Genomic DNA, 72,089 nt, shown 5'->3' on the forward strand with positions numbered 1-72,089 from the left:
CATTATACTATATGGAGGACTATGGGTACATTATACTATGTGTAGGACTATGGGGAGTGCATTATACTATATTGAGGACTATGGGGTGTGCATTATACTATATGGAAGACTATGGGTTGCATTATATTAAACAAGCAAAATGCTGCCTATTCATCGAATGATTGGATTTATGCCAGAACAAAAATCATTGTTCTCACCAGCACATCAACCACTGAAAACTGCAGATATGCTGCTGATAACATGATACTATATAGTGACAGATTGATCTCCTAGTGATCGTTCTGTGCCCATCATTCTTCGTCAGCTAGTGTAAAGAAGCCAGAAAACAAGTGTCAAACGACTTCAGTATTGTTGATCATTCTCGTTTAATGGCGTGAACTCAGTACATGTAAATACAACCTACATGTTTCTGTGTGATGGTGCAAAATGTGAGCATTTGGGGCCCCACTTTAAACTTTTGCCCGGAGCCCCACTTTGTCTAAAACCGGCCCTGTACTTCTGTCCGCATATAATACTGTACCTGTTGTAAATAGATTTGCTCCTCTGCAGTAATGTTGTTATTCAGTCACAAGAAGTTGCTGTTGCCTAAGCATTGTTGAAAGATGGTGAGATGCATGCAAAATGTCAGAGGAGGGACTACAATCTGACTAATGTGAAACACAGGAAGAGGAAGTGCGGCCATCTTAAGGGCAGTCTGCAGTTAATCAGAACAGGGAGAGGATGTGCTGGGGGGGAATCCAACCACATCCTCTCGTGGAAGCTTCCCACTGAGACCAGAGCGGTGGCAGATTGGAGCTGATCGTGTCTGTGACGAGAACCTGTACAGATCTAAGGAAATTTCTGCCAGGAACACTGCTAAGAGACAGAAAAAGCCAGGACCTAGCGTGAGAGGTGTTGGACGCTGCTGAGGAGTTAAACTACAGTCATCAATGGTACTGCTTATCTGCTGGAGGGGCCCTACATCCATCCATCGCTGTGAGACGGTGGGGTGAATTGTATGCGAGGGCCAGTATGTGTACCCCAGGATGCGCATAGAGGCATATTGAATCCACTGGAGTGCATTCTAATCACAGACACTGCTGTGGTTACAATGCAAAGTAAAAGAAAGTGGATTTGGTCAAACTATTTGACCAAGTCAGATTTAAGAGAACCTGGCATTGGCTTTTATTTTTGGAGAGGTCTATAGGATGGTAGTGGGATGGAGCTCTCCCTCCACTCTGAGTTTTGGGAGTAGCTCATGTCCATGAAACACATTTAAACTTTCAGTTGAGATTTGGGTGTGTCAGTGTTTTGTTTTGCAAGCTGCAAAGCAGGAGGTTCTATGCAATACAGGCTGTTACGGGTCCGGGAGGTGGAACCTCTGTGCTTCAGTGCAAGAAGGGACCGGAGGGGCGCAACTAAGTGCCTACTCAGACCGACCCAGGTCACACGGTGGCTTAGTCGACTCCATGAACCAGGGAGGGACCGGGCAGGTGAACTAGGTGCCACTCTGGGAACGACCTTGTGTGAGAGCAGGTGACTCCCATGGGTCAGATGACAGGAGCTGACATGTACAGCGGATGAGCACGGCAGGAAGTCTGACGGGTGGTCTGGGTAGGCAAGAAGGCGGGTACGGCGGATAGCCAGACAGGTGCTCCGGGTAGGCAGGCTGGTGGGCACGGCAGGTTACTGGCAGGAGCTCCAGGTAGGCAGGCTGGCGGGCACGGCAAGTAACTGACAGGTGCTCCAGGCAGGCTGGCAGGCACAGCAGGTTACTGGCAGGTGCTCCAGGTAGGCAGGCTGGCAGGCACAGCAGGTTACTGGCAGGTGCTCGAGGTAGGCAGGCTGGCGGGTAGGACTGTTAGACAGACTGGCGGGCTGAACTGTTAGACAGGCTGGCTGGACTGACAGGCAGCGGGACCTGAGGGCTGAGGCAAGTGTTAGCACACAGAACAACAACCTTGCACAGGCACCTCCATTTTGCCTTATAAAGAGGAAGTCCTCCGGCCATTGGCCGGGGACTCTTTAGGATGGCACGCGTGGCCCCTTTAAGAAGGAGGGAGCGCGCATGCCCTAAGCACAGTGCCCGGGAAGCTGCGCGCAGTGCGCGCCACAGCAGCAGCAGCAGGGGAGCAGGAAGACGCCGGACCGGGAACGCGGCGGTGAGGGGAATGGCGTCTTTGCCCGGCAGGAGACAGAGACGCCGATGCTATACAGACCTGTGTGAGGTTGCACACAGAGCAAAGCAATCCAAAGCTTCTGGCGCACCCAAGAGTGATATGACGGTGCAGTTGCTGACGGCAACGGGTTTTGATATGGACTGTTTGGACGACCCGACTGCGATCCAGAGGATAACATTTGCCTTTACTTTGTGAGTTTTGAAAATAAAAACATTTGAGTTGAACTTTCTTGGGGTCACTGCCTGTTTACCGCACTGTATGAAAACCGCTACATTACAACACCCATTGTCCGGAGAAGACCTGGGTCTGTAAGAACACTAAGGGCCACTGCGCCACCACAGTGGGTAACCTTGCTTGCACCTTACTACATTCTGGTGCCAAAATATTCAAGGCTGAGATAAAACCTGTAGTTAGATAGGTAGATAGACATTTTGATTTTTTCAGGCCATGTTTATTGCCAAAATCAGCATCCAGAACTTCTGGATTTGTTGCCACTTTTCCTGTTTGTTCCTTAATTTTTTAAGAATCCTAATCCACACCTAGGTACCAACATGGCATGCAACAGACCCCAGACCAAACTTGAACTTCTTTTTGTTTCAGGAGAGAGTTTCTGTGGAACATTATAGTATGGGAGAAGTGTTGAACTTCAATAGACTTCGTTCACGGCTGAATAGCCATCTCAATCGGTTAGCTTTTAGGGCATTTTTGATATAGTTGAGGACTAGTGTTGAGCGAGCACTAAAATGCTCGGGTGCTCGAAGCTCGGGCCGAGCTCACTGTGATACTTGGGTGCTCGACCCGAGCAACGAGCCCAATGTTAGTCTATGGGAGACCCGAACATTTTTGCGGCGGCTCCCCCGGCAGTCTGTAGAAAGCCTAAAAAGTGCCAAAAACGATAGTGACAGTGCTCAAATGACATGGGGACAGCATGGGGATCGCCCCAGGAAGCATTTCTGACCCCAGGTCACTGCTGTCAACAACGTGGTCAGAGGTATTAAGCCACTTTTACAGGCTCACAATAAAACATTCAAAAACGAAAGTGAAAGTGCTTTCCTGTGAAATATGTTAACCCCTTAACGACCATGGGTCTTTCTGTTTTTGTGTTTTCCTTTTTTACTCCCCTTCTTCCCAGAGCCAGAACTTTTTTAATTTTCGTTCAATATGGCCATGTGAGGGCTTATTTTTTGCGGGACGAGTTGTACTTTTAAACACCATCACTGGTTTTACCATATCGTGTGCTGGAAATGGGAAAAAAATTCCAAGTGCAGTGAAACTGCAAAAAAAATGCAATTCCACAGTTGTTTTTTGGGTCCTTTTTTTACCACGTTCACAGATTGCTAAAACTGACCTGCCATCATTATTTTCCAGGTCGTTATGAGTTCATAGACACCAAACATGTATAGGTTCTTTTTTATTTAAGTGGTGAAAAAAAAATCCAAAGCTTGCTACAAAAACAAAAAAAAATGACGCCATTTTCCGAGACCCTTAGCTTCTCCATTTTTCGGGATCTGGGGCCAGGTGAGGGCTTATTTTTTGCGTGCCGGGCTCACGTTTTTATTGATACCATTTTGGGGTAGATCCGATGTTTTGATCGCCCGTTATTGCATTTTATTGCAAAGTTGTAGCGACCAAAAAAACTTAATTCTGGCGTTTAAATTTTTTTTCTCGTTACGCCGTTTACTGATTGTATTAATTCTTCTTTTATATTGATAGATCGGGCGATTCTGAACGCGGCGATACCAAATATGTGTATGTGGGTTTTTTTTTATATATATATATTTTATTTTGAATGGGGCGAAAGGGGGTTGACTTAAACTTTTATATATTTTTTATTTTTTTTATTTTTTTAAAAACTTTTTTTTTTACACTTTCTGCTTGCTTCTATAGTCTCCAGAGGATGAGCAGATCGCTTGTATGCAGGAGAAATGCTCACTTGCTATGAGCGCTGACCACTAGGTGGCGCTCATATCAATTGAGACATGACAACCACAGGCGTCTACTGCAGACCCTGAGTTGTCATGCCCACCCATTGGTGACCAGCGATCACGTGACGGGGTTACTGATGGGCGGGGCTTAGGACTCCCGGAAGCGCGAGTTAAATGCCACTGTCAGAGATTTAACATGTTAACAGCCGCGGGTGGATTGCGATTCCAATAATCAGCTGACATGTGCTCGCTTCAGTGCGAGCTCACCGCCGGAGCCCCCGCTGAACCGGCCTTCCCGACCTGGTGCGTACTATTACTGACCAGGTCGGAAAGGGGTTAAGGAACATCCTTTCCAGGGTAAAGACTTGTGTATAAGGTAAAATAAATAACCAAAAACAAAAATACTCCTCCACACCTTGGGCTATGTTCACAAGTAGCATTTTTTATGCGTTTTTGCACGTTTGTATTGCTTTCAACCGTGACAAATGCATTCACCGGGAAATGTCATTTTAACATTTTACAACCTTATCTGGCCATGTGCTGTGTGACACATGCATACAGTGCTAAAAAGACATGGGAACAGCATGGGGAAGACCCCTGGAAGCATCTCTGACACCCAGGTCACTGCCTAAAAGTGTGCCCATCAGAAGTGATCCTTGCCGCATCAGAAGATGCAGACTTGCAACTATCCCCGTGGAAGTCCTTGTCCCAGGGCAGTGTTCAATTGTACCTCCCCCATAACTTGCAATACAAGCGCAAGTATGCAGCCTGCCACCCACCCACCCCCAGGCTGCAATACCATACTGCTAGCTTGCTTGCACTTGAAATTGGGCCTTTTAGGCATGTGGAGGTGGAATCTGGCCACCATGTCATGTCTACATCGGTAGCCTGGTATTCATACTCAGTCCCCAGCCGCCCGGCAGCCGGGTGTCCACGCTTGGTCCCCAGCCGCCAGGGGTCGGCCGGGTGTCCATACTCAGTCCCCAGCCGCCCCGCGGCCGGGTGCCCACAAACAGTCCCCAGCCGCGTGGGGGTGGCCGGGTGTCCATAAACGGTCCCCAGCCGCCCCTATTTGTCCCGATGCGCCTTATACACAAGCGCGCATACCAAAACATTACCTGTGCCCTCCCCAGTGCATTTAGTGGGAAGGACAGCCTAACCACAAACACGTGGACAAGTGAATGTGGCCAGGAATGGTCCATCTCACTGACGCCTTCACACTGGGTTAATATTGTGGAAGCCGGGACACAGTTGGACACTGGGATGCAACACGTCCTCCAGACATAGAGGATTGCGGGTCCTGGGTCAATCAGGCTTCAACACAAAGTTCAGAAGGTAGACAGCAGCAGTGGTCGGCCTCCTACACAACGAGTAAATTATTCATGATCATGAGGCCATCCACCTCCTTAGCTTTCTGTTCCTTGGAATGCAAGCGCATGTATGTAGTAGTGTAGCACCCCGAGGACTCGGCTGCTACAGGGGTATTGCACCTCGAACCAGAGGTGTGATATTCCACTCCCGGGTAAGGATGGAGTGTGGACCGGGGCTCAGTAGGCTGCATGCACCACACACACCCCATTTCCGAGGAACAGACCAACGGTGCTCCCACTAGACAGAGTGCAGGCACGACAGCTTCTGTTCCTGGCTGGAGTGGGGAGGGGGAGGAAAACCCAGTGGTGTAGGAGCAGATAGGGGTGGGTTTCTGGGCATAGGAAGGAGCCCATTGGTTGCTAGTCACCTGGGCTCGGGTGTCAGAAGGAGGTATATAAGGTGGGCACCATCTTAGGTCAGTGTTCAGTTCAGAGAGGAGGAGAAGAAGAGAGGAGCTCAGCCAGAGAGGGCTGACAGGGAGCTGTGGCTCAGTCTGGGCCCAGCTCCAGAGCCAGGCCTGGAGAAGAGGCCTGAGACAGCAGAGAGGGAGAGAAGAGAAGGAACAGCAAGGAGAGTAAGAAAGGAACTGAAACAGAGGAGAAAGGAGGCGAGGAACACAGAGAAAGGCCCAGAGACACGAAGGCAGAAGGAACCCCAGATTCCCAGAGGAGATACTGGGTGAAGGGTTGGCAGAGCAGGGTACCGGAACCCAAATTGGTTGAGGTGACTAGACTAATCCTCAGCCAAAACCGGAGGTTGTCACCACATCTTGGTGCGACCCCTCACTACATCCACCAGAAAGGCATACCGCATAGGGTCAGGGAAACCGGAGAGAGGTTTCACCAACAGAAGGCCCGAGGAAGCTGGACAAAGGTGGGTCACTGGTGGGGACGGCCAGTAGAAAGGAAGAGAGGGGAGCTCTGAACCGCACTCTGGAATTGCCTGGGAGTTGACCGAGTCCCTCACCTGGTGGACGCAGCACGGCTCGGGCGGTCACTGCTGGCCGAAGTGATCTGAACAACAACAGTGAGTAAAGCTTTGGAAACTGCACCACAAGTCTCTGTGTTTCATCGCCGCACCAGCACCATCAGTACTGGGACACTCGCACCATCACTCCCATCATTATCCACACTAGCTGCCCTGAGGCAATACTCCTCCCGTGGGGAGTCATCCCATACTCAGCTGCACAAACAACATCAGCCTCAGCGGTCTGCAGTGCAGCGGCGGTCCCCACTGACCGCAATCCACGGGTGGCGTAGTCGGACACTTATTACCATACAAATAGACTGCCACTGGTTTGACCACCCTGGGCGCGGACCGGGTCACCGCCACACGAAGACTACTACCCCCATCGGATCCGGGTATCCCCCGCGCGCACGCGCGCCGCACTACAGCACTGGCCCAGGGGGTGAGTCAACTTTGGCGTAGTCGGCAGGATCATTACCAACCCGCCACAAGCGGGTATTGCGTGCCTGAAGAAAACTGCACATGTACCTTAAAAAGAAGTCTCCCGCCATTTCCAGAAATTTCCCGCCATCCGGAGTCGTTTCCCGCCATCCGGAGCCGATTCCCGCCATCAGACGCCATCTTGGACCGTTTCCCGCCATCTTCATCAGTTTTTCCCGCCCTGGCAGAGCGGACGCCATTATGTGCGCACCAAAGGACAGCAGGAAGCCACCTCCCATCGTGGGCCAGGTCCCAGAGTGGCGCCAAAGAAGGAGCCCGCCCCCACCAGCCATGAATGCAGCAATGGAGATGTCCATCAACGTGGGGGGGCTGCCCCTGAAGGTGATTGTCAGCAGATGCCCCCAAGACCAACCCCCATGGGGGCAGATAGGAAAGAAAACTGAGGGGCTGGGTGTGGCCTGGATCAGTCTGGACCTGCTTCACCCGGAGATGGAGGGAGCAGAAAACTCCACCAGCACCCTGGCCCGCAGCCTGCTGCAAGCTGAACCACCCTGCAGCCTGACGGAATTGCTGGCCCAGCTGCCTAGAGACCCGGACCGTGCGCGCGCAGCGCTGGAAGATCTGAACAGGAGAATGGTCCGGGCGCAGCGGGATGTGTTTGCCGGGTGGAGAGAGGAGATGGCCCAGCAGCACGGAGGTGACCAGCAGAGGACTCCGCCGGGACCGGGCAACGCGCTCACTGCTGGGCGCGGAGAAGAGGGACCGGCAGCTGCAGATGACGCCGCGGAGGAGGCCACGGAGACTGAGCAAGTAATGGGGACGCCACCACCCCAAGCCCGGGGAACACCAGCCTGCCCTCACTCTCCGTTGCGGGACCCGAAGCCCCGGGGACCGTACCTGACACCACGCCTCCACCGCCACCAGCTAGGCCTCAGGCAGCAAGCACCATCGTCACGCCCCGCCCCGCGCTGTGCCCTCTGAACCCTGGCGCCGTAGAGCGTGAAACGTCACAGGCCAGGACGCAAGGCCCAGCACACCCGGGCGCCGCTGCCTCACCAGCGCCCCCTACCTTGGCGGTGCCACCCCCGGGCACGACCGACAAGCGACCGCCGGCCTGGTCGCAAGGCCGAGTGCCCCCGGGCGCTGCCACCCGTCCGAAGCCCATAGTGCCACCCTTGGGCGCGGACCTGTATGCCCAATATACCTGCCCGGACGGGCTACCCTTTGAATGGGAAAGGAGTTCGCCAACCCCCGTCTCCGGAAAGAGCGACCCCTGAGTGAGCCTTTGATCCCGGCCCCGGAGCCCGCCAACATCGCTCCACCCCTGCCGGAGGATGCCCAGTTTGCATGGGACCCCACTGGCGAGAACCTCATGGGCTTCACCCAGGAGACCCGGGCAGAAGAAGCCCAGCGCCTGGAGTGCTGCCGTCAGCAGCTAGCTACGTATGAGAGAGAGCGGCGGCAGAGGCGCATCAGGGAGCAGCGACTCCAGGCCAGGACCGTGGAGCAGAAGCGCAGGGCCCGACAAGACACCCACGCCATCCGCGGACCCAGAGCCACCGGGACCGTAGTCAAGTTCCAGCTGGAGCACGGCTGGGGCTTCATCAGAGACCCGGAGGCTGACACCGACGTCTTCGTCACGAGAAGGGACGTCGAAAGCCACCTGCCAAAGGGACATCACGGACGTGACCTGTACCCCGGCGACGTGGTCACCTACACCCGGCACAAGGGCGCAAAGGGACTGTATGCTCTCCATGTCCACCGTCTATCTGAGGAGGAGCTGCGGTACCGCCCAGACATGGACTACCCTGAGGATCCGGACGGGTCTGAAGAGTACAAGGAAGAAGCATCAGGAGGACACCATTATTAGAGAATGGTAAAGTGGAACTGTATATAGTTACCCGTCAGGGTACAAGAACTCTTGCTGATTGAAGTGTGGTCCCCGTTGGGACTAGTATGGAACTGTTAAAGAACTGTTACCTGTGTGCCCCTAATCCCTAACCAGGCTGAGGACTGTGAGCAGCCATTCCCCTATTCCCACTGGCCGAGGACTGAGAGCGGCCATACCCTTGTACATAGTTGCGCTTCTTAAAGCGCCCCCTACTGGTTTTATACAAGAACCGCAACGTCTACCTCAAGACGGGTTAAATGGACTGTTGCACCTTTACCTGGTCGCAAGTTGCACAGCGGCCAGGGCTCAAGAATATGTTTTGAAAATGTTTATTTGAAAATGTCTTATAATGGAAAGTTTAATATGCTGCTAAAATAGTAATGCCAAAAGTTTTATATGGTGTTTCGCAAAAAGAGTTCCAGTGGCATTAGTAGAATGTTTTATAAAAATGTTTTATACCAGTAACGTTAAAAAGAGAAGAGTACCTCCCATAAAGGGATGAGTGAAAAGTTAATGTCTTATATATGAGTGCACTTTAAAAATTTGTATGTTTTAACTTGTCTTTGCTCTTTTCCAGCCCGAGGACGTGCTGTGATTTACCAGGGGGGAATGTAGCACCCCGAGGACTCGGCTGCTACAGGGGTATTGCACCTCGAACCAGAGGTGTGATATTCCACTCCCGGGTAAGGATGGAGTGTGAACCGGGGCTCAGTAGGCTGTGTAACGGGTCCGGGAGGCGGACTGTAACGGGTCCGGGAGGCGGAACCTCTGAGCTACTATACAAGGGGGCGGCCCTTGTAAGGGAGCGGGTGGCAGTCTCTGGGTGAACGGACAGGGAGTTACGGCAAGTGATCAGGGCAGTCTCTGGGTAAGGGGTAGGTACGACCTGTGATGGCAGAGCCTCCGGGTAGGCTAGCAGGCAGGTGGTAGATGTGTGCTCCCAGGTGAGCAAGCGAGAGTCTCTGGAATAGCAGGTGGTCACGGCACGTGACGGCGGAACCTCCGGGCTGGCAGGCAGGTAGGTAACGGAGAAGCGCTCCCAGGTGAGCGGGCAAGAGTCTCTGGAATAGCTGATGGTCACCGCACGTGACAACGGGACCTCCGGGCTGGCAAGCAGGCAGGTAACGGAGATGCGCTCCCAGGTGAGCGGGCAAGAGTCTGGAGTAGCTGGTGGTCACAGCACGTGACAACGGAGCCTCCGGGCTGGCAAGCAGGCAGATAACGGAGAATCGCTCCCAGGTGAGCGGGCAAGCTGGTCCATAGACAGACTGACCGGAGTAGTAAGGCAGACCGTCGGACCTCAGGCAAGCAGGCAGGTAGCTGATATGTGCTCCCAGGTGAGCGGGCAGGCTGGTCCTTTAGACAGACTGACAGGAGTAGTAAGGCAGACCGTCGGACCTCAGACTGGCAGACAGGTAACAAGTATTCAGGCAGGAATCAGGCAGGTAACTGGCAGGTACTGGCAGGTAACTAGCAGGAAACTGGCAGGAAACTGGCAGGTAACTGGCAACGGGACCTGAGGGCTGAAGCACAGGTGAGACACAGGTGCAAACAACATTGCTCGGGCACCTCCATTTTGGAGGAGGTGCCTTATATATGATGAAGTCCTCCGGCCATTGGCCGGGGACTCTTTAGGGCGGCGCGCGCGGCCCCTTTAAGAGGAGGGGAGCGCGCGCGCGCGCGCCCTAAGCACAGGGGCCGGGAAGGAGCGCGCGCTGAGAGCAGAGCAGGAGGAGGACGCCGGGACGGAGCGCGCGCTGACAGCAGAGCGGGGGGAGGAAGCCGGGCACGGAGCAGAGCGGTGAGAGGAGCAGCGTCCCTGCCTAGCAGAGGGCAGGGACGCCGGCACTACAGTACCCCCCCCTTTAGGCCCCCCCTTTTTTAGGCCAGACAGAAATTTAGCTAGGATGAGAGGGGCATGGATGTTCTCCCGGGGCTCCCACGTTCTCTCCTCAGGACCAAACCCCTTCCAATCTACCAGGAAAAAGGTCTTTCCTCTTACCCTTTTGGTGGCAAGAATGTTCTCTACCTCAAACTCGTCCTCAGCAGAAACCGGAGCAGGAGGCGTACCTGTAGACTTGGAAAAAGAGTTAAGTACCACAGGTTTGAGGAGAGACACATGGAAGGAGTTAGGGATCCGTAAGTTGGCCGGGAGTTTCAATTTATAGGCCACCGGGTTGATCTGACTGATGACCTCCAGTGGGCCGATGAACCGAGGCCCTAACTTATAGGAAGGGATCTTGAGCCGGACATATTTGGACGAGAGCCAGACTTTATCCCCAGGGCGGAATTGAGGAGGGTCCAGACGTTTTTTGTCAGCGTGTCTTTTCATACGCTCGGATGACAGAAGGAGTGCGGACCGGGTACTCTCCCATATGGAGGAAAATTTGTTAACAAGAGATTCCGCAGCCGGATTGTCCGCCGAGGTGGAGACGGGAAACGGGATCCGAGGATGCTGACCGTAGACTACAAAAAACGGGGATTTGGAGGAAGACTCGCTCTCGTGATTGTTGTACGAGAATTCGGCCCATGGCAGGAGATCCACCCAGTCAGAATGGTGGGCATTAACGAAGTGCCGAAGGTAACTGGTCAGGTTCTGATTGATCCGCTCCACTTGACCATTAGACTGTGGGTGGTAAGCGGAGGAGAAGTCCAGGGTGACGTCCAGCAATTTACAAGTGGCTCTCCAGAAACGGGAAGTGAACTGTACCCCACGATCCGACACGATGTGACGGGGCAGGCCATGAAGACGGAAGATGTGGCGGATAAAGTCTTTAGCCAGCTCGGGTGCAGACGGAAGACCTGGCAGTGGAATGAAGTGAGCCATCTTGGAGAAGCGGTCAGCGACCACCCAAATGACCGTACAACCGGCAGAGACGGGCAGATCAGTAATGAAGTCCATCGCTATATGCTGCCAGGGGGCAGCAGGTACTGGCAGAGGTAGGAGGCGGCCGGCCGGCAGGTGTCTCGGAACTTTGTTGCGGGCGCAGGACACACAGGCAGAAACAAAATCTATTACATCCTTGTGCAGGTTAGGCCACCAGTAGTGCCGGGTAATAAGCTGGAGGGTCTTTTTCTGACCGGCGTGGCCAGCTAGTTTAGACGAATGACCCCAGTGTAGAATCTTCTCCCGATCAGGTACTGGTACGAACGTCTTACCAGGAGGAAGACGATTTAGACTCACGGGAGCCACCTGCATTACTCTGGCGGGATCGATGATATGTTTCGGATCCTCCTCGAGATCAGACACCAGAAAGGATCGAGACAAGGCATCCGCCTTGACGTTTTTGTCAGCCGGGCGAAAATGAAGGACAAAATCAAAACGAGCAAAAAACAAGGACCACCGGGCTTGGCGCGGGTTAAGTCTCTGGGCATGCTGGAGGTAAGCCAAGTTCTTGTGGTCAGTGTAAATTATTACCGGGTGAAGAGCCCCCTCGAGCATGTAACGCCACTCCTCCAATGCCAGTTTGATGGCCAATAACTCTCGGTCTCCTATGGAATAGTTGCGCTCAGAGGAGGAGAAGAGTTTAGAGAAGAAGCCACAAGTTACCATCCTCCCGGAAGATGATTTTTGAGTAAGTACCGCTCCGGCTCCAGAGGAGGAGGCGTCAACTTCCAGGAAGAACTGCTTGTTGCCATCTGGGCGATGCAGCACCGGGGCGGAAGAGAAGGCCTGTTTAAGGGAAAGAAAGGCCTCCTCTGCTTCGGGTGGCCACTCTTTGGGATTAGTACCTTTACGGGTGAGCGCAGAAATTGGGGCCGTCCGGGAAGAGAAGTGTGGTATGAAGAGGCGGTAGTAGTTGGCGAAGCCCAGGAAACGCTGAATGGCCTTCAACCCCTCCGGTCGGGGCCATTTCTCGATGGCAGACAGTTTCTCAGGATCCATTTGAAGGCCGGTCTGAGAGATAATGTAGCCCAGAAACGGAAGCGAGGTCTGCTCAAAGAGGCACTTCTCAAATTTAGCGTAGAGATGGTTCTGCCTTAGCCTGAGCAGGACCTGACGAACGTCCCTCCGGTGAGTCTGGAGATCCGGAGAGAAGACCAAGATGTCGTCCAGGTACACCACTACGCAGGAGTAGAGAAGGTCCCAGAAGATGTCATTGACCAACTCTTGAAAGACGGCAGGAGCGTTACAGAGACCAAAGGGCATTACCAGGTATTCATAGTGGCCGTCACGGGTGTTGAATGCCGTCTTCCATTCATCCCCCTGACGAATACGAACCAGGTTGTACGCCCCACGAAGGTCCAGTTTGGTGAAGATCCTAGCCCCCCTCAGACGATCAAATAATTCTGGAATGAGCGGAAGGGGGTACTTATTCTTCACCGTGATCAGGTTTAGGCCTCTATAGTCTATACAGGGACGGAGAGAGCCGTCCTTCTTTTTGACGAAAAAGAAGCCTGCTCCCGCCGGGGAGGTAGATTTCCGGATGAATCCTCTGGCCAGATTCTCCTCAATATATTCGGACATTGACCGGGTCTCAGCAGCGGATAAAGGATAGATACGCCCACGGGGAGGAGTAGTACCGGGTAGCAGATCGATGGGACAGTCGTATGGTCTATGTGGTGGTAATGTCTCTGCCTCCTTTTTATTAAAGACATCTGCATAAGACCAATAAGGAATCGGAAGTCCAGGTAGATTAGCTGGGGTAGGAGAGGGACGGACGGGATGGACGGGAACCAGGCAGGTTTTATGACAGTCTTGTCCCCAGCGAAGGACCTCTCCGGTTTGCCAGTCTAGCACGGGTGCATGTCTCTGGAGCCAGGGCAGACCTAGCAAGAGGGCGTGAGAGAGTCCAGGCAGAACATGAAAGGAGATACTTTCAGAATGCAGCATTCCCACCTGCAGGGTAATGGATTCGGTGATGAGTTGAATGGGGCGAGGTAAGAGGCCCCCATCCACGGCAGCGACAGACAAGGGTACAGTCAGAGGTTTGGTGGGGATGCGGTATTTCTCAACCAGGGACTGTGAAATAAGGTTCCCGGCTGCTCCAGAGTCAAGTTGGGCTAGTTCGAAATAACGGTTCTCCCCGTAGATGATCGAAACTGACAACAGCAGGGATGGAGAGGATTTATTCTTGTCTAGGTGGACCTCTCTGAGCGAACCTAGACACAGGCATTTCCCGACCTCTCCGGGCAGGCACGGATCCGGTGCTCCTTACTGCCACAGTAGAAGCAGCTCCCCTCGGCACGGCGTGAGTCCTGACGGGTTTTGACCATCTTGGTCTGGTCGACCTGCATAGGCTCAGGAGAGTGTACCTGGGGAGAGATGGAGGGAATGACGGGTTTCTGGAAAGTAGGAGCTAAACGTGGAATCCTTCTCTCACGGGTGACCTCTTTGGCACGCTCCTGAAACCGTAGGTCAATTCGGGTGGCAAGAGTTATTAAGTCATCGAGAGTGGTAGGAATGTCCCGACCGGCAAGTTCATCTTTAATACGGCCGGACAGACCCTCCCAGAAGACGGAAACCAGAGCGTCGTTATCCCAGGCCAGCTCCGAGGCAAGGGTACGGAACCGTATGGCATATTGGCCCACGGTGAGACTCCCCTGACGGAGGCGTAGCAACGATGATGCAGATGAGGTCTTCCGTCCGGGTTCGTCGAAGACTTTCCGGAAAGCCGTGAGAAAAGCAGGCAAGTTGGACACCAGGGGGTCTCCTCTCTCCCATAGAGGATTCAGCCAGGCCAGGGCCTCCCCGGTGAGATGGGACATGATGAAGGCAATTTTGGCCCGGTCGGAGTTAAACTGGTAGGACAAAAGTTCAAAATGCAGGGTGCACTGATTCAAGAAGCCCCGAGCCTGGACGGGGTCGCCTCCGAAGCGAGGAGGTGCAGAAAGCCGGGGTCCGGGGTAGGATACCATAGTATTAGTGAGCAGCGGAGCCGCCGGATTGCAAGATATGGCACTGGCGGAGGTTGTTGGTGGATCAGACAGAGTGTTCAGGCGAGTATTAACATTCCGCAGGTGACCCAGGATGGCCTCCTGTTGGGACCTCTGACGGGACAGTTCAAGACCGAGGTCCGAGAGCGAGGGAGCTTGGGTGCCACCGGGTTCCATGGCCCGAGCAAACTGTAACGGGTCCGGGAGGCGGACTGTAACGGGTCCGGGAGGCGGAACCTCTGAGCTACTATACAAGGGGGCGGCCCTTGTAAGGGAGCGGGTGGCAGTCTCTGGGTGAACGGACAGGGAGTTACGGCAAGTGATCAGGGCAGTCTCTGGGTAAGGGGTAGGTACGACCTGTGATGGCAGAGCCTCCGGGTAGGCTAGCAGGCAGGTGGTAGATGTGTGCTCCCAGGTGAGCAAGCGAGAGTCTCTGGAATAGCAGGTGGTCACGGCACGTGACGGCGGAACCTCCGGGCTGGCAGGCAGGTAGGTAACGGAGAAGCGCTCCCAGGTGAGCGGGCAAGAGTCTCTGGAATAGCTGATGGTCACCGCACGTGACAACGGGACCTCCGGGCTGGCAAGCAGGCAGGTAACGGAGATGCGCTCCCAGGTGAGCGGGCAAGAGTCTGGAGTAGCTGGTGGTCACAGCACGTGACAACGGAGCCTCCGGGCTGGCAAGCAGGCAGATAACGGAGAAGCGCTCCCAGGTGAGCGGGCAAGCTGGTCCATAGACAGACTGACCGGAGTAGTAAGGCAGACCGTCGGACCTCAGGCAAGCAGGCAGGTAGCTGATATGCGCTCCCAGGTGAGCAGGCAGGCTGGTCCTTTAGACAGACTGACAGGAGTAGTAAGGCAGACCGTCGGACCTCAGACTGGCAGACAGGTAACAAGTATTCAGGCAGGAATCAGGCAGGTAACTGGCAGGTACTGGCAGGTAACTAGCAGGAAACTGGCAGGAAACTGGCAGGTAACTGGCAACGGGACCTGAGGGCTGAAGCACAGGTGAGACACAGGTGCAAACAACATTGCTCGGGCACCTCCATTTTGGAGGAGGTGCCTTATATATGATGAAGTCCTCCGGCCATTGGCCGGGGACTCTTTAGGGCGGCGCGCGCGGCCCCTTTAAGAGGAGGGGAGCGCGCGCGCGCGCGCCCTAAGCACAGGGGCCGGGAAGGAGCGCGCGCTGAGAGCAGAGCAGGAGGAGGACGCCGGGACGGAGCGCGCGCTGACAGCAGAGCGGGGGGAGGAAGCCGGGCACGGAGCAGAGCGGTGAGAGGAGCAGCGTCCCTGCCTAGCAGAGGGCAGGGACGCCGGCACTACAGGCTGCATGCACCACACACACCCCATTTCCGAGGAACAGACCAACGGTGCTCCCACTAGACAGAGTGCAGGCACGACAGCTTCTGTTCCTGGCTGGAGTGGGGAGGGGGAGGAAAACCCAGTGGTGTAGGAGCAGATAGGGGTGGGTTTCTGGGCATAGGAAGGAGCCCATTGGTTGCTAGTCACCTGGGCTCGGGTGTCAGAAGGAGGTATATAAGGTGGGCACCATCTTAGGTCAGTGTTCAGTTCAGAGAGGAGGAGAAGAAGAGAGGAGCTCAGCCAGAGAGGGCTGACAGGGAGCTGTGGCTCAGTCTGGGCCCAGCTCCAGAGCCAGGCCTGGAGAAGAGGCCTGAGACAGCAGAGAGGGAGAGAAGAGAAGGAACAGCAAGGAGAGTAAGAAAGGAACTGAAACAGAGGAGAAAGGAGGCGAGGAACACAGAGAAAGGCCCAGAGACACGAAGGCAGAAGGAACCCCAGATTCCCAGAGGAGATACTGGGTGAAGGGTTGGCAGAGCAGGGAACCGGAACCCAAATTGGTGGAGGCGACTAATCCTCAGCCAAAACCGGAGGTTGTCACCACATCTTGGTGCGACCCCTCACTACATCCACCAGAAAGGCATACCGCATAGGGTCAGGGAAACCGGAGAGAGGTTTCACCAACAGAAGGCCCAAGGAAGCTGGACAAAGGTGGGTCACTGGTGGGGACGGCCAGTAGAAAGGAAGAGAGGGGAGCTCTGAACCGCACTCTGGAATTGCCTGGGAGTTGACCGAGTCCCTCACCTGGTGGACGCAGCACGGCTCGGGCGGTCACTGCTGGCCGAAGTGATCTGAACAACAACAGTGAGTAAAGCTTTGGAAACTGCACCACAAGTCTCTGTGTTTCATCGCCGCACCAGCACCATCAGTACTGGGACACTCGCACCATCACTCCCATCATTATCCACACTAGCTGCCCTGAGGCAATACTCCTCCCGTGGGGAGTCATCCCATACTCAGCTGCACAAACAACATCAGCCTCAGCGGTCTGCAGTGCAGCGGCGGTCCCCACTGACCGCAATCCACGGGTGGCGTAGTCGGACACTTATTACCATACAAATAGACTGCCACTGGTTTGACCACCCTGGGCGCGGACCGGGTCACCGCCACACGAAGACTACTACCCCCATCGGATCCGGCTCCGGGTATCCCCCGCGCACACGCGCGCCGCACTACAGCACTGGCCCAGGGGGTGAGTCAGTAGCAGCTAGGCCTGAGGTGGTCAGCGTTTTGGCGCATATTCTACCTCCTTCGAGGATTGCTGGATGTTTTCCTGCTACTATCCCAGTTCTATGACTCCCGTTAAAGCAAAGCTTCAGGTGATGAATGATGGATGAGGTGGTGGCAAAGGAGAAAGAGCAGGAGGAACAGGGACCATTCACATCAATATCAGGCCAGCCAACCACACATGTCTTGTAGGATATGTTTCTGTACCAAAAGGAGCGGTTCAGCTACACAGTTATAAGGCATACAGTGAATGCAATGCCTACCAAAAATTTCGAGGCACTCCAATGCCCCTTGGAAGTGACATGGAGGTCAGAAGGCCTTAACTAAACCATTTTTTCCATTTATAGCAACTGGGTCTCCTGTACACTGTTGGCCTAAGCAGGGAATGGAAGGCTTTCCAAAAATTATTAGGCACTGCAATGCCCCTTGAAACAGACGTGGATTACAGCATATTAAAAACCTTCTACCCATTATTGGGGAGTGTGTCTCCCTTTGTGTTCGCCTATGCATTGAAAAGCAAAAGCTGACAAAAATTAGGAGGAAATGCAATGCCCGTTGCAAGAGTCGTGGAGGTTAGAGGTAATTAAAAACAACATGTCAATGCCCCTTGGAAGAGCTGTGGAGTTCAGAGTGGTTTAACAAGACGGTTTTAATGCCCCTTAGAAGAGACGTGGAGTTCAGAGTGGTTTAACAAGACAGTTTTAATGCCCCTTGGAAGAGATGTGGAGGTCACAGTAGCTTAACAAGATGGTTTTAATGCCCCTTGGAAGAGACGTGGAGTTCAGAGTGGTTTAACAAGACAGTTTTAATGCCCCTTGGAAGAGTGGTGGAGGTTACAGTGGAATAAAAAGACAATATCAATGCCCCGTGGAAGAGACGTGGAGGTCACAGTAGCTTAACAAGACGGTTTTAATGCCTCATGGAAGAGTGGTGGAGGTCGCAGTGGAATAAAAAGACAATATTAACGACCCTTGGAAGAGACGTGGAGGTCACAGTAGCTTAACAAGATGATTTTAATGCCCCTTACAAGAGCCATGCAGTACAGCATATTAAAAACATTATTCCCATTATTGGGGAGTGGGTCTCCCATAGTCTTTGCCTATGCCTTCCAAGCAAAAGCTGCCAAAAATTAGGACAGAGGAACTTGCAATGCTGTCAACATGGACCACGGTCACCCTGGTGGTATAGTGGTCGTGGAGGCTGAGGATAAGGAGAAGAGCAAAAAACAGCAGAAATGAGGAAGCGTATACCCATGTGTGGGTGTGAAGCGATGCATGGGAATACACCTCCCGAAATAACACAGTGGATTTGACTTTATGTTACTCTGCTGTCATTTGGTGGTGATGAGAAGTCTGGCCCAATCCAGCCCTTGTTCATTTTGATAAGGGTCAGCTTGTCAGCATTGTCAGTTGACAGGCGAGTGCGCTTATCAGTTATAATTCCCCCAGCGGCACTAAAAACACGCTCCGATAACACGCTAGCGGCAGGGCAGGCCAGGACCTCCAAGGCGTACAGAGCGAGTTCATTCCAAGTGTCCAGCTTGGATACCCAATAATTAAAAGGCACAGAGGAATCACGGAGGACGCTGGTACGATCGGCAAGGTACTCCCTCACCATCTTTTGAAACTTTCCTCTCCTTGTGAGAGTACCCCGCGCCTCAGGGCCTGTAAGCTGGGCGGGTGTCAGAAAACTGTCCCAGAACGTTGACAGTGTTCCCCTGCCTCTGCTGGATTGGAGTTGCATCTCTCTCGCCTGTACGCCTTGGTTGGGCAACGAACTGTGACCTCTGCCGCTAGCGTGTTCAGATGGGAATTTTTTTAAGAGTTCTGCAGCAAGGGCCTTCTGGTATTGCCCCATTTTTGTAGACCTCTCCACCTCAGGAATAAGAGAGTGAAAGTTCTCCTTGTAGCGGGGGTCTACAAGTGTCACCAACCAGTAATGACTGTCACCCAACATTTTGACAACGCGAGGGTCACGGTTAAGGCAGCGTAACATAAAGTCAGCCATGCGTGTCAGACTGGTAACGGGCAAGATTTCCGTGTCCTCACCAAGATGACGACTGACCATGCTCTCCTCCTCCTCTTCCTCCTCCCCCCTGTCCTCAGGCCACCCACGCTGAACCGACGGTATGACACTTGTACAGGTACTACCGTCTACAACGCATGATAGCAGCTCCTGTTCTTCCTCATCCTCCTCCTCCTCTCCCTCATTGTCTCTCAATGCACGTTGGGATGAGATGAGGCTGGGCTGTGTGTAATCGCCCGCTACGGCTTCTTGATCCATCTCATCATACTAAGGCTGCAATGCCTCCTCTTTAATTCTCTGCAGAGAGCGTTGCAAAAGACAGACAAGTGGGATGCTGACACTAATGATGGCGTCATCGCCACTCACCATCTTGGTGGCCTCCTCAAAGTTTGTCAGGATGGTACATATGTCAGACATCCAGGTCCACTCCTGAGGTCTTATGTGTGGAGTCTGACCTGAATATCGACGGCCTTGTTGCAGCTGGTACTCCACAACTGCTCTCTTCTGCTCACAAATCCTTTGCAACATGTGGAGGGTAGAGTTCCAACGTGTGGGGACATCACACACCAGTCGGTGTGCCGGAAGCTGCAAACGCTGCTGCAACACAGCAAGGGCGGCGGAAGCTGTAGCCGACTTGCGAAAATGAGCTGACAGGCGGCGTACTTTCACGAGCAGATCTGGCAACTCGGGGTACGATTTAAGAAACCGCTGAACCACGAGGTTAAGCACATGAGCCAGGCATGGTACGTGTGTGATCTCACCTCGCCTCAGAGCCGCCACCAGGTTACGGCCATTGTCACACACGACCATGCCGGGATGTAGGTTCAGCGGTCTCAGCCACAGATCTGCCTGCTCTTTCACAGCTGTCCACAACTCACAAGCAGTGTGAGGTTTATCACCTAAGCTTATGAGTTTCAGCACAGCCTGTTGCCGCTTGGCGGAGGCAGTACTGCAATGCTTTCAGCTTGTAACTGATGTGGTGATATCTGAGATGGAGGCTGAACATGAGGAGGAGGAGGAGGATGCGCAGGAGCTGTACACTGTGGGGGCAACTCTGACTGACATAGGGCCCGCAATCCTCGGTGTGGGGAGGATGTGTTCCGTCCCAAGGTCCGACTGGGTCCCGGCTTCCACTATGTTTACCCAGTGTGCCGTCAGAGAGATGTACCGTCCCTGGCCACAAGCACTTGTCCACGTGTCCGTTGTCAGGTGGACTCTCCCAGTAACTGCGTTGTTGAGGGCACCACAGATGCTTTGGGACACGTGCTTGTGTAGTGCGGGGATGGCACACCGGGCAAAATAGTGTCGGCTGGGGACCGAATACCGAGGGACGGCCACCGCCATAAGGTTGCGGAAGGATTCTGTCTCCACCAGCCTAAAAGGCAGCATTTCCAACGCAAGCAGTCGTGAAATATGAGAATTTAGCACTGTGGCCTGTGGGGCGTTAGCTGCGAATTTCCGCTTTCGTTCAAAGGTCTGGGATATGCACAATTGAACGCTGCGGTGGGACGTGGACGTGGACATTGATGCTGTTTCTTGAGAAACTGACATAACAAGTGAAGACTGAGAGGAGGGGGCATCTTTACATGCAGTATGGACAGGGGATTGCCTTGCACACACAACAGGGGGTTCTATTGCACGTACAACAGTGGAAGAAGCAGTGGTGACACCCGCTGACACTGGTCGTGGACCCTGGGTTTCGCCCCACAAAGCCGGGTGCTTTGCTGCCATGTGCCTGATCATGCTGGTGGTGGTCAGGCTGGTAGCTTTGTCACCCCTGCTGATGCTGGCATGGCAGGTGGAACATATGGCCTTTTTGGGGTTATCAGCAGAGTCTTTAAAAAAATTCCAGACTCTGGAAGACCTACCGCTTGTACTGGCAACGTCCCTCGTGTTGGTGTTATGGGGAACGGTTGCCTGCCTTCTGTCTGCGGCCACCACACTGCTTCTTCCTGCCTGTTGGGGTACTCTGCCTCCCTCCCCCTGTGTGCTGCTGGCCTCACTCTGCATGTCCTCCTTCCACGTTGGGTCAGTTACTAGATCATCCACCACCTCCTCTTCTTCCACTTGCGCACCACGATCCTCCTCCTCACTTCCTGGCAATTGTGTCTCGTCATCGTCCACCTCTTGTGACAGATTGCCAACGTCGACTTCCTGTGGCCGTGGCTGTTCAAATATTTGGGCATCGCAACATGGGATCTCCTCTTCCACCACTTCAAGCGTATCAGGCGAGGGGCCCAAATATGGAAATGGACCAGTGAACAGCTCTTCAGAGTGTCCAAGTGTGGGATCACTTGCTGTCTGACGACACTCGGCATGGTGGGAGGAAGGAGCATCAGGGTGAGAAGGAGTATGTGGTTGAGACTCACGGCTACTAAGAGTTGACCGTGTGGAAGACAGACCGGAGGTGGTGGTGCCCAGGTAACTGGAAGTATTATCTGCTATCCAATTAATAACCTGTTCACACTGATCAGTTCTCAATACTGGTGTTGTTCTGTGCTTCCCTAGTAATTCGGTCAAGAAGTGGGAGCGAGAAGATGTGGCTGTTGGTTGTGGCTAGTGTTGAGCGATACCTTCCGATATCAGGAAATATCGTATCGGATTGGATCGGACCGATACCCAAAAAGTATCGGATATCGCCGATTCCGATACCGGAAACCAATGCAAGTCAATGGGACACAAATATCGGAATGAAAATAAACCCTTTCTTTCCTTGTAGGTTAATTCTACATGAAGTAAAACAACTAAGAATAATGTAGAATGTATTACACGAAAAGCCGGCAATTCAGCAGCGGCATACACCGGTATCCGACAATTTACAACAGAAAGAATAGAGCATCACACATAGATTAGATAGATAGAAACATGTCAGTCACATATATATGAAGTACAGTGACAGTGTTGATTACTGTACTTGTCATTTAGTGTAAAGGATTTATAAATAAAAATAATAGTGTTTTCATGCACCGTCTCTTTAAAAAAGCCGGCCGGCAATTCAGCATCTGTGCCCGACAATTTAGAATAGAAGGAATAGAGAATCACACATAGATTAGATAGATAGAAACATGTCAGTCACATATATATGAAGTACAGTGACAGTGTTGATTACTGTACTTGTCATTTAGTGTTAAAATAAAGGATTTATTTTAAAAAAAATTGGCGTGGGGTTCCCCGTAATTTTAGGCTCTAGCGGAGGTTAAGCAGACGGCTGGGGCAGATGTTTGAAGCCTGGGAAGGGGGTAATACCCACGGAGCTTCCCAGGTTACTAATATCAGCCCCCAGCTGAATACCTAGCCTTTACTAGCTATTAAAATGGGGGACCCCCCAAAAAAATTACGTGGGGTCCCCCCTAATTTAATAGCTAGCAAAGGCTAGGCAGACAGCTGGGGACTGACATAATAGCCCAGGAAGGGTGCCATGAATATTGGTCCCCTCCCAGGCTAGAAACACCAGCCGTCAGCCGCCCCAGAAATGGCGCATCCATAGGATGCGCCAATTCTGGCACTTAGCCTCGCTCTTCCACGCTGCCCTGGTGCGGTGGCAGGGGGTAATAGGGCTGGGGTTGATATCAGCTTATAATGCCAGCTGACATCAAGCCCAGGTTAGTAATTGAGAGGCGTCTATAAGACACCCCCATTACTAACCACATAGTCAAAGTTAAAAAAAAACACAAACACCCAGAATAAAGTCCTTTAATTGAAATAAACACACAATTCTTTATTGTTCTAAATTAAACCATACTTACCATCACACCCATTCCAGCTGAAGCCAACGATCTCCTGCAATAAAAGAAAAATAATAAAGCAACATCATCCTTACCTTTCCATGGTTCCCACGACAGCTTCAGCTCTGCTACATCGAGATGACAGGCTGGACCGCAGCAGAAAGCTGCCATCCAGTCTGTCATCCCGCAGACACTGAGAAGCGAAGGCATGCTTGCGCTCCTCAGTGTCTCTCTGTGACGGCATCCAGATGAGCCGACAATGAACTCGGCTCACCTCATGCACGTCACTGACAGTGTGGGAGAATTCTCACGCTGAAGCGCTGAGTGCAGGAGAATTTTCCCACGCTGTCAGTGACGTGCATGAGGTGAGCCGAGTTCATTGGACATGACCTCGGCTCATCTTTATGCCGTCACAGCCAGACACTGAGGAGCGCAAGCATGCCTGCGCTTCTCAGTGTCTGCGGGATGGCAGGCTGGATGGCAGCTTTCTGCTGCGGTCCAGCCTGTCATCTCGATGTAGCAGAGCTGAAGCTGTCTGGGAACCATGGAAAGGTAAGGATGATGTTGCTTTATTATTTTTCTTTTATTGCAGGAGATCGTTGGCTTCAGCTGGAATGGGCGTGATGGTAAGTATGGTTTAATTTAGAACAATAAAGAATTGTGTGTTTATTTCAATTGAAGGACTTTTTTCTGGGTGTTGTGATTTTTTTAAATACTTTACTAGAAATTCATGGCGGTCATGTCTAATATTGGCGTGACCCCATGAATTTCGGGCTTAGGGCCAGCTGATAATGCCAAGCTGGCCCTAACCCCTTTATTACCCAGTGAGCCACCGCACCAGGGCCCTGGATGAGTTGGGTACAGCACCAGAAGATGGCGCTTCTATGAACGCGCCATTTTCCGGGGTGGCTGCGGACTGCAATTTGCAGCGGGGGTGGCCCAGAAAGCTTGGGCCTCCCTGCGCTGCGGATTCCGGCCCCCAGCTGCCTAGTTGTACCTGGCTGGACACAAAAACAGGGCGAATCCCCACGTCAATTTTTTTTTAATTATTTCATGAAATAATTTTAAAAAAAAAGGGCTTCCCTATATTGTTGTGTCCGGCCAGATACAAATAGGCAGCTGGGGGGTGGGGCCAGCCCGTTCCTGGATGCTGTACCTGGCTGGCATACAAAAATATGGCAAAGCCCACGTCAAAATTTTTTGGAAAAATTAATTAAAAAATAAATAATAATTTAGGGACTGCATCTTTATTAACCCCTCAAGTGTCATTTAGTGTTAAAATAAAGGATTTATTAAAAAAAAAATTGGCGTGGGATCCCCCATAATTTTAGTCTCTAGCGGAGGTTAAGCAGACGGCTGGGGCAGATGTTTGAAGCCTGGGAAGGGGGTAATACCCACGGAGCTTCCCAGGCTACTAATATCAGCCCCCAGCTGAATACCTAGCCTTTACTAGCTATTAAAATGGGAGACCCCCCCAAAAAAATTACGTGGGGTCCCCCCTATTTTAATAGCTAGCAAAGGCTAGGCAGACAGCTGGGGGCTGATATTAATAGCCCAGGAAGGGTGCCATGAATATTGGTCCCCTCCCAGGCTAGAAACACCAGCAGTCAGCCGCCCCAGAAATGGCGCATCCATAGGATGCGCCAATTCTGGCACTTAGCCTCGCTCTTCCACGCTGCCCTGGTGCGGTGGCAGGGGGTAATAGTGGTGGAGTTCATGTCAGCGCCAGCTGCCATGAAGCCCAGGTTAGTAATGATGGGCGTCTATAAGACACCCCCATTACTAACCTACAAAGTGTTAAAAATAAAAAACACACTACACCCAGAAAAAAATAATTTATTTGAAATAAAACACACAATTTTATTTAATTCTTAGTTTACTAAAAAAAAAATAGTTACCTGTCCACGGTCCTGCGCTGATCTCCCATGCACAGCTGTCACATCTGGAGATGGTGACAGCTGTGCATGGCTGCTGTAAGCTCACACTGCCGGGAACACGTCCGCTTCCGGCAGCGGGAGCCACTGACTGAGGTCACCGGAGTGCATTCAGGCAGCGCAGCTCCGAAGACCTCCTTTACGGCACTGCTGTACCGTGGGAATTTCTCATGGTACAGCAGGGCCGTAAAGCAGCTAACCGGAGCAGCTCTGCCTGAACTCCGGCGAACCCGCTTATGCAATGACGGGGCTGCTTTACGGCCCCATCATTCTAGCGGCGGCGGCGGTTCAGAGCGGTCACATTCTATGTGGCTGCTCTAAACTGGAGATCTTCGTGGGACACTCGTGGACTACTACGGAGGGGTAAGGATAAGGTTGTGGTTTATTATTTTATATTTTATTACAGGAGATCGGTGGCTTCGGGGAATTAGGTGTCTAGGTGAGTATAGGTGTAGTTTTTTATTTTTTACTTTATTTTAGGTGGCGATCGGCGGGGACAGGTAATGTATAAACTAATTTATTGTAGGTAACCACTGGCCACCAATGACATGTATTTTAAATTTATTGGGGACACAGTAGGGCAATTTAAAAAGCAGGATCAGGCTGATCGGAACTACTGCTCCCATCGAGCTGATCCTGCTGGCACGAGTGGACGGGGGACAGACATAGGCCGATGGGAGTAGTAGTGTCACATCGGCCTATGTTTGCCTGCACGCACACACCCGCAGACATCGCACAGACACCGTGCACACCCGCAGACATCGCACACCCGCACACACCCGCAGACATCGCACAGACACCGCGCACACCCGCACACATCGCACAGACACCGCGCACACCCGCACACATCGCACAGACACCCACACACACCAATCATGATGGGTCTGATCGTCTGGGAGGTGAGGCTGACCTGTGCGGCCGTGGGAAAGTTCATGTGAGTTCATGCAATGCAGTCAAGCATGAACTCACATGAACCCTCCGAGGGCACCGCGGCTACTTCAAATGAACAGCTGATCGGCATCACCTGATACCTCAGCTGTTCCTTTGAAATAACCGGCGGGAAAGCGCAGCACAGAACGGGAAAGCCGGCGCTGAAGTCTTTTCACTGCCGGCTTCCCCGCCCGGGTCCTTCGCTACCCCGCTCCTTGGTGCTGTGCTCCCCGCCCGGTCCTAACTTACGATCGGGATGGGAGGTGGCGAGGGGAGCGGAGGATCGGGGTGGGAGGCTGCGGGGAAGCAGTATGGGGCTGTGTGATTGTTTAAAAGCCGGCGGCTTTTTACCGCCCTCCGGCTTTTAAACAATCAGGAGAATTCTCTCACGCTGGGATGGCATTCTGATGACAGGCTGGATCGCAGCTGAGCGCTGCCACCCAGCTTGTCATCCTTCAGAGACACTGCAGAGCGCAGGCATTATGGGAACTTCCGATTCCGGTATTCGATATTGTAAAAGTATCGGAATTAAGTATCGGAATTCCAATACCGCGAATATCGGCCGATACCCGATATTTCAGTATCGGAATGCTCAACACTAGTTGTGGCACATTTTTACCTTGGCCACGGCCCCGTCCTCTGCACGAACCATCACCAGAACGTCCACTTCCACGTCCCTTGCCACGCGCCTTGCCCATTGTAAATGAAGTAAAATAGCTTACACTTGCACTATCAATGGAAAAAGGGTAATAAAGAGTAGATTAGAACCGTGGAAGAGGAAAAACACAGTTATTGTTTACTGGGGTATACCACACTTTTTTAAATAGAGATATTTGCGGCTGAACAGTGAGCGACACACTCAAACTGCTTTTTTTTTAAATACCAAAGGCCCAAAACTGGATAGTACAGCGATTTGACCCGTGGAACTGCGAAACCACACTGGGATGTCGGCCTACACAAGACTATTTTCAACAGATATATTTTTGTGTCACAACAGTCAGGAGACACTACAGTTTTTCTTTACGGAAAAAACTACCAAAACCTGAATAATAGAGATTTTTTACCGTGGAACAGCAAAACCACAGTTATAATTTACTGGTGTATACCAGGCTTTTTAAAATATATATATATTTGCGGCTGAACAGTAAGCGACACACTCAAACTGTTTTTTTTAGATACAAATGGCCCAAAAGTGGATAATACAGAGGTTTGTACCGTGGAACTGCAAAACCACACTTGTATTTCTCGGGCCTACACCAGACTATTTTCAACAGATATATTTGTGTCTGAAAAATCAGGGAGACACTATTTTTTTTTTTTTTACAGCAAAAAATACAAAAAGCAGGATAATAGAGATTTTTTACCGTGGAACAGCAAAAGCACACTTCTGTCTCTCTGGCCTACACCAGACTATTTTCAACAGATATATTTGTGTCTGAAAAATCAGGGAGACACTATTATTATTTTTATACAGCAAAAAATGCCAAAAACAGGATAATAGAGATGTTTTACCGTGGAACATCAAAACCACAGTAATAATTTACTGGTGTATACCAGGCTTTTTAAAATATATATATATTTGCGGCTGAACAGTGAGCAACACACTCAAACTGTTTTTTTTAGATACAAATGGCCCATAGAACTGCAAAACCACACTTCTATTTCTCTGGCCTACACCAGACTATTTTCAACAGATATATTTGTGTCTGAAAAATCAGAGGCACACTTTTTTTTTTTGTGGGGGGGGGGGACACCAAAAGGTTAATAAGATGGGTATTTGTGAAGGAGGAAAAAAAAAAAGAGGATTTAGATAAAAAAAAAGGATTTTTCCTGGCCCCCGGGACCTGGACCTAAGTCCAGCAATTTCAGCAACAGGAGCAGCACACAGGACTGTAATGCAGCGTTTGCTGGTATAACCACTGCATCTCCTATACAGCCTGCCTGCCTGCCTGATATACCTGGGATGGATATTAGTCCTCAGAAGGACTGTTTGTTTGATCTGGCAGCCTTTACAGACCCTACACTAACTATTTTGCAGGATATATCTCTCCCTAAATCAGCAGCGCTGTCCCTACACTGTCTGATCCGGAGCGACTGTGTCCAAGATGGCGGCGCCCGGTTTTAAATACTCGAGGTGACGCTGTGCGGCCAGCCAATCACTGTAATGCCCACAAACAACATGGCTGCGGCATTACAGTGACTGGCTGGCAATCCCTGCATGTTCATTGGCTCTGTAAAGAGCCCCAAACATGCAGGGCGGAGACCCGAGCTCCCGCCCGAGTAACCCGGAAATGCTCGGTGCTCGCCGAACATCCCGAGTAGCGTGATGCTCGGGCGAGTACCGAGCAGTGTCGAGCATGTTCGCTCAACACTATTGAGGACATATTCCTCTGAGTTCATTGAAGTCACATGGGGACAGGAGAGGGATATTTGGTTGGGAGATAGAAGTAATTGTAAACTTCTGTGCTGTACCGCAGGCTAGCCCGTACGTCACAATCATATAATCGTCCCAGTGCCCAGGGTGTAAATAGGTAATAGGAGGCCGGTTTAGGCAGGCATGGGAGTAGGTAGATTTATAGAAAATACAGTAGGTACAGATTCTCTGGGTGCCACACAGTACAGCACAAGTGTCTCAGCCTCTTGGCTGAATGTCTGTATACTGTAATGTTTTGAATGTTTTCTATTTTCTGGTTAAATCATCCACGTAACTAAGTAAAATAATTACAGTGAGTGTAGGAATCGGTTTTCCCGCCCTCGACTCTGCTGTATCCTGAAGAACACACCCCTGTACACAACTTAGGCTGAGTGCACACGATGCTGTTTTTATGCGTTTCCGCTGCTTTTTTTTCACCACGGAAATGCATTAAAACAGCTTGCTAATAGGTCTGCCATGTATAGCAATGGTAATCTGCATGTGCTGTGCACATGATGTGGAAAGTTCCGCTCCGGATTACCATTGCAGCAAAAAACGCAGCAGGACCATTTCTAGCGCGATTCCGCCACAAATTCACGCCTATTGACTTGCATTGAATTGCAGCAAACCCGCATGTATAATATCTATAGCATTGCTATATAGTGCAAGCAGTGAAATTTGTCTATCTGAGGTTGTCAAATATTACTGAGGTAATATTAATCCTAAAATTTTTTGGAAGCTGCAAAATATTATACTCCATTCTGTGCCAGTTCTGCGTTCAAAACATCCATACAGACTTGGCCGCTAACTAATAGCATCGCTATACTGCTATTGCAGTGAAACTTGTCCATCTGAGGTTGTCAGATTTTACTGCAGTAATAATCATTAAATTTTGTTGAAGCTGCAAAATATTATACTCCATTTAAACTGCGCCAGTTGTGAGTTCAAAACATTCATCCAGACTTGGCCGCTAACCAATAGCATCGCTACACTGTTATTGCAGTGAAACTTGTCCATCTGAGGTGGTCAAATATTATTGCAGTAATAATCGTGAAATTTTGTTGAAGCTGTAAAATATTGTACTCCATTTAAAATGGGCAAGGTGTGTGGTAAGGGACGGGGAGTGGACGTGATGCTGATGGTGCACACAGAGGCCGAGGCCGTGGGCAAGGTGAAACTGTGCCTGCTGTGGGAGCACAACAAACACCCGCATCATGTCAACCTAGCTTCCTGTCCCACGTTGTAGGGGGGCGTGGAACACCACTCTTGAAGCCAGACCAGTGTGAAAAAGTTGTTGGTTGGATAGAAGGTAATGCTTCCTGTCAGTTTGCCAGCACAACCCTGTCTTCCACACGGTCCAGTCTCAGTAGCTGTGGGTCTGGACCACATAATCCTCACCCTCATCCTCCATACCTCTCACCATGCCAAGTGCCCGGAGATTAGTGATCCCACACTTGGACACTCCAAAGAGCTGTTAACATTTCCATTTATATATTCTGGCCTACCTCCCTGCCTGCTTCAAGTAGGACATGAGGAGATCACACATAGCGATGCCCAAATATTTGAGCAGTCACGATCACAATAAGGCAACGGTGGTAAACTGATACTACTGTCACAAGAGGTTGATGATGATGAGACACAATTGCCAGAAAGTCAGAAGGAGGACCAGAGTGCGGACTTGGAAGACGAGGTGATGGACGATGAAATCACTGACCCAACCTGGGAAGGTGACATGCATAGCAAGGACAGCAGCGCAGAGGGGGAGAGATCCGTAGCACCACAACAGGCAGGAAGAGGCAGTCAGGTGACCACAGACACAAGGTGGGCAACTGTTCCCCAGAACAGCAACATGAGTGAAGTTGCCAGTCCAAGGGTTAGCTCTTCCCAAGCCTGGCGCTTTTTTAAAGACTGTCCAGTTAACCTTAAAAAGGCAATTTGCAACATTTGCCATGCCAGCACAAGCAGGGGCAGCACAACTACCTGCCTGATGACAGCCCTTGACTGCAAAGCACCTGACTAGTTGGGCCAAACACCAGGGTCCAGAAACAGTGTCTGTGGGTGACACCACTGCCTCTTCCCCTGTTGTAATTGCACGCCAATCCCCTGTCCAGGCAAAGATACCTCCCACCCTGAATCTCTCTTTGCAACCACACTTGCAACCACGTCCACGTTCTTGTCCCAGCACAGCGCAGTGCTCAGTTGTCCCTACCCCAGTTCTTGGAATGCAAGCACAAATACGCAGCCACCCACAGGCCACAATGCTAAGCTGCCAAATTTTCAGACTGCTTGCACTGGAAATGTTGCCTTTTAAGCTTGTGGAGATGGAAGCTTTTCCGCAACCTCATGGTGGCGTCCTTTCCTCGGTACTCGGTCCCCACTATCACCATTTCTCCCGGTGTGCCGTCCTCGCCTTAACTAGCACATGTCCTATAACATTACCCGTGACCTTACCAATGCAGTTACTGGGAAGGTCCACCTAACCACAGACATGTGGACAAGTGCTTGTGGCAAGGGATGCTACATTTCCCTGATGGCACACTGGGTGAATATTGTGAAAGCCGGGACCTAGTCGGACCCTGGGTCACGGAACACATGCTACTAACTCTGAGGATTGCGGGCCCAAGTTCTATCAGAGTTGCCCCCACCTTCTACAGCAGTTCCTGCACCTCCTCCTCCTTTTATACTACATCTCCAAAATGTCAACAGCATCGTTCGCAAGCTGGAAGCACTGCAGCATTGCCTCGGCCAAGTGACGACAGGCTCTTCTGAAGCTAATCTGCTTGGATGACAAACCGCGCACAGAGTAGTGGAAAGCTGTAACAGAGAAGACAGGTCTTTGGCTTTCACCCCTGAACCTACAACCAGGCATGGTCATGTGTGATAATGGTCATTACCTGGTGGCGACTTTGAAGCTTGGCAAGCTCGCACACGTACCATGCCTGGCCCATGTGCTCAAAACCTACCCTGATCTGCCTGAGCTGCTTGTGAAAGTACGCAGTGTGTGTGCCCGTTTCCACAAGTCAGCTACAGCTTCCGCCGCCATGGCAGTGCTTCAGCAGGATTTGCAGCTTCCAGCTCACCAACTGGTGCACAATGTCACCACGCATTGGAACTCAATGCTGCATATGTTGGCAAGGCTTTGTGAGCAGCAAAGGGCAGTTTTTGAGTACCGACTCCAACACGCCTGTCTGTATTCCGGTAAGCCTCCGCACATAAGAGCTGATGAGTGGGCATGGATGTCTGACATCTGTGCGGTTGTCCAAAACTTTGAGGACTCCACCAAGATGGTGAGCGGCGATTGGCGCCATAATCAGCATCACCATCCTGCTTCTCTGTTTACTGAAAAGCTTGCTGCTTACACTCAAGAGGAAGCTTTTCAGGTGGAGCAAGTTGAGATGGAGCAAGAAACTATACAGGATGATACTACACAGTCCAGCCTCATCTCATCTTCTCAATGTGGATTGGGTGATAATGAGGAGGAACAAGAGCTAGTTTCCTGCGCTACAGACAGTACTACCCACACTACCTTCATCCATTCCCACCTGTTCAACGTGGATGGCCTGAAGAGAGAGGGGATAAGGAGGAGGACAAGGAGGATGATGAGGAGGAGAACATGGACAGTCACCCTCTTGGTGGGGACAGGGAAGTCTTGGCTGTTGGCAGTCTGGCACACATAGCTGATTTTATGTTTCGCTGCCTTTCCCGTACGCATTTTGGGTAACAGTAATTACTGGTTGGTCAACCTTCTAGACCCACGCTACAAGGAGAATTTTGTATCTCTCCTTTCCATAGCGAGAGGTCTAATAAAATGTTGCAGTACCAGAGGGCCCTTGTTGAAGAAGTCTTAAAAAAATCCCACATGCAACGCTGGCGGCAGAGGTCACAGTTCCTTGAACAACCAAGGAGTACAGGCAAGGGAGACACACACCAGATGCAGCAAAGGAAGGGGAGCACTCTGAAAAGTCTGGGACAGTTTTCTCCCAGCGCCCAGGCCCTGATGCGCGGAGTACTCTGTCAAGGAGGGAAAAGTTTTGGAAGATGCTGAAAGAGTACCTTGGCGACCGTACCAGTGTCCTTTGTGCCTTACAACTATTGGGTATCCAAGCTGGACACTTGGCATGAACTGTCTCTTTAAGCCTTGGAGGTCCAGGCCTGCCCTGCCGCTAGCGTTTTGTCAGAGCGGGTTTTTAGTGCCGCCGGGGATATTATAACTGATAGGCTCATCCGTCTGTTAGCTAAAAATGTTGACAGGCTGACTCTTATCAAAATAAACAGGGGCTGGATTGGCCCAGACTTCTCAACACCACCGGATATCAGCAGCAGAGCATTAAGTCTTAATTTTTTTCTGGTCTATTCCCATGCACCCTTTCACACCCAGGCATGAGTATACGCTTCAGGAATTCCTCTTTTTTATGTTGACCTCCTCCTTTTCTTATTTAACCCCAGGGGTAAATGTTTTTCAGCTCATGCACTTAGTGCATGGGCATTACCAGTCTAGGTAACCACTAGAACCCACTCCTTAATCATTGGAAAATTATTTTTACTTAAACCCTCCACTACATCTCTTCAAATGGGTATTGGAGTGCCTCCTAATTTTTCGCAGCCCTTGCACTTAGTGTATACGCATTATCAGTCTAGGAGACCCACTCCTTAATAATGGGAAGGCCAATTCAAATCAATTCTATATTCTACAATCTTACCTCTCTTATCTGCAATTTGTGTATGGGTGAGTTATCGCACTATGGATAGTGTATTACACGCATCCAGCCAGGAATTGCCTTTTACTCCTTGCTGCAGCAACCAAAAAAAAATAATCTATTCTATTCCCTATTGATACCACAGTTAGCTGTATTTAGAATAAGGACAGATGCTAGGTATCATCTGCTGGAAATGAGTTTTTATTCTGGTCTCATACATCTTTTCCACAGTCTATAACTTGATTGATTTTTTCCATACACTCATTGGTCGATTCATAATTTTTACGGTGATTTGCATTCAGAAATTCATAAAAGCAGGCATTGTTGCTTGTGTTCCTTCACAGTTTGGTGCTGCCACGTCCAAAAAAAAACCTCTTCGGGGCAAGTTAAAATCTATTTTTCTATTTTTAAGTTCTATTCTATTCCCTATTGATACTGCTGTTAGCTGCATTTAGAAAAGTGACAGGTGCTAGTTATCATCAGCTGGAAATGAGTGTTCATTGCAGTCGCATACATCTTTTACACTGTCCATAACTTGATTGATTTTTTCAAAAAATCATTGACAGATTCATGTTTTTTAATATAATCTGCACTCAGAAATTCATCAAAGCAGGCAGGATTTCTTGCGTTCCTTCACAGTGTGGTGCTACCACGTCCCAAAAAACTTTTCAGGGCCGGTTAAAATCTATTTTATAATTCTACAATATTACCTCTCTTATCTGCAATTCATGTACGGGTGAGCTGTCGCAGTAGGAATATTGTATTACAGGCACCTAGTCAGGGATTATTGCCTTATAGTCCGTGCTGCTGCAACCAAACAAAAAAAAGAAAAATCTATTCTATTCCCTATTGATACCGCTGTTAGCTGCATTTAGTATAGGGATAGGTTCTAGGTGGTATCATTTGCTGGAAATGAGTGTTCATTCTGGTCGCATACATCTCTTCCACAGTCCACAACTTAATTGCTTTTTTCCATACACTCATTGACCAATTCATAACTTTTATGGTGATCTGTACTCAGAAATTCATCAAAGTTGATAGAAATTCATCAGAGTTGACCGACATTCATCAAAGTTGACCAAAATTCATCGAAGTTGACAGAAATTAATCAAAGTTGACAGAAATTCATCAAAGTTAACAAAATGTACTGATTTAATGTGTCATTCACAGTTTCTCTGTAGCTTCTGTATGTAAGAGGTACTGGTGGGAGACTTGACACTACTGGAGCTGGAATTACCACTTTAGAACTCTCCAGTGCTTTGTTTCCATTCATTTCTGGGTCCTTCTTGAAGTATGTTTGGGGTCATTGTCCTGCCTGAAGAGACCCATGACCTAAGATGCAAAGCGTTTATTTCCTAATCCTTTATGAATATACATGTAATGTCACGTAAATGTATTTAAATACTTACCGATTTCTGTCTTCTTCAGTTTCCAGCGACATTCTCATCCTCTTCTGAACCACATGACCACTGTTCAAACTAGTGACACCTGTGTGAACAGGTAGTTGCTTTTCCAGTGTAAACCTATGAGACCCATATAAGACACTGTATAAGTCGGCTAGTCTGAGTTGCCATCTGCACAAGATTGCGAAAGGTGGTAAGTATTCTTTTTTAATAAAATGTGTTTGACCAATGATTGCTCTTCTTTCTCACACTTATCCCCACAAACATTTCTTGCCATTTTTAAAAACTGATTATCTTTCTTTATTATAGTGATCATGGCAAATCACTATGGAGATTCTTCAAACTACATTGGAGATATTTGGAAAGAGGAGCATATGCCTGGTTTTGAGGAAATCATTCTCCGCAGTAATGATCTGCCACAAGATGGGAAGATCTATGTGATGTACCATGGGACCACATTTCTTTCAGCTCATCAAATTCTTGAAGGTGGATTTGAGCAATCTCCATCTGGAATGCTGGGACCAGGGGTATACATCAGTAGAGACATAAACAAAGCTCTGAGATACCCCTTATATGACAAATCAGAACAGGTTGTCCTGAAGCTTCGAGTGAGTGTAGGTAGGGTCAAGAAAATCGAACGCCAAGGTCATCCTATGCAGAAGACATGGCATGAACATGGCTACGATACCGCCTGGGTGCCACCATTTTGTGGAATGGTTAACAGTGGACTTGAAGAGGATTGTGTCTGGGATCCCAAAAGAATCAAGGTAATGGGCATCGCTAAAGCATTACCAGAACATGAAGAACAGCTGAATTATTTTTTTGTTATGGAGCAAAACCTTGAAAGTGATGAAAATAATGAAAGTGAAGAGATTTATGACAGTGATGAAAATAGCCAAAGTGAAGGAATTTACATAATTGATGAAAACGGTGAAAATGTTGACATTTACGAAAGTGGTGAAATTGATAAAATGAATGAAATCAATGAAAATTATGAAAATGATGAAAGTGGCGAAAGAGAAGGAATTTCCGAATTTCATGAAACTAGTGAAAGCACTGAAATTGAGGAAAATTACATGAATTACGAAATTTCTGAAGAGAATGAAAGCAATGAACACTGTGAAATTGTTGACAGAGATGAAATGTATGAAGGCGATGAAGGTAGTGAAGGAGAAGAAATTTATGAACATGATGAAGGTGGTGAAGGAGAAGAAATTTATGAAGATGGTGATGGAGAAGAAATTTATGAAGGAGATGAAGGTGGTGAAGGAGAAGAAATTTACGAAGGAGATGAAGGTGGTGAGGGAGAAGAAATTTATGAAGGAGATGAAGGTGGTGAGGGGGAGGAAATTTATGAAGGTGGTGAAAGAGAAGAAATCTATGAAGGTGGTGAAGGAGTAGAAATTTATGAAGGTGAAGAATGTGGTGAAGGAGAAGAAATGTATGAAGGTGGTGAAGAAGAAGAAATGTATGAAAGTAATGAAGGTGGTGAAAGAGCAGAAAATTATGAAATTGATGAAGTTTACATAAGTGATGAAATTGATGAAGGCAACGAAAGTGAAGAAAGGTACGAAGATGAGGAAAATGGTATAAGTGATGAAATTTATGAATATGACGAAAACAACGAAAGTGGTGAAAGTGACGAAGATTACCAAAGTGACAAAAGGGGCAAATGTTGCTGTCTCCTTATGTAAATGTGTTGATGTTGTCTTTTGTAATTGTCTATTTGTAACTCCATGAACATATGCCTTGCCTCTTACCTTTCTTGGCTAAACATATTCTGAGATGAGTGGTACAAGAAAGTTTTTTTTTTAAAGAAAAGTTGCTTATGAGGGAGATGACTATGATGTATGTGAATTACGACTTGTAGAGGATTTTCCTTACATTTCATTAATGTATTTATTTTGTATTGTGAGAAACCAAAGGATAAGCCATAAATGCCTGATAGATGAAGGTCCTACTGTGACTTTGCGACCAGCAACTGTGTCAAGAATGGGGTCTTGTCTCATTAGTCAATGCAGATATGCAACTTGGCATTTTAGGCTAAGTGCATACAACTTTCCACCCACTGTGGTCAAAGTTCAAAAGGCAAATAAGAGAGTGGATTTTGCTCACATTGGTGAATTTGAACAATTTGCGATTTACTATCGTGAATCAGCGAAAAAAAAATGCTTATCAGCATTTAGGCATTAGAGAAGATTGCATCAGTACAGAAGGTTCACATGACCTCAGGCGCATCCACACGGGCTTCTGCATTATGCTTTCTAGCTTTCACATTACATGGCATAGCCTATCAGAAGGAACTATCAAAGGCTGTATAAAAGCTGAGGCAGTGAATGAAGCAGTCATTTTAGGGTGATTTAAGATAGTGAGAGGACGTCAGAACTCACAGCTCAGTAATATAGATAAGAAGAGAAAGCCCTAAAACATTAGATAGCTATTCGAGACAGTTATCTACTGTACAAGCGAGCAGTGAAGATGAGTGTAGACGTCTGAGAACAACATGGAGATTCAATTGATAGGGCAGAGAGAGATAGGAGAGGTGCCAGCAGCACTGCCAAACTCAGTGTGATTGGTCAGTGATGTGGTGTAGCTGCATCTGTCCTGCATCAATTGAATTATATATTACTTTTCTTAAAGGAAACCTGTCATGAGTTAAAATGCTATTTACCTGCAGATATAGGGTAATTGCAGGTTAATCTGCCACCTTATAGAAAGCACAGCTACCAGAAGAAAATTAACTTTTATCTTCCTGGGAGCCGCTGACTTTCAGTTATAAGGACATTGTACAGAGTTGTTACAGTCAACCCTTACTATACTATGAGCGGTGGATGTAATTGCTCCCTGATACTTTGACAGATTGCTTTGAACACATACGCTGAAGAGCAAATTGTCATTAAAAGTGCCAGGAAGTTATTACAGCTGCGGCTCACATTACAGTGAGCGATGACTGTGTACAGTCCTATAAGTGAAAGCAAGTGGCTCTCGGGAGGATATAACTTTATTTTCTCCTGGTAGCTCTGCTTCCTGTAAAGTGGCCGGGCAGAATTTTAAAGGGAATCTGTCACCACTTTTGACCTATCTAAACTATTAATATGGGAATACAGGTTATAGAACACTGAAGAAAGTCTTATCTGTATGCCTCATATCAGAAGCCTTGTTGCTGAGAAATCATCTTATCACTTTATGTAAATTACCTCTTCCAGGCTCTGGGGCGGATGGTGCCTGAAAGATAACACCGCCTCCAGAGCGTGTTTTACATGAAGGGGGAGTTACCAGTGTGAGACAAGTAACTAACACACAACAGGAAAAGTGGAATTTGTCTTCTTACAAACACATGTTTTGCTTCTCTCTCAGCTCTGCTGTATTGCAACAATATTACAGTCCTGTCTGCCTGTGAGATAGAAGCTAAAGCACTGAGAGAAGCCTGCAGATGTGTCAGTTATAACCACACACAGCTCTGCAGTGAGATCATGAGAGCAGGGAGCGGCCATCACACATCACACTGGGAACTCCCCCTTATATTTAAAACAAGCTCTGGAGGCAGCGTTATCTTCCAGGCACCATCTGCCCCAGAGCCTGGAAGAGGTCATTTATATAAAGTGATAAAAGATGATTTCTCAGAAACAACACATCTGCTATGAGGCAGACAGGGATCACCATCCTCAGCAGTCTATAACCTGTATACCCATATTAATAGTTTAGATAGGTCAAATGTGGTGACATATTCCCTTTAACACTATTTACCTGCAGATTGACCCTATATTAGCCCTGCTTTTGCTCATCACAGGTTCCGTTAATTATTCATGGACTAGTAAGAAGCAAGCCATCTCAATATTTTTAAAAGAAAAAAAAATCTAAAATCAGTGTTAGTCAGAGACGATATGCTTGCTTGTCCCAAGCAACTGTAGTGAGTTTTTGCTTTTCTTGTGCAATCCTTTTTTGTGAAGGGGGGAATAATTGTTTTTTAAAAAGAAAAAAGAAAATTTGACAAAATCCAGACATTTAACTGCAACTGTCTACCTCACATAGTGTACGTGTTGCAAACAATTTATTTTGCACATGTTTTTTTGCACATCTGTTTTACTAGTCAAATTTTACTTTTAGACACCCCATGCCTATACAGTGTCATTAAAAAAAGGAAAATTGGAAAAAACGGGACAAAAAGCACTACTGAACTGGAGAATCAGTACATGGTATTGTTCACATTTATTGGATCAATAAATTCAAGTTACAAATCTACGTGTGTTCGACCTGAGGAAGGCATTGGAACCATGCTGAAATGTGTTGCCTTTCAACCTGATTTTGTTGATCCGATAAAAGTGGTGAAAAATACCCTGGACTGCTTCTCTACTTTAGCAGCACTTTTTTTCACATTTTTTTAAACTTTTTGTTTTTTTTTAATACATTCATATGCAATAGTGGTGCCCTGCCTAACCCACGTGTATGGGAACAGACACAGCTGAGATTCTAAAAACGAAGCCTTAAAACAGAGTTATGCCTGGTAGTGGCAAATCTCTTAAAGCTGAGCATAGTACCTTAAGAACCTGTGTCCATGAAGAGAGTAAAAGGTGGCACTCACCGGTCCGGTAAAACAGTTCCTTTTTTCGGCTCCATTAAAGTAAGGATGCAGGGGAGTCAGTGGAACTCTGGTGAGGACCCGTTGAAGCGTAGGTGGCGCAAAATGGTAATCATCCGATATGTGTTCCACTGACTCCCCTGCATCCATGTTTTAATGTAACCGAAAAAAGGAACTGTTTTACCGGACCAGTGAGTGCCACCTTTTTCTCTCTTCATGGACATGTTTTATTATGTTTTTTCTCCTTGGTGAGCACCCGAGAGTCCAAGGGCTCGGTCCATTTGACGATCCTTAGAAACTTATTACTACCGGTAACAGGTGCAGCAGTGGTGCTGGTTCTACCCTCTTTTGCATTGCTTACCTTAAGAACCTGTTTATACCTGATTGCTATCCTAGCCTTAACCAAAAATTCTGCAATATGGCGCTCCCTGGATTTATTTCTTTTTCTTCTCTATATCGACTAATACAGCTGCCTTTTAGAGGTGCTGACTTTTTTTTGTACATGTACCTATATAGTATTTATTACTATATAATTTTTGGGAAGGGGGTTGAATTTTGTAAAAAAAAAAAAAAGTTTTTTTTAAATGTACATACTTAACTGTACATGTCAGTTTTTGCAGACCTGTTTTACTAGTCAAATTTGACATCTGTACACACCACACATATACTCCAACCTGATGCTACATTTTGAATTCTGTATTTGTACTTACCTACCTTGCATTTCCTGTTAATTTCTATTTGGTAAGGGTTAAATAATTAGTGTTGAAAGGATCGTCAAAAGTTAATTATAGCATTGCACAAATTGTATGGGAAAAAAATGGCAATGGATGGAGTAGTATACGATAAGAGAAAAAAACAACTCATACCGTGACTAAGAATGTGGAATTCACCAGCTGCAGCAGAAACCTCACCAGCACTAGCCATCCAGGCAATAATACTACCAAATGCAGGCACAATATGACCCCTTTGTCTTCTGCATGTAAACTAGTGCGGAGGAAGCGGAGAGTCTTATGGAATATACGGCATCACACGGCAAATCACTCATCTAAGTCACAGGAGGATGATGTTACTGTGACGCTGAGTCACTTCTCACAGACAAGCCATGAGTCGCGATAGTCAAGGAGTCCAAGGTCAAAGCCAGGAGAGTATGTCATAAACAGAGGGAAGAGACAAAGGCTTAATCAGGTAACGGTCTGAGGTCAAAATACCAGGAAGATAGCAGATCAGAACAAAGGGGTTAAACAGAAGGATGGTCAGAACGAGGTCCAAGGTCAGGCAACGAGAGATCAACAAACAAAACACAAGGCACAGAGAGATAAACCACACTTAGCTAAATGTACGTATGTCTGGGAGAGATTTGGGACTAACAGCCCAGTTAAGTAGCCAGGCAATCACCTGTGACAATGAATACCCGGAGATAGCCAGTGCTTCCCAGTCTCAGATTGGATGGCCGAGCTGTCAATTAAAACACCAACAGCTCAGCACGCCCATGCTCCAGACTGGACACTGAGCTGTCATTCAAAGTACTGACAGCTTCAGCACGCCCCTGTACCAGATTGGACAGCCGAGCTGTCAGTAACTACATCCTAGACACAATGAGGGGTGGAATTGTGACAGTTGCCTCTGAGAGCAACACTGTCAGTTTGAGTCAGTGTTCTGCCTCGGGATAGTTTGCCAGATCACAAAGGACTAAGAGGGATAATTTCTGGACTGTTTTTTTTAATAAAAAAAAAGTCTGTCACTGTGTTGTGCTAATAAATGGACAGTTGGTTATTATCGGTTTACCATTCTTTTTTATAGTAAGGTCACTTTGACATTACTAAGGCTGTGTTTGTGTTAAAGACCTTGAAAGGGGTTGCATATGGTCCCAGCAGACCTCAGGGAGTTATACATATTTTTTTTTTCAGGGCAACTGGAGGCTTTTCAATTTTGCAATTTGTGGCAAATTGATCTGTTGTGAATCAAATTTTTCAGAAAAATGTGTCAAACTTGGCCAATTTGAATTGTAAAAAACTCGATCATCTCTATAAATTATCCTTCTTGACCCGTAATCCTGAATGTGTAATTAAATATAGATTCTCCAAAAATATGTCAATTGTTGCTCAATTTTTTAAGATCCTCTATAATTGGATTTAAAAAAGTTCTCTACATTTTACAATCCCTTTTGTTGAGAGTCTCTTTAAAATAAGGTAAACATAGGGTGTCCAACTGCTCAGACCCTAGTAATTAACTGTAATCTTTGGGGGAATCTTGTCCAGGTGTTTGAAATCCATGGAGTGCCAACATCAGTGAAAACATCAGCCATACAAAGTACCCATTATATGCATTACAGTCTACATGTAAATCCATGGGCTTTCTTTGCAAAAAATCTGAAACTGTGCGCGATAATGCTCCATACACCAATATTCCAGCCCTATTATTACTCCACACAAGACATTGCGTAGATTTATTAAACCTAATTCTTAGACACTATAAACTGTGCCTTGGTTATCATAGTGGTTCATGTTGAATGATAAATCTGGTGCATCTTTAGATTATCTAGTCTAAAGGTCCTCATACACATTAGATAGCTGTCAAACAATAATCAAATGGCCGATAACTATCTTGCTCGACTCTCCCATACAAAGAAATGCCCCTCTCTTCTATCTTCTATGACAGCGCTGCTTATCTCCAGGGAGAACAAAAGGATAGGTCCAACATGGTGATCCCTTTCTCGTCCAACATTATCTGTTAGGCTACGTTCACACTATCAGTATTTGGTCAGTATTTTACATCAGTATTTGGAAGCCAAAACCAGGAGTAGGTGAAAAATCCAGAAGTGGTGACGTGTTTCTATTATTTTTTTCCTCTGATTGTTCCACTCCTGGTTTTGGCTTCCAAATAAGGATGTAAAATACTGACCTAATGCTGTATGTGTGAACATGGCCTTAGAGGAGAGTTGGGAGGTCCCCATACACAATAGATTGTTCGCAGCTATTGTCAGTTTTGGAAAACTTTAATCTGAAGTGCATGGGTCTCTTAAAGGAGTTTTCCGGATTGATTGCTGCCCAGGTCTGTGTAGTTTGGTTGCAGCAGTGATGTCAGGTCACATTTAGCTCAATGAATGGCTTCAGCACAATCAATGTGATGTCACCGATGCAGCCAAACAACACAAACCAAGGCAGCAGCACACGACCCAGGGAGGATTAATTCAGTATGTTTTCTTACACTATACTGCACCTGAGGACATTAGTTAACTAATCTGGAAAGCCCCTTTAAGTTCCATCCACCTATTTGTTGCCTTACTTTGTGCTAGAAATGTTGTCACATTCTCGAACTGCATGTTAAATCCCAATGCCTTTTCGACAAACCCTGCTGCCATTCAGAAAAGCTATGCTCTTCTGTCAGACCAGGCATTGAAAAAGTCTAAAACACCTAAAAAATATGAATCTTTTTTGGTGTATATTGCAACACAATTCAGGTGCACTTAGCTTAGAATATCATCCAAAATGTCATTTTTTTTGACATGTGTGATCTGTAGAGCAGGTCTCCACACCATTTCTTCAGTTGCCCTCACTGAAGATCTGCTTGTGCGCCCATGAGACATACAGAGGAATTTCCACAAAAAAGGAGACTATTTAAGTAGGTGTCTGCTTCATACCGTGACAATTTTCCATTTTTTCCTAACTATGCAGAGGTTGGCAGCATGGGGAAACTATCTGCTGTTCTGCACTGATGTTGAAGGGTAGATACTTCTTCTATCATATGCAATGTTCTGCAAAAACAGTTTGCAAAACATATTATGGGTACATAATAAATAAAGTCATCATGACATGGGTAACAGCTGGGGTAGATGAGTTACATTGAGTTACATTGCTTGTAAATGGTATAAGAAGTATTCTCTGTGTGAGTAAACAGAAATTGATTTGCTCACAACAAGTGTGCAGTCTTTTCCCCGAGCGCTCGTCATTTGAGGGCCTAATCTCTTAATTCGGCCTCACTGGTGATCCGGCATATCTGACTTTGGGTCAGAACAAAAGCAGCTACAATAGTTTTGGCACCCTAACGTGGGGCCGTGGTAACCAGCCTATTCGGAAGCCGTATGTGGGAGTTTTCTGAGAGAATGAAAATTCAAATTCCAAGAGGCTGTAAGAGTAATGTGCCAAAAAAGTATGATGACCTGATTAACAGTCTTTTAAGACATCCTCTTTAACAAAAAAGAATGATCTTTTCTCATTAACAAGGAACCAGCCCCGACATTCTTTTGTCATCTTCCTAAGAAACTTAAGTGCATTTTCCATCTGGCCCATTTTTTCTGACATTGCACCTTTAACAAGTAATTTGATCTTCAGCTACAGAAATGGGTTTTATTTAGAGATGGGAGAATCAATTCGCAGGACTCTGGTCCATCGGCCATGTCAGTATTTTGTTACCGCTGGATGGGAGGCCTGTGAATCTCCTTACCTTTCAGGATTCTAGGCTCCTCTTTCGATTAGCTGGGTTGGGGCAACATCACTTGCACATCACTCTGCAATGATGACATCATGCAAGCTCGGCTAATGAGAGGAAGAGCTGGGAATACTGGGAGGTAAGGAGATTCACAGGCCTCCCATCCAGCAGTCACAAAATACAGACATAGCCGATGGACCGGAGTCCTGATAATCAATTATCCTATCTCTAGTGTTATCCCTTCTATCTTCCCTAAAATATCCAATCCAGCTCATCAATACCTTATTTGAACTAGAATTGGACACTCTGGCATATGTTACTTTTCTCAGTGCTCTATGCTCTAACATACCCACAAACAAGTTTTACAAGCTGTAGTAACCCTTTATATATTTCTCAAGACCCACATGCCCACTGTGCAATTTATTTTCTTTTGGTTCATGGCATTGCATGTTTCCTCAACAATAACACATTTGAATTTAATTTGCAAATTTAGAATCAAACCCATGGAAATGCGATAGGCAGCTATTTTGCGACATCAACTGCTATCCTGTATATGGGCTATTCTGAAAAACATTATATCTACTTCAATAACATTCTACTAGTGATGAGCGAGCATGCTCGCTGTTACGGTTCTGGGTGGTGGAACCTCTGTGCTTCGGTGCAAGGAGGGGCCAGAGGGGCATAACTAAGTGCCTACTCGAACGACCCAGGTCACACGGCGGCTTAGTCGACTCCGTGAACCAGGGAGGGACTAGGCAGGTGAATCAGGTGCCACTCTCAGACCAACATTGTGTGAGAGCAGGTAACTCCCACGGGTCAGATGACAGGAGCTGACCGGTACAGCGGATGAGCATGGCAGGAAGGTTGGCGGGTGGTCTGGGTAGATAAGCAGCCAGATACGGTAGATAGCCAGACAGGTGCTCCGGGTAGGCAAGCTGGCGGGCACGGCAGGTAACTGGCAGGTGCTCCAGGTAGGCAGGCTGGCGGGCACGGCAGGTTACTGGCAGGTGCTCCAGGTAGGCAAGCTGGCGGGCACGGCAGGTAACTGGCAGGTGCTCCAGGTAGGCAGGCTGGCGGGCACGGCAGGTTACTGGCAGGTGCTCCGGGTAGGCAGGCTGGCAGGTACAGCTGATAGACAGACTGGCGTGCAGGACTGTTAGACAGACTGGCGGGCTGGACTGACAGGCAGCGGGACCTGAGGGCTGAGGAAAGTGTTAGCACACAAAACAACAACCTTGCACAGGCACCTCCATTTTGGAGGAGGTGCCTTATATAGGGGAAGTCCTCCAGCCATTGACCGGGGGGGACTCTTTAGGATGGCGCGTGCGGCCCGATAAGAAGGAGGGAGCTCGCATGCGCCCTAAGCACAGTGTCCGGGAAGCTGCGAGCGGTGTGCACCACAGCAGCAGCAGGGGAGCAGGAAGACGCCAGACCGGGACCGCGGCGGTGAGGGGAACGGCATCTCTGCCCGATGCTACAGTACCCCCCTTTACACCCCCTCTTCTTTAGGCACGCGAGAAATTTTTTAAGAAGATGAGGGGCATGAATGTTCTACCTGGGTTCCCAAAACCTCTCCTCCGGGCCAAACCCCTTCCAATCCACAAGAAAGAAAGTCTTTCCTCTTACCCTCTTGGTGGCCAAAATGTTTTCTATCTCAAAGACGTCCTCAGCGGAGACTGGAGCTGGGGTGGTACCTGGATCGTCAGAGAAAGAATTAAGGACAACTGGTTTGAGGAGAGATACATGAAAGGAGTTGGAAATCCATAAGGTGACCGGGAGTTTCAGCTTGTAAGCGACGGGATTAATTTGGTTCAGAACGTCAAAAGGACAGATGAACCGCGGACCCAACTTATAAGAAGGTATGTTGAGACTGACATATTTGGAGGAAAGCCAGACCTTGTCTCCCGGACAGAATTGCGGTGGATCCAGACGTCTCTTATCAGCATGTTTCTTCATCCGCTCGGAGGACTGAAGAAGCGCAGATCTAGTGTCTTCCCAAATAGTAGAAAATTCGCTGACGAGAGACTCCGTGGCAGGATTGTCCACAGAAGAGGAGACAGGAAACGGAATCCGGGAGTGTCGACCATAGACCATAAAAAACGGGGATTTAGTAGAAGACTCGCTCTCATGGTTGTTATAGGAAAACTGGGCCCAAGGCAGGAGCTCAACCCAATTTATATGGTGAGCGTTGACAAAGTGCCGAAGAAAGCTGGTAAGGGTCTGATTGATACGTTCCACTTGACCACTGGACTGAGGATGATAAGCAGAAGAGAAATCCAAACAGACATCCAGCAGCTTGCACGTGGCTCTCCAGAAGCGCGAAGTGAATTGAACTCCGCGATCCGAGACAATGTGCATGGGTAGGCCGTGAAGACGGAAGATGTGATGGATGAAGTCCTTAGCCAGCACAGATGCAGATGGAAGACCAGGCAGAGGGATGAAGTGGACCATCTTAGAAAAGCGGTCGGCGACCACCCAAATGACAGTACAACCGGCAGAAACAGGGAGATCCGTGATGAAGTCCATTGCAATGTGTTGCCACAGAGCGGAAGGCACGGGAAGAGGAAGGAGACGGCCGGCTGAAAGGTGCCTGGGAACCTTGTTACGGGCACAAGAGGAACAAGGCGCGACAAAGTCCGCATCATCCTTGCGCAGGGAAGGCCACCAGTAATGTCGGGCAACGAGCAGAAAGGTCTTCCTCTGGCCAGCATGACCGGCTAGTTTGGATGAATGACCCCAGAGTAGAACCTTCGTATGATCCAGAACCGTTACAAAGGTCTTACCGGGTGGAAGATGAGATAGGTCAAACAGAGCAACAGTCAATACTTTGGAGGGGTCAATAATATGTAGAGGCTCTTCCTCTTGATCGGAAGACAGGAATGAGCGGGATAGAGCGTCAGCTTTAATGTTCTTGTCCGCCGGGCGGTAGTGCAGAGTGAAGTAGAATCAGGCAAAGATTAGAGACCACCTGGCCTGATGCATATTTAGTCTTTGGGCATTCTGCAAATAAGCAAGGTTCTTATGGTCAGTGTAGATGACCACCGGGTGCAGAGCCCCCTCAAGCAAATAGTGCCACTCCTCCAGCGATAACCTGATGGCCAGCAGTTCTCAATCTCCTATAGAGTAGATGCGTTCAGACGAGGAGAAGAGCTTGGAGAAGAATCCGCAGGTCACCATTCGCCCGGACGAGGATTTCTGGGTAAGCACTGCTCCGGCCCCTGAGGAGGATGCATCAACCTCCAAGAAGAACTGCTTGTTGCAATCCAGACGGTGTAGCACAGGAGCGGAGGAGAAGACTTGTTTAAGGGAGACAAAGGCCTTCTCCGCTTCGGAAGTCCATTCCCTGGAATTTGCTCCTTTTATGGGTGAGCACAGAGATGGGAGCAGTCTGGGAGGAGAAATGAGAAATGAAGAGGCGGTAATAGTTTGCGAAGCCCAGGAATCGCTGAATCGCCTTTAACCCCTACAGTAGGGGCCACTCACTTTAAGACGGCAGAAACCTTCTCAGGATCCATCCGCAGACCAGTCTTGGAGATAATATAGCCCAGGAATGGCAGAGAGGTCTGCTCAAAGAGTCATTTCTCATATTTAGCGTACAGGCGATTCTTCCGGAGCCTCAGCAGAACCTGACGAACATCCCACCGGTGCGAGGGCAGATCCGGAGAGAAAACCAAGATATCGTCCAGGTACACCACCACGCAAGAATACATGAGATCTCGGAAGATGTCGTTAACCAGCTCCTGGAATACGGCTGGAGCATTACAGAGACCAAAGGGCATCACGTGGTATTCGTAGTGACTGTCCCGGGTGTTGAATGCCATCTTCCACTCGTCTCCCTGGCGAATCGAGACCAAATTGTACGCCCCACAAAGATCGAGCTTGGTGAAGATCTTCGCGCCTTTAAGGCGGTCAAACAGCTCCGAGATGAGAGGCAGGGGGTACTTAGGCCCCTGTAATCGATACAGGGGCGTAGAGAGCCGTCTTTCTTCTTGACGAAGAAGAATCCTGCTCCAGCCGGGGAAGTGGATTTCTGGATAAATCACCTAGCAAGGTTCTCCTCTATGTACTCAGACATGGTATGGGTCTCGGCCAGCGACGTAGGGTAGATTCGTCCGCGGCTATTCGCGCCTATGAGGTGGTAGTGTCTCAGCCTCCTTTTGTCAAAGATGTCCTCATAGGACCAGTAGGGTGCCGGCAGACCAGGTAGATTAGCCAAAGTAGACGGGTGTCGAGCAGGACGAACCGGAACCAGGCAGGACTCATGGCATTCCTGACCCCAACGGAGCACTTCACCAGATCTCCAATTCAGGACGGGCTCATGTCTTTGCAACCAGGGTAGACCAAGCAAGAGGGAGTATGAGAGACCGAACAGCACATGAAAGGAGATCTTCTCCGAGTGCAGCATTCCCACCTGAAGGGTTACAGGCTCTGTGACAAGCAAGATGGTCTCTGGAAGAAGCCTCCCATCCACGGAGGCAACTGCCAATGGTTCAGCCAGACGTACGGTAGGAATCTGATAATGCTCCACAACAGCCTGTTGAATGAGGTTCCCAGAGGCCCCGGAATCCAGATGGGCAGTCTCGGAGAAGCAGGTCTCACCACTGGAAAGAGAAACAGACAGAATCAAGGACAGAGAGGATTTACTCTTGCCTAGGACGACCTCTCCGAGCGGTCCTAAACACTGGAGTTTCCCTGCCTCACCGGGTAGGAACGGATCAGATGCTCTATACTGCCATAGTAGTAGCAACTCCCCTAGGCTCAGCGTGTCTCCAGGTGAGACTTGACCATCTTGGTTGGGTCAATTTGCATAGGCTCTGATGAACATGCCCGGGGGATTGCTGGTTGCGGGATTGGCCTTTGGAATTTTGGAACGAGATGCAGAAATCCTCTCTCTCCTTAGCACGTTCCAGAAAACGGATGTCAATCCGGATAGCTAATGACACCAGCTCGTCCAGGATGGAAGGGATGTCACGACTGGCTAGCTCATACTTGATCCATCCAGAAAGACCCTCCCAAAAGGTGGACACCAGGGCCTCATTGTTCCAGGCAAGTTCAGATGTGATGGTTCGGAAACGTATGGCATATTGGCCCACAGTGAGACTCCCTTGGCAGAGACGGAGAAGTGAGGAGGCAGTAGAAGATTTTCATCTGGGCTCATCGAAGACCTTCCAGAAGGCAGCGAGGAAAGCCAGAAGATCGGACACCAGGGGATCCCCTCTTTCCCACAGAGGGTTAAGCCATGCCAACGCCTCTCCGGTGAGGTGGGACATGATGAACGCCACCTTGGCCCGCTCGGAGGTGAACTGGTGTGCCAGAAGTTCAAAGTGCAGCATTCACTGATTTATGAAGCCCCGACATAGGACAGGGTCACCACCAAAATGTGGAAGTGCATAGAGCCGGAGTCCAAAACTGGGTGCCACAGCACCACTGGGTTGAGGTGCCACCGGAGCGGGTGCCGCTCAGTTAGAGACGAACACAGTCGGGGTAGACAGCGCGTCCAGGCGGCAGTTGACTGTCCGCAGATAGGACAGGATAGTATCCTGTTGGGATTTGTGCGTGCCACAGCAGCAGCAGGGCAGCAGGAAGACGCCGGACCGAGACCGCTGCGGTGAGGGGAACGGCGTCTCTGCCTGGCAGGAGGCAGAGATGCCGATGCTACACTCGCCACTGCTCGATACTCGATTAAACATCGGAGTACGCTCATTACTCGATCGAGTATCGTGTGTGCTCGAGCGCCATGCTAGAGTCCCCAGCCCATTTGTTTCACGACTGTTAGACAACCATGTTAGACAAACATGCAGGGATCGCCTGCCATATACGGTAATGCCATAGCCATGTTGGCTACTTGCATTACTGTGATTGGCCGGCCGCACCTCGTCATCTTGTCTTAGATAAGACTCGGTGACAGGATGCTCAAGTCACTGTCTTCAGGAAGCAGTTCAGGAAGAGTTGATCTACAAGTGAGATCTTAGATTAGAGCAGGCATATAGGCAGAGTTTATTTGCTATTGCAGTACTTGCATACCACTGCTGCACCTTTAAAACAAAAGGCCTTTTCTACATACGGTCCTTTCTCAAGTAAAACCGCTGTTACCTGCATTCAGTGTAGGGATAGTTGGTGGAGTAGGTACAGTTTTGCATTAGAGGCATATAGAAAGGGTTTACTGCTTTAGTGCATTTACACAGGTGTTTTTTGCCTGGTTTTAATAAATAAATCATTTTAAAAAATGACGTGGGGTTCCCACTATTTTTGCAGCCAAGGTAAAGCAGACAGCTTGGGGCTTATATTTTCAAGCTGGTAAGGTCCCTGGTTATAATTCACGCATCACATTAGATGTGTCCATTCTGGCCTTTGCCCGACTCTTCCAGATTGTCCTAGTGCAATGGCAATTGGGGTAATGGGATTTGGGGCTGCTAACAGTGTGCCCTAACTGTGGTGCACAGTGCCATTACAGCCTGGTGCAGCCTGCCCTAACAGCCTGGAGCACAGTGCCCTAACAGCCTGGTGCAGCATGTCCTAACAGTCTGGTCCAGCCTTTCCAACAGCCTGGTGCAGTATGCCCTAACAGCTTGGTACAGCCTGCCCTGACAGCCAGGTGCACAGTGCCATAACAGCCTGGTGTAGAGTTCCATAACAGATTGGTGCTGCGCACTCTAACAGCCTGGTATAGAGTGCTATAACAGCCTGCTGTAGAGTACCATAACAGCATTGTGTAGAGTATCCTAACAGTGTAATAATCCGCTGGGCACTTTCTCTCCTCTACTGTACACTTTTTTGGGGTGGAAAAAATGAGGAGAGCATCAAATAGGGGACGTGGACGTGGCCATGGTGCTGCAGGTGGTGTAGCTGCTGCAGGGAGAGAATGTGGCCGTTCTGTGCCTGCTACGTGCTCAAATGAAACATCTTCCACTGGTGCACATGACGCACCCCCTGGGCCATGTTCAGGGGATACCCGGAGCCGGATCTGGATAGGGGTAGTAGTCCTTGTGGCGGTGACCCGGTCCGTGCCCAGGGTGTCAAACTAAGTGGCAGTCTATGGCAGTAGATGTTAACTTGATTGTCGACTACGCCACCCGATGAGTGCGGCTTTGACGCCGCCGCTGCAGAGCAGTCCGCTGAGGCCGGTGGTATATGTGCAGCAGTGATGGTATAACCCCCAACGGGAGGGGTATGGCCTCAGGGCAGCAGGTGTGGATGATGGGGGTTGTGATTAGTGTTGAGCCACCCCCGTAGTGTTCGGGTTCGGTTCGTCGAACACCGGGATGTTCGAGGAACTGTTCGTCGAGCTGTTCGTCGAACACCTTAGAACACCGTCGAACACCGTTAAAACCAATGGCAGGCAAACAAAAACACATAGGAACACATAGAAAACACCTTCAAAGGTGTCCAAAAGCTGACAAACTGCTCAGAAGACGCTTTCTTTAAAAAAGCCGGCCGGCAATTCAGCAGCGGCATACACCGGTACCCGACAATTTAGACATGAAGGAATAGAGCATCACACATAGATTAGATAGATAGAAACATGTCAGTCACATATATATGAAGTACAGTGACAGTGTTGCTTACTGTACTTGTCATTTAGTGTAAAGGATTTATTAAAAAATATAATAGTGTTTTCGTGCACCATCTCTTTAAAAAAGCCGGCCGGCAATTCAGCAGCGGTACCCGACAATTTATAACAGACAGAATAGAGCTTCACACATAGATTAGATAGATAGAAACATGTCAGTCACATATATATGAAGTACTGTGACAGTGTTGCTTACTGTACTTGTCATTTACTGCAAAGGATTTATTAAAAAAAATAATAGTGTTTTCATGCACCGTCTCTTTAAAAAAGCCGGCTGGCAATTCAGCATCTGTACCCGACAATTTAGAATAGAAGGAATAGAGAATCACACATAGATTAGATAGATAGAAACATGTCAGTCACATATATACGAAGTACAGTGACAGTGTTGCTTACTGTACTTGTCATTTAGTGTAAAGGATTTACTAAAAAATATAATAGTGTTTTCGTGCACCGTCTCTTTAAAAAAGCCGGCCGGCAATTCAGCAGCGGTACCCGACAATTTATAACAGACAGAATAGAGCTTCACACATAGATTAGATAGATAGAAACATGTCAGTCACATATATATGAAGTACTGTGACAGTGTTGCTTACTGTACTTGTCATTTACTGCAAAGGATTTATTAAAAAAAATAATAGTGTTTTCATGCACCGTCTCTTTAAAAAAGCCGGCTGGCAATTCAGCATCTGTACCCGACAATTTAGAATAGAAGGAATAGAGAATCACACATAGATTAGATAGATAGAAACATGTCAGTCACATATATACGAAGTACAGTGACAGTGTTGCTTACTGTACTTGTCATTTAGTGTAAAGGATTTATTAAAAAATATAATAGTGTTTTCGTGCACCGTCTCTTTAAAAAAGCCGGCCGGCAATTCAGCAGCGGTACCCGACAATTTATAACAGACAGAATAGAGCTTCACACATAGATTAGATAGATAGAAACATGTCAGTCACATATATATGAAGTACAGTGACAGTGTTGCTTACTGTACTTGTCATTTACTGCAAAGGATTTATTAAAAAAAATAATAGTGTTTTCATGCACCGTCTCTTTAAAAAAGCCGGCCGGCAATTCAGCATCTGTACCCGACAATTTATAACAGACAGAATAGAGCTTCACACATAGATTAGATAGATAGAAACATGTCAGTCACATATATAATAAGTACAGTGACAGTGTTGGTTACTGTACTTGTCATTTAGTATTAAAATAAAGGATTTATTATTAAAAAAAATTGGCGTGGGGTTCCCCGTGATTTTAGTCTCTAGCGGAGGTTAAGCAGACAGCTGGGGCAGATGTTTGAAGCCTGGGAAGGGGGTGATACCCACGGAGCTTCCCAGGCTACTAATATCAGCCCCCAGCTGAATACCTAGCCTTTACTAGCTATTAAAATGGAGGACCCCCCCCAAAAAAATGACATGGGGTCCCCCCTAATTTAATAGCTAGCAAAGGCTAGGCAGACAGCTGGGGGCTGATATTAATAGCCCAGGAAGGGAGCCATGAATATTGGCCCCCTCCCAGGCTAGAAACACCAGCCGTCAGCCGCCCCAGAAATGGCGCATCCATAGGATGCGCCAATTCTGGCACTTAGCCTCGCTCTTCCACACTGCCCTGGTGCGGTGGCAGGGGGTAATAGGGTTGGGGTTGATGTCAGCTTATAATGCCAGCTGACATCAAGCCCAGGTTAGTAATGGAGAGGCGTCTATAAGACACCCCCATTACTAACCCCATAGTCAAAGTTAAAAAAAAAACACAAACACCCAGAATAAAGTCCTTTAATTGAAATAAAGACACAATTCTTTATTGTTCTAAATTAAACCATACTTACCATCACGCCCATTCCAGCTGAAGCCAACGATCTCCTGCAATAAAAGAAAAATAATAAAGCAACCTCATCCTTACCTTTCCATGGTTCCCAGGACAGCTTCAGCTCTGCTACATCGAGATGACAGGCTGGACCGCAGCAGAACGCTGCCATCCAGCCTGTCATCCCGCGGACACTGAGAAGCGCAGGCATGCTTGCGCTCCTCAGTGTCTGACTGTGACGGCATCCAGATGAGCCGACAATGAACTCGGCTCACCTCATGTACGTCACTGACAGCGTGGGAAAATTCTCCTGCACTCAGCGCTTCAGCGTGAGAATTTTCCCACGCTGTCAGTGACGTGCATGAGGTGAGCCGAGTTCATTGGACATGACCTCGGCTCATCTGGATGCCGTCACAGCCAGACACTGAGTAGCGCAAGCAAGCCTGCGCTTCTCAGTGTCTGCGGGATGACAGGCTGGATGGCAGCGTTCTGCTGCGGTCCAGCCTGTCATCTCGATGTAGCAGAGCTGAAGCTGTCGTGGGAGCCATGGAAAGGTAAGGATGATGTTGCTTTATTATTTTACTTTTATTGCAGGAGATCATTGGCTTCAGCTGGAATGGGCGTGGCGGTAAGTGTGGTTTAATTTAGAACAATAAAGAATTGTGTGTTTATTTCAATTAAAGGACTTTTTTCTGGGTGTTTGTGTTTTTTTTAAATACTTTACTAGAAATTCATGGTGGTCATGTCTAATATTGGCGTGACCCCATGAATTTCGGGCTTAGGGCCAGCTGATAATGCCAAGCTGGCCTTAACCCCTTTATTACCCAGTGAGCCACCGCACCAGGGCCCTGGATGAGTTGGGTACAGCGCCAGAAGATGGCGCTTCTATGAACGCGCCATTTTCCGGGGCGGCTGCGGACTGCAATTTGCAGCGGGTGGGGCCCAGAAAGCTTGGGCCTCCCTGCGCTGCAGATTCCAGCCCCCAGCTGCCTAGTTGTACCTGGCTGGACACAAAAATAGGGCGAAGCTCCACGTATTTTTTTTTTAAATTCATGAAATTCATGGAATAATTAAGAAAAAAAGGGCTTCCCTATATTGTTGTGTCCGGCTAGGTACAAATAGGCAGCTGGTGGTTGGGAGCAGCCCGTTCCTGCCTGCTGTACCTGACTGGACACAAATATAGGGCGAAGCCCCACATCAATTTTTTTTTCATTATTTCATGAATTTCCTGAAATAATTTAAAAAAAATTGACGTGGGGCTTCGCCCTATATTTGTGTCCAGTCAGGTACAGCAGGCAGGAACGGGCTGCCCCCAACCACCAGCTGCCTATTTGTACCTGGCCAGACACAACAATATAGGGAAGCCCTTTTTTAAAAAAATTATTTCATGAAATAATTAAAAAAAAATTGACGTGGGGCTTCGCACTATATTTGTGTCCAGCCAGGTACAGCAGGCAGGGACGGGCTGCCCCCAACCACCAGCTGCCTATTTGTACCTGGTTGGACACAACAATATAGGGAAGCCCTTTTTTTCTTAATTATTCCATGAATTTCATGAAATAATTTTAAAAAAAAATGCGTGGGGCTTCGCCCTATTTTTGTGCCCAGCCAGGTACAACTAGGCAGCTGGGAGCTGGAATCCGCAGCGCAGGGAGGCCCAAGCTTTCTGGGCCCCACCCGCTACAAATTGCAGTCCGCAGCCGCCCCGGAAAATGGCGCGTTCATAGAAGCGCCATCTTCTGGCGCTGTACCCAACTCATCCAGGGCCCTGGTGCGGTGGCTCACTGGGTAATAAAGGGGTTAAGGCCAGCTTGGCATTATCAGCTGGCCCTAAGCCCGAAATTCATGGGGTCACGCCAATATTAGACATGACCACCATGAATTTCTAGTAAAGTATTTAAAAAAACACAACACCCAGAATAAAGTCCTTTAATTGAAATAAACACACAATTCTTTATTGTTCTAAATTAAACCATACTTACCGTCACGCCCATTCCAGCTGAAGCCAATGTCTTCTGCAATAAAAGTAAAATAATTAAGCAACCTCATCCTTACCTTTCCATGGTTCCCACGACAGCTTCAGCTCTGCTACATCGAGATGACAGGCTGGACCGCAGCAGAACGCTGCCATCCAGCCTGTCATCCCGCGGACACTCAGAAGCGCAGGCATGCTTGCGCTCCTCAGTGTCTCGCTGTGACGGCATAAAGATGAGACAAGCTCATGTCCAATGAACTCGGCGCACCTCATGCACGTCACTGACAGCGTGGGAGAATTCTCCTGCACTCAGCACTTCAGCGTGAAAATTCTCCCACGCTGTCAGTGACGTACATGAGGTCAGCTGAGTTCATTGGACATGAATGAGCTCACCTCATGCACGTCACTGACAGCGTGGGAAAATTCTCACGCTGAAGCGCTGAGTGCAGGAGAATTTTCCCACGCTGTCAGTGACGTGCATGAGGTGAGCTCATTCATGTCCAATGATCTCAGCTCACCTCATGCACGTCACTGACAGCGTGGGAAAATTCTCCTGCACTCAGCGCTACAGCGTGAGAATTCTCCCACGCTGTCAGTGACGTGCATGAGGTGAGCTCATTCATGTCCAATGAACTCAGCTGACTTCATGCACGTCACTGACAGCGTGGGAGAATTCTCACGCTGAAGTCCTGAGTGCAAGAGAATTCTCCCACGCTGTCAGTGACGTGCATGAGGTGCGCCGAGTTCATTGGACATGAACTCGTCTCATCTTTATGCCGTCACAGCCAGACACTGCAGAGCGCAAGCATGCCTGCGCTTCTCAGTGTCTGCGGGATGACAGGCTGGATGGCAGCGTTCTGCTGCGGTCCAGCCTGTTATCTCGATGTAGCAGAGCTGAAGCTGTCGTGGGAACCATGGAAAGGTAAGGATGAGGTTGCTTTATTATTTTTCTTTTATTGCAGGAGATCGTTGGCTTCAGCTGGAATGGGCGTGACGGTAAGTATGGTTTAATTTAGAACAATAAAGGAATGTGTCTTTATTTCAATTAAAGGACTTTATTCTGGGTGTTTGTGTTTTCTTTTAACTTTGACTATGGGGTTAGTAATGGGGGTATCTTATAGACGCCTCTCCATTACTAACCTGGGCTTGATGTCAGCTGGCATTATAAGCTGACATCAACCCCAACCCTATTACCCCCTGCCACCGCACCAGGGCAGCGTGGAAGAGCGAGGCTAAGTGCCAGAATTGGCGCATCCTATGGATGCGCCATTTCTGGGGCGGCTGACGGCTGGTGTTTCTAGCCTGGGAGGGGGCCAATATTCATGGCACCCTTCCTGGGCTATTAATATCAGCCCCCAGCTGTCTGCCTAGCCTTTGCTAGCTATTAAATTAGGGGGGACCCCACGTCATTTTTTTTGGGGGGGTCCTCCATTTTAATAGCTAGTAAAGGCTAGGTATTCAGCTGGGGGCTGATATTAGTAGCCTGGGAAGCTCCGTGGGTATTACCCCCTTCCCAGGCTTCAAACATCTGCCCCAGCTGTCTGCTTAACCTCCGCTAGAGACTAAAATTACGGGGAACCCCACGCCAATTTTTTTTAATAATAAATCCTTTATTTTAATACTAAATGACAAGTACAGTAACCAACACTGTCACTGTACTTATTATATATGTGACTGACATGTTTCTATCTATCTAATCTATGTGTGATGCTCTATTCTGTCTGTTATAAATTGTCGGGTACAGATGCTGAATTGCCGGCCGGCTTTTTTAAAGAGACGGTGCATGAAAACACTATTATTTTTTTAAATAAATCCTTTGCAGTAAATGACAAGTACAGTAAGCAACACTGTCACAGTACTTCATATATATGTGACTGACATGTTTCTATCTATCTAATCTATGTGTGAAGCTCTATTCTTTCTGTTATAAATTGTCGGGTACAGATGCTGAATTGCCAGCCGGCTTTTTTAAAGAGACGGTGCATGAAAACACTATTATTTTTTTTAATAAATCCTTTGCAGTAAATGACAAGTACAGTAAGCAACACTGTCACAGTACTTCATATATATGTGACTGACATGTTTCTATCTATCTAATCTATGTGTGAAGCTCTATTCTGTCTGTTATAAATTGTCGGGTACTGCTGGTGAATTGCCGGCCGGCTTTTTTAAAGAGACGGTGCACGAAAACACTATTATATTTTTTAATAAATCCTTTACACTAAATGACAAGTACAGTAAGCAACACTGTCACTGTACTTCGTATATATGTGGCTGACATGTTTCTATCTATCTAATCTATGTGTGATTCTCTATTCCTTCTATTCTAAATTGTCGGGTACAGATGCTGAATTGCCAGCCGGCTTTTTTAAAGAGACAGTGCATGAAAACACTATTATTTTTTTTGATAAATCCTTTACACTAAATGACAAGTACAGTAAGCAACACTGTCACTGTGCTTCTTATATGTGTGACTGACATGTTTCTATCTATCTAATCTATGTGTGAAGCTCTATTCTTTCGGTTCTAAATTGTCGGGTACCGGTGTATGCCGCTGATGAATTGCCGGCTTTTCATGTTTCACTGTGAGCACTGTTCCCATCGATTTGGGCAATCACTGTAATGCCACAACCACCATGGCTGTGGCATTACAGTGAGTGGCAGACAATCCCTGCATGATTGGTGCTCTAAATAGCGACAGACATGCAGGACACGCTTTTGGTGCACGAACAGTTATCGAACATAACCTCGAACAGCCGAATTTTTTGCAAATCGTTCGGGTTCGTCGAACAACTCGAACACCGCCCAAAACAGCTCGAATTTGAGATTGGCGAACAGTTCTAGTCGAACACCGCTCATCTCTAGTTGTGATGATGCAGAAAGAAGACTCAGAGTCAGGAGATGCAGTTCAGGGTTTTTACTTACTGGTGTTCTTTTGGTCACTCTGGCCTTGAGTGACCACCCGAGCCGTGCTGCGTCCACCACGTCCTGGACTCGGCTAACCCCCAGGCGATTCCGGAGCGTGGTCCTGAGCTCCCTTCTGACTCTCTCTCTCTCTCTCTGGCCGTTCCCACCAGGGATCCACCTGTATCCGGCTCCCTCGGGTCTCTTGTTGGTTGAACCTTCCCTGGCTTCCCTGACCCTATGCTTGGTGTGCCATTCTGGTGGATTTGGTGAGGGTCGTGGCAGATCCTGCCCACGACCTCCGGTTCCTGGCTAAGGTTTGTTTTGGCCTCTGCCAGCTTGGGATCCGGTACCCTTGTCCGCCAACCCTTCACCCTTTTGTCTTTATTCTGGGATCTTGGGGTTCCCTTCTTGTCTTTCTCTCTGGGTCCTTCTTTTCTCCTCTCTCCCTCTGCAGGCTTGGCTCTGGAGCTGGGCCCAGCCGGAGCCACAGCTCCCTGTCAGCCCTCCTGGCTGAGCTCCTCTGCTCTGCTCCTCAGGCTAAAAAGACCCTGTCCTAAGATGGTGCCCACCATATATACTCCCTCTATGTGTGAGCCCAGGTGACTAGCACCCAATGAGCTCCTAGCTTTACCCAGACTACTCCCCCTATCTGCCCCTACACTACTGGGATGTTCCACCCCCCTCCCACTCCAGCCAGGGACAGACGCTGTCGTACCTGCACATATACTGGTGGGAGTACCGTAGTTCTGTCCCCCGGAAATGGGATGTATGTAGTGCATGCAGCCTACTGAGCTCAGTCCCACACTCCATCCTTACCCGGGAGTGGAATACCACACCTCTGGAGTGAGGTGCAATACCCCTGTAGCAGCCGAGTCCTCAGGGTGCTACATTCCCCCCTGGTAAATCACAGCACGTCCTCGGGCTGTAAAAGAGCAAAAACATAAAACATACAAGCTTTTTAAAGTGCACTTCATTTAAAATATATAAACAGTAACCTTCAATCATCCCTTTATGGGAGGTACTTCTCTTTTAAAATGTTACGGACACATCATAAAATAATATTAACTCTTTCATCATAATAAAACTTTTCATATAAAACATTTTTGACCTCTGGCCACTTGTGCAAATTGTGACCAGGTAAGTGCCACAGTCTCTGGTAGAAAAAACAGTTTCCTATAAAACCGGTAGGGGGCACTTTAGGAAGCGCAACTATATACAAGGGATATGGCCGCTCTCAGTCTTCGGCCAGTGGGAAAAGGGGATGGCTGCTCACAGTCCTCAACCTGTTAAGGGATAGGGACACACGGGTACAGTTCACTGGTCCCAACGGGGACTATAATGGTAACAGTTCCTGTACCCTAACGGGTAACTATTTTACAGTTCCATTTACCGTACTTTAGTAGCGGCGTCCTCCTGATGCTTCCTCCCTGTACCCTTCAGACCCGTCCGGGTCCTCTTGCTCCTCCTGACACCTCAGCTCTTTCTCTGTCAGTCGGTGTACATGAAGGGCATAGGGTCCTTTGGCACATTGGTGCCGGGTGAAGGTGACCTCATCACCCAGGTAAAGGTCACGACCTCTGTGTCCCTCCGGTAGGTGGGACTCGACATCTCTTCTGGTCACGAAGACGTCGCCGGGGGTGTGATGATCTCTGATGAAGCCCCAACCGTGCTGCAGTTGGAATTTGATTACAGTCCCGGTGGCACGGGGACCGTGGGCTGCACGGGGGTTCCTTCGGGTCCGGCTCTTTTGTTCTGCACTCTTTACTTGCAGCCGCTCCTCGCGGACCCGTCTCTCTCTCCGTTCTCGCTCAAAGACTTCCAACTGCTGGCGGCAGCACTCCGCACGCTCAGTTGCAGCCGCCCGGGTCTCTTGAGTGAACCCGATGAGGTCTCCTCCTGCGGGGTCCCACTCAAACTGCGCCTCCTCTAACGAGAGCGGGGTCATCTTGACGGGCGCCGGAACCGGGATTAGGGGCTCATCCAGGGGTCTTTCTTTCCGGAGTCGGGGATGGTGGTACTCCGGCGGCCACACAAAGGGCTGCCCATCCGGGCAAGTGTGCTGGGCAAACAAGTCCTCACCCAGGTGCGGCACAGTGGAAGTTGAGGGCGCGGTGGTGGCAGCGGCGCCCGGGATCACTAGGCCTTGCGACCAGGCTTGGGGTACCCTGAAGGTAAAGGGCACCGTGAAGACGGCGGCGCCCGGGGGCACTCGGCCTTGCGACCAGGCCGGTGGCGTCTCCTGCTTGGCCGCGCTCAGGGTTGAGGCGCATGACGTCACAGGGGGCGTGGTCGCGGCTCCTGCTTGGGGCCTAGTCTGGAGCGGTAGCGGTGCGGCAACGGGCACGATCGGTGGGATTTCGGGCTCTGCGACAGGGAGCGGGGGTAGACTTACGGCGGCTGGGCTTGGGGTAGTGACGTCCCCTTTACTTGCCTCCGTCTCTTCAGCTCCCTCTGCGGCGTCGTCTCCGGCCTCCGTCCCTTCTGCATCCTCTTCCGGGGTCAGACGTGCTCCTCGTTGCGGGTGGTGTGCTCCGCTGGCGGGTTCCAGCCTGCTGGGCCATCTCCCTGCTCCACTCCATCAGCGTTTCTCGCTGCACTTGGGCCATCCTCCGTGCGAGACCCTCCAGCGCGGTCTGTGCACGCTCCCGGTCTCGGGGAAGCTGTGCCAGGATCTCCACCAGATCTTGTGGAGTGGTAGCTTGCAACAGGCTCCTGACCACAGGGTCGGTGCTGCCTGACTCTCCCTCCATCTCCGGGTACGGCTCCTCCAGACTTCTCCAAGCTGCTCCCATCTTCTCTGTTTTGTTCTGTCTCCGCCCCCCATTGAGGGCGGTCCTGGGGCAACTTGGTGATTGTCAGTTCCAGGGGCAGACCCCCCACGCTGATGGACATCTCAATCATTGCAGTCTCTGCTGGTGGGGGCGGTCTTCGTTTTTGGCGCCATTCTTGGTCCTGGCCCACGATGGGAGGTCGTCTCTTACCACCCTCTGGCACGCCCATAATGGCGTCCGCTCTGCCAGGGCGGGAAATCTTCTCAGATGGCGGGAACCGCTTCCCAGTGGCGGGAAACACTGCAGATGGCGGGAAAAGACTGCAGATGACGGGCAAATGGCGGGAACCGATCCAAGATGGCGTCCGATGGCGGGGACCCTCCGGAACCGGCGGGAGACTTCTTTTTGAGGTAAATGCGAACTTTTCTTCAGGCACGCAGTACCCGGTGGTTGCGGGCACGTTATCCTGCCGACTACGCCAAAGTTGACGCACCCCCTGGGCCATGTTCAGGGGATACCCAGAGCCGGATCTGGATAGGGGTAGTAGTCCTTGTGGCGGTGACCCGGTCCGTGCCCAGGGTGTCAAACTAAGTGGCAGTCTATGGCAGTAGATGTTAACTTGATTGTCGACTACGCCACCCGTTGAGTGCGGCTTTGACGCCGCCGCTGCAGAGCAGTCCGCTGAGGCCGGTGGTATATGTGCAGCAGTGATGGTATAACCCCCAACGGGAGGGGTATGGCCTCAGGGCAGCAGGTGTGGATGATGGGGGTTGTGATGATGCAGAAAGAAGACTCAGAGTCAGGAGATGCAGTTCAGGGTTTTTACTTACTGGTGTTCTTTTGGTCACTCTGGCCTTGAGTGACCACCCGAGCCGTGCTGCGTCCACCAGGTCCTGGACTCGGCTAACCCCCAGGCGATTCCAGAGCGTGGTCCTGAGCTCCCTTCTGACTCTCTCTCTCTGGCCGTTCCCACCAGGGATCCACCTGTGTCCGGCTCCCTCGGGTCTCTTGTTGGTTGAACCTTCCCTGGCTTCCCTGACCCTATGCTCGGTGTGCCATTCTGGTGGATTTGGTGAGGGTCGTGGCAGATCCTGCCCACGACCTCCGGTTCCTGGCTAAGGTTTGTTTTGGCCTCTGCCAGCTTGGGATCCGGTACCCTTGTCCGCCAACCCTTCACGCTTTTGTCTTTATTCTGGGATCTTGGGGTTCCCTTCTTGTCTTTCTCTCTGGGTCCTTCTTTTCTCCTCTCTCCCTCTGCAGGCTTGGCTCTGGAGCTGGGCCCAGCCGGAGCCACAGCTCCCTGTCAGCCCTCCTGGCTGAGCTCCTCTGCTCTGCTCCTCAGGCTAAAAAGACCCTGTCCTAAGATGGTGCCCACCATATATACTCCCTCTATGTGTGAGCCCAGGTGACTAGCACCCAATGAGCTCCTAGCTTTACCCAGACTACTCCCCCTATCTGCCCCTACACTACTGGGATGTTCCACCCCCCTCCCACTCCAGCCAGGGACAGACGCTGTCGTACCTGCACATATACTGGTGGGAGTACCGTAGTTCTGTCCCCGGAAATGGGATGTATGTAGTGCATGCAGCCTACTGAGCTCAGTCCCACACTCCATCCTTACCCGGGAGTGGAATACCACACCTCTGGAGTGAGGTGCAATACCCCTGTAGCAGCCGAGTCCTCAGGGTGCTACACACACAGACGACAGGATGTTCTGTGTAATTTCGTAGGCCCAAGTACCGCTGGACGAATGGTGAGGCACGAACATGTTGACGCGGTTTTAGATTGGAAGGCTGAGAGTGCCTACAGTTCCTTTCCATTATCTTCCACCCGGTCCCCTGTTGAAAACACAGAGTTGGCACTTTCCCTTGCAAATCAGCCAAGCAGTCTGAGCTCCAAGTCATGCAGCAGTCACTTCTGCTTTTTGATTAGTCCACTGGCTGGGGTTCCGTGGGCTGTCCACCTGGCCCTGCCCCACAAGTGGAAGAGATGGTGAAGGTGGGTACAAGGCCGGTAGGCTGTGGGCTGGAACTGAGTCTGACTTATGTGTGTTATGTTGTGGGGTTCGTTCTTTACTCACCTGTTGTTCAGGAGTCCTTGTCACTTTCTCATTCATGGGACCAGATCCGGCTACAGACAAGTCAGGAGACCCTGGGTCCAGTTTAACAGGTTCAGCTTTACTGTGTAATTTGGTTACACATGGCTGCAGCCTATAGATTAAGAAAAAGTCTCTTTTTGGTGATGTTCCCTTTATCCTATGTACTATCAATCCTTTCCTCCGTTCTGCCAACCTGCCCCCACCTCAACTTCCTCTGTTGGTACCAGGGACCTTCTATCTGGCATAACAGCTTCCCTGAGGCCCACCATCCTTCCCCTTCGCTGAGACCAGGCCGACAACTTCCTCACAGGGTAGACAGAGATATGACACTCAATACCTCTTCCAGGCCCTAGGCCCAAGACTGTCCCGGCATCCTTGGCACTCACAGCACCCTTTCACCTCTGCTGCATCCGCTTTCTTAGAACCCGTTAACACTGCAGTGTCTAGCCCTTCTTCTGAACTCCACTCACACACCTGACTCTGAACTTGACTAGACTCCACACTCTACTCTCACTAACTAAAGTAGGAAGTATTTCCCCTACTAACTGATCTAACCCCTCCCAACTAGTGGGCTAATCCCTTGTGTTAACTGCATACTACTCTGTGTGATGCAAACTATATCCCTATCCTTTATAATGGTTCCCCCTAGTGGACAGACCTCCCCCCTTCCCAGGGACAGCCTCAAGGATAAAACCTCCAGGAAAACCGAGACACAGACCTGCCAAAAGGATCAAATGAAAAACTCTTTTTATCACACAAATAAAAAAATACATTAACACATCACATTACATGTTAACCCTCTTGTTGCCAGTACGTCTTCCAGTCACCCCCTACAATTGAGTGCACTGATGCCCAACCCCTTGTTCAGTTGGCGGATAAGTACGTGGGAGGGTTAGGCACATGGTCAGTGGACAACCGCAGCACATCTCTGATGATGATGAAACTCAGGTTGCCAACTGTTGCATTTTTCTGCAGTGTGCAGACCGGCAAGGAGAGTAGGGGTGAGGAATGGGTGGAAGATGATGCGGGGGATGATGAGGTCCTTGACTCCATATGGGGTAAAGGCTATACATGTGACATGAGCATTTTGGAGGAGAAGGAGGGGGCCATGCTGCCCCAGCTGCACAGCAAAATAGGGAACAGGGGGGATCCATCGCGCCAAGGAACTGAGCACACCAAAGACAGCTCAAAGGAGCTCCTTGGCGTGGCATTTCTTCAAGCATTGCGCTGATGACAAGAGATGGGTGGTTTGAACGCTGTGCAGTCAGAGCCTTAAGTGAGGCATAAATGTTCTGAACCTGAGCACCAACTGCATGATGGGCATCTGAACTCAAAGCACGAGCTGCAGTGGTGTACACACCTGAAAAACAGGGAAGATCTGAGGATCCTCCTGCTCTCTCTTCTGCTGTAGTCTCGGCCTCTTCCTCCTGCTCCTGAGCAACACCAGCGCCAATCTACATGAAACTGGAGAATAAAAGTAAAGAATAAGAAAATAAAAACACAAGGATCAAAAGATGGATCAGGTGTCACTAACCTTTTAGCCAAGATTGAACCCTTTTGGTTTTACTGCATTTAAAGTATAAATGGTATAGTATAAATGGTATATACACTGGAAATAAAAAGTCTGCACACCCCTGGTAAAATGTCAGGTATTTGTCAAGTAAAAAAAATCCTACCAAGAAGAATCATTTCAGAACTTTTACACCTTTAATATCACTCATAATCTGTACAAATCCATGGTGAAACAAATTGAAATAATTTTGAGGGGACAATAAAAAAAAAATAAAAATGTAATAATATGGTTGCATAGTGGGGAATACCCTTTTTAATTGGGGATGAGATTGTGCTCAGAATTAGCCAATCACATCTACCCTCCTGTTACATAGTGGTCAGTAGACAGCTGCCATCATTTACAGCAATTTCACTGTTGTAGGATGATTTTCTTCACATTTTCTTAGATGCATTTTACAGTAGAAAACATGGTCCATAAACAGTTTACAACACAGTAAAGGGATCTCATTGCTGAAAGTTATCAATCAGGAGAAGAGTATAAAAAAATCCCAAGGCATTAGATCTACCATGTAGCACTGTGAAGTCAGTCATCAAGAAGTGTCTTAAACTTGGCAAAACAGTGACATTACCTAGAACTGGATGTCCCTCAAAAATTGATGAATTGGGAAGAAGAAAATTGGTCTTTTATTAAAAAAAATGCTTTTTATTGCAAAGAAAAACATCCAAGCCCAGCTATGTTTTGCCAAAACCTACATCAAATTTCCCAGAAGCATGTGGAAAACTTATGTCTTATGAGAACAAGGTGGAACCTTTTGGCCATCATTCATAAAGGTTTGTTTGGCACAAGGACAAAAGTGCACCATACCCACAGTGAAGCATTGCGGAGGGACAATTGTGCTTTGGGGCTGTTTTATGGTAGCTGGAACTGGGGCTTTAGTCAAGGGGGAGTGAATTATGGACATTTCCAAATATCAGTCAATTTTTTAAACAAAATCTTAAGGTCTCTGCTAAAAAGCTGAATATGAAGAAGAATTTCACCTTTCACCATGACCACAGCCCTAAGAAAAATCATCAAAAGAATGGCTTCACCAGAAGAGGATCAAAGTTTTGAAATAGTATAGTCAGAGCGCAGATGTGAATCCAATAGAAAATCTGTGGTTAAACTGAAGAGGGTGCTTTACACAGAAGATGTCCTCACAATCTGTCAGATGTGAAGCTGTTGCAAAGAGGAGCAGGCAGAGATCACCAATAGTGATGAGGGCGCATGCTCGCCACCTGGCATGTTTCGCGGCTGTTAGACAGTCAATAAACATGCAGGGATTGCCTGCCATACACGGTAATGCCATAGCCATGTTGGCTACTGGCATTACTCTGATTGACTGGCCGCATCACGTCATTTGGTATTGGATAAGACCCAGTGACGCGATACTCGGCACACTCTCCTCTGGAAGCAGTTCAGGGAGAGTTGATCTAGGAGGAAAAGCTTAGATGAGAGCAGGCATATAGGCAGTGCTTAATTTCTATTGCAGTACTTGTATACCACTGCTGCACCGTTATAACAAAAGTCCTTTTCAGGGCTACATACTGTCTTTTCTCTAATAAAATCGCTGTTACCTGCATTCAGTGTAGGGATAGCTGTTGGAGGAGGGATAGTTTTGGATTAGAAGCATATAGGCAGGGTTTAATGCCTTAGTGTATTTACGAAGGTGTTTTTTTGCATGGTTTTAATAAATAAATAATTTAAAAAAAATTAAGACCCAGAGGCTTTGATGAGCATTGATGTCACAACCCGGCGCCTGTGAATAGCGGTCACTTTACTGCTATTCAAAGATGCCGGAGACAGAATCGGAGAATGTGGACTACATCGGACCTGCGTAGCAACATTTTGGATAATAAATTGGTGAATGAGGGATAGTTGGAGGGGGTCTTTATTCAAATAAAGTGTTTTTTTTTCTGTGTCTATGTGTTTTTATTTTTTATTACTGGATTAGTAATGGGGGGGTCTGATAGACACCTCTCCATTACTAACCACAGGGGTTGATGGCAGCTGTGATTTTTAACAAATCACAGCTGTCATCAAAGCCAACTACCATTACCCCTCATATCTATCTATCTATATCTTTGCACATCTAATAACATACCAAAGAGAGACAAAAATGCATGCGGCAAAAACGCAAGGAAAAATGCAAGTGAGCTGAGGTGCGGAATTCATGTGGAAGTTCAGCTGCATGAAAGCCTGAACAAACACTGATCGTGGGAACAAACACTGATCGTGGGAACAAACACTGATCGTGGGAACAAACACTGATCGTGTGAACATATGCTTAAACTCTGACAACATTGTTCCCAGCAGCGACCTGGGAGTCAGAGATCAGGCATCTTTCCCATGTTGTTCCCATTGCATTTCAGCACTGTTTAAATCCATATCAGCAATTTTACTGCCCCCTCCCCCCAGTCCCCCGGTTAGGGTCTTCAGTAAAAATGCTTGAGTTCCTCATTGACTTCCATTATGCTTGGTACTCTAGTCGAGCCCGCCCGAGAGTCCGACCTGCTTGATTCGAGTTCCGAGCACTCAAGCATTTTAATGCTCCCTTATCACTGATCACCAAATCTACATGTGCCGCTCTGATAGACTCCGATCCAAAAGAATGAATGCTGTTAGAAATTCAAAGTGGACTTCAACAAAGTAATATTTTATGGGTGTGCAGATTTATGCAACTGACGCGCCCCCAGGGCTGTGGGGTACTCGGTGGCACACCGGTGAACGCTGAGAAAAGGGATATGTCACGGCGGCTTGCCCGGTCCGTGGCCCAGGGCGGTCAACAAAAAGGGGGTCGTTATTTATATGGGGTTTGTAGTTTTAGGAAGTGTTTGTGACGCCACCTGTGGTACCTGGTAAGGATTACCAGCGCTGCTGCAGTCCTCCGGGGGTGATGGGATGGCAGCTGGGATGTTTCTGCTCCCCACAGGCGGAGCGGGCCCCCGGGGCAGTGTAGGTGCAGATGGTGGTGATGCTGGGCGTTGTAGTGCAGAGGGAGAGATGGTGCAGCTGAAATAACTGACGGAGGCAGTGCAGTGCAGTCATCCGAGTTTTTACTCACAGTTCTAATGTAAGTTCCACAGGTACACTGCGTGGGTGCCAGCCTCCCACGTCGTGCTGCGTTCACCAGACCGGGGGTTCAGCTCTTCCTCAGATGTGTCAGGAGTGCTTGACGGAACCCCGCTTTCTTATATTCCTTTCCTTGACCGACTTCACGCTGGGTCTTCTCCCTCCTGCCCTGCGCTTCCCCACTCACAGTCCCACTCGGGTGCTCTGAAGTCCCTCTGGGCAACCTGGAGTTCCCGGACCTGCTTGACCCTCACGGTGACTAAGATGAGGCTGTGGCAACTGCACTATAAAAGTCATAAGCCTCCGGTTTTTCCAGCCGAGACCTGGAGTAACACGACTGGTCCAGGGGCCAGTCCCCTTCTTGCGGCCTGAGCCCTCTGACACCTGGCAGATACGGGGCATACAGGTGCCGTCCTGCACTCGCCGTACCCCCTGGGATCCCTTCTATAGAACGGAGCCTACTCCCTGCTCCCCTCCTGGGCCTCTATCACTAGGCCCCACTTGTGGAGCAGAGCTCCTAAAGAGACTCTGCTCCCTGACTGACTGTCCTCACTCACTGAACGAACTGTTCTGCCACCCTAAGATGGCTTCCCTTTAAATACCTCCTACTATGGTGCTCCACTACTCTACTTCCTCCACCCACACCCACTACTGGTTCCCCTACCTTTTGTTCCCCCCACTCCAGCCAGGGACAGGGCTCAGCAGGAAACACAGTGCATCTTGCCCTTCCAGCCAGCCATATACAGGTGCATCTCACTAAATTAGAATATCATCAAAAAGTTCATTTATTTCAGTTCTTCAATACAAAGAGTGAACCTCATATATTATATAGAGTCATTACACACAAAGTGATCTATTCCAAGTGTTTTTTTTGTTAATGTTGATGATTATGGCTTACAGCCAATGAAAACACAAGAGTCATTATCTCAGTAAATTAGAATACTTTATAACAACAGCTTGAAAAAAGTTTTTAAAATCCGAAATGCTGTCCTACTGAAATGCATGTTCAGTAAATGTCCTCAATACTTGGTCGGGCTCCTTTTGCATCACTTACTGCATCAATGCGGCAATGTGGCATGGAGGCGATCAGCCTGTGGCACTGCTGAGGGGTTATGGAAGCCCAGGTTGCTTTGATAGCAGCCTTCAGCTCGTCTGCATTGTTGGGTCTGGGGTCTCTCATCTTCCTCTTGACAATACCCCATAGATTCTCTATAATAGATTCTCTATAGGGTTAAGGTCAGGCGAGTTTGCTGCCAATCAAGCACAGTGATACTGTTGTGTGTAAACCAGGTATTGGTACTTTTGGCCATGTGGACAGGGGCCAAGTCCTGCTGGGGAATGAAATTTCCATCTCCAAAAAGCCTGTCGGTAGAGGGAAGCATGAAGTGCTCTAAAATGTCCTGGTAGACGGCTGTCCTGACTTTGGTCTTGATAAAACACAGTGGACGTACACAAGCAGATGACATGGCTCCCCAAACCATCACTGATTGTGGAAACTTCACACTAGACCTCAAGCAGCTTGGATTGTGGCCTCTCCACTCTTACTCCAGACTCTGGGACCTTGTGGAGTGTGTCAATGACTGCCTTCTGGACATCTGTCAAGTCAGCAGTCTTCCCCATGATTGTGGAGCCTACTGAAACTGTCTAAGGGACCTTTTAAACTCTTAGGAAGCCTTTGCTGGTATTTTTGGTTAATTATTTTAATTTACTGAGATAATGACTTGTGTTTTCATTGGCTGTAAGCCATAATCATCAACATTAACAGAAATAAACACTTGGAATAGATCACTCTGTCTGTAATGACTCTATATAATATAGGAGTTTCACTTTTTGTATTGAAGACCTGAAATAAATTAACTTTTTGATGATATTCTAATTTAGTGAGAAGCGCCTGTATATATCATGCTACATGGACATCCCAGCATGAAAATCTTCCTGCTGGTATATCTTCCCTGATGTCATATCTCAGATTTATATGTAGATGATATTAGGTATTCCTCTTAATTTTGCTTCCCTCAGGTACAGCACTCAAAGAAAAAAATTCCTGGGGGCCTAAAAAAAATGTTGTTCTGAGTGCCTACATTGGAACTTATAAATGAAAAAAACTTTAAAAGGCTGCACTGATGGAGAAAGAATCACTTGCTGCAAAGATGGACGATGAAGGTTCTTATATTAGGACAACGTTTCAATGCCGGATAGGCGTCTTTCTCAAGTTAAAAAAAAAACAGATCTTTTTGACTTGATAAAGATGCCTGTCCAGCGTTGGATCGCGTTGTCCTAAAATAACAGAACCTTCATTGTCCATTTTTGCAGCAAGTGATTCTTTCTCCATCAGCGCAGCCTTTTAAAACTTTTTTCCTTTTTTTGGACATCTTTTCCTGGGCCTCTACCTAGCCAAAAGGCAGAAGCAGGTGGCATTTTAAATAACAGGGCCACCATACCAATTTTGCTTTTTTTCCTTCCTAATTAAGTAGGATTACCCTATTGTGTGCGCTTTCCCCACAGCTTGTACTACTTATTTAACCGATCCTTACCAATTTGTCTTTTACTATATCACTCCTCTTACAGGACATGCTGGGTGGCTTATAGAATTCCGCCACCTAGGGGCAACCCTTATGTAAGAGCACCCATTTGCTCCTTAAAATTATACAAATATTAACACTTGGTTTTAAATGTGTTGACATAGAATGAATTATGGGCATGGGAGATGTATTTTACCACCCACCAAAATATTTTCCCTGCTAGTCTTCAAGACTCTAATCTTATATCAAATGTATAACGGCTTTGGGTAGCCATGCATCAGGGACACGTAGGAGCCACCCTGAAATTCTGCCTAACATCACACATTTTACTTTCAGAAGTTTTTCCTTGGTAATGAGTCACATATGTCAAGAGTAAAGATTAGTGATGAGCGAGCATGCTCGCTACTGCTCGGCGCTCACCGAATATTTCCAGGGTTGCTCGGCGGTGGCTCGGGTCTCCTCCCTGCATGTTTGGCGCTCTTTAGAGACCCAATGAACATGCAGGGGTTGCTTGCCACTCACTATAATGCCGTAGCCATGTTGGTTGTGGGCATTACAGTGATTGGCCGCCATGCTCGTCACAGTCACTCCGGAATCAGGCAGTGTAGGGAGAGCTGCTGCTGTGTCAGGGAGAGATTTGCTTGTTTCTAGTTAGTGTAGGGAGAAAAACCGTACATTACACTTATCCATCTTAACAAACAGTCCTTCTGAGGACTAACTAATCCATCTGCAGAGATATCAGGCAGGCAGGGTGTATAGGCAGGCAGGGTATATAGCAGACTGCAGTGCATATAGCACAAGAGGCTCCATTCCAATTCTGCCTTCTGCTGCTGTTAGATATTTCTATACAAAGGCCCAGGTCTCAGGGGCCAGGAATACTTTTCTTTGGATCTTAATCCTCATTATTTGATTAAAAAGCAATCCAGAGAACACCGTTTTTCTGCGCCATTTGCTTGTTGGCACTGCAGAATACAGCCAGGTCCTTTCCATATTACAGCGCTAGAAATCCAGCTATTTAAAACCGTGTTTTCTCCATCACACAGATCACATACACGTTGTCAGAAAATACTGCCATTTCTGGCCTCCATTAAAAATTTCCTTTAGTGTGTCAGTGAAGCAATTCACAGCAGTTTGCTGTTCAAACTACTTACCTACAGGCCAGGTATTTAAAACTCTGTTTTCTCCATCACACAGATCACATATAAGTTCGCTCCAAACTCAGTCATTAGTAGTGAGCGTGGAAGATACTGTCCTCCATTTAAAATGGGCAAGGCACGTGGCAAGGGACGGGGAACTGGATGTGATGGTGATGGTGCATGCACAGGCCGAGGAGAAGGCCGTGGGCAAGCTGAAATTGTGCCACAACAAACACCCACATCTTCTCGCCTGACCTTCCTGTCCCAATTCCTAGGGGACCGCAGAACACCACTATTGAACCCAGAGCAGTGTCAAAAGGTTGTTGGTTGGATAGCGGATAATGCTTCCAGTCACTTAGCCACCACCACCCTCTCTTCCACACGGTCAAGTCTCAGTAGCCGTGAGTCTGGACCGCATATTCCTCACCCTGATCCTCCTTCCTCCCAACATGCCGAGTGCCCAGAGACAACTGATCCCACACTTGGACACTCTGAAGAGCTGTTCACTTTTCCATTTATAGATTCAGGCCTCTCGCCCGGTCCAGTTGAAGCAGGGCAAGAGGAGATCGCATGTAGCGATGCCCAAATATTTGAGCAGCCACGGTCACACGAACACGATGGTGGGAAAGTCCCACAAGAGGTGGATAATGATGAGACACAATTGCCAGAAAGTCAGGAGGAGGACCAGGTGCGTAAGTGGAATACGAGTTGGTGGATGATATAGTAACTGACCCAACCTGGCAGGAGGACATGCAGAGCGAGAACAGCAGCACACAGGGGGAGGGAGGCAGAGCACCCCAACAGGCAGGAAGAAGGAGTGAGGTGGCCACAGACAGAAGGCAGGCACCGTTCCCCGTAACACCAACACGAAGGAAGTTGCCAGTACAACTGTTAGGTCTTCCCGAGTCTGTTTGTTTTATAAAGACTCTGCCGATAACACCAAAAAGGCCATTTGCACCACCTGCCAGGCCAGCATCAGCAGGGGTGGCAAAACGACCAGCCTGACCACCACCAGCATGATCAGGCACATGGCAGTAAAGCACCCGACTTTGTGGGCCGAACCCCAGGGTCCAGGAAAAATGTCTGCACGTGGTACCACTGCTTCTTCCGCTGTTATGCATGCAAGCCAATCCTCTGTCCATGGAGCATGCGAAGATGCCTCCCGCCCTGCACCTGTCGTTGCACACTCTCAAGTAGCAGCATCAGGAAGCATGTCCATGTCCTTGTCCTAGCGAAGCGTTCAGTTGTCCATACCCCAGGCTTTGGAACGCAAGCGCAAATATGCAGCCAACGCCCACAGGCCACACTATTAAATTCTTACAT

The 72,089-nt window shown here is 48.7% G+C and overlaps 1 protein-coding gene across 1 annotated transcript; it reads left to right on the top strand.

Annotated features, from left to right (window-relative positions):
• The first annotated feature begins 34,373 nt into the window (after window positions 1-34,373).
• LOC141172698 (uncharacterized) lies at window positions 34,374-37,068 on the top strand. Its single transcript, XM_073657142.1, has 2 exons — window positions 34,374-34,536; window positions 34,653-37,068. Exon 2 carries the CDS (start codon window positions 34,658-34,660, stop codon window positions 36,035-36,037), a length of 1,380 nt encoding a protein of 459 aa, XP_073513243.1. The 5' UTR covers window positions 34,374-34,536; window positions 34,653-34,657; the 3' UTR covers window positions 36,038-37,068.
• The last annotated feature ends 35,021 nt before the right edge of the window (window positions 37,069-72,089 follow it).

Source organism: Phyllobates terribilis, unplaced genomic scaffold, assembly GCF_046119375.1.
Source record: "Phyllobates terribilis strain yellow unplaced genomic scaffold, ASM4611937v1 Scaffold_12__6_contigs__length_324123572, whole genome shotgun sequence".
NCBI classification, from domain to species: Eukaryota; Metazoa; Chordata; class Amphibia; order Anura; family Dendrobatidae; genus Phyllobates; species Phyllobates terribilis.

Excerpts from the sequence above, each read along its gene's own strand:
- LOC141172698 (XM_073657142.1), top strand. The coding sequence starts at position 34,658 with ATGGCAAATCACTATGGAGATTCTTCAAACTACATTGGAGATATTTGG.